Source organism: Ovis canadensis, chromosome X (genome assembly GCF_042477335.2).
Source record: "Ovis canadensis isolate MfBH-ARS-UI-01 breed Bighorn chromosome X, ARS-UI_OviCan_v2, whole genome shotgun sequence".
Classification (NCBI taxonomy): Eukaryota; Metazoa; Chordata; class Mammalia; order Artiodactyla; family Bovidae; genus Ovis; species Ovis canadensis.
The window spans coordinates 44,422,714-44,494,802 of NC_091727.1; the positions used below are offsets into that span (position 1 = coordinate 44,422,714).

Below are 72,089 nucleotides of genomic sequence, written 5' to 3' on the forward strand. Positions count from 1 at the left end.
AAAACACCAATAATTTTCTTAGCATATGTCTTAATGCTGACTTTTTGGTGAATTGTCCTGAATGGCTTTCCAAGTTTTCTTCATTTCTTTTCAGGAAGATTTTCTTGAATTCCTTCCTGAGCTTTGCTGTCTCACTTATTCTTATTTTTCCTTGCCTCTAGAGCAACTCTTTCTATTCATGTGGGTCTATTTATTAGGTCAGCTTTGAGAGTTCTTAAGGCCCATACCACTCCAGTGAAACTCTACCTTCACATGGTTCCTAGATTGGAACCTAGAAATACCCTTGCTAGTTTTAGCTCTTCTCAGGTTGACTCCTGATCTTTCCATGCTAAGGGGCGTTTTGGAGAAATCAATGGGCAATTTTTGGATTATCTCTTTCTTGTGGTCACTGAAAATTCCCATTCTTTCCCCCTCTTTTCCCCTGGACAGTGGTTGGTTCTATACCAGTCTTGGTGGTGGTATTTTGTCCCAAATCTGTTTCTCTTTCGGAGTTGATAAGGACACCTTGCCACCTGCTTTTATCATAGATGTTTTTAGATTTACTATCTTAGTTTCTCTTTATTTTGTGTGTGTGTGAGCAGATTCAAAAGATATGCTGCTGCCAGCACCAGTACCTTCCTAGGATTCCCTTCAATAAAATGAGATTGATAAATGATAGTAATAAAACTTATATTGTGCCACAAGGTTGTTACGGAAATCAAGTGAGATAACATCCATAACATGTATAAGACACGGGATAATCCACACATGTTTCTTTGAATTGCTTGTGGGAAAGACTACAGCCCTTTCATTGCTCAGACCACATTCAATGCAGCCTCCACCCCATAGACATTCACAAGCTCACTTTCGTGATCATTGATGGCTCATTGTCACATGGAGGTAAGGAGCAATCAGACCCCATACACTGAAATCAAAACTCTTGTGTTTCCAGAGGATTAATGCTATACTATTAAACTACGCACTGGAAACACACAAGTATTTAACACAAGTATTTAACATCTTAGTACTCTAATTCTCAGTACAACATTCCAGAAGCAAAACCTGATGAAGATGAAGATAAGGAAAAGGAATAAAGGGAAGAAGGAGAAAGTTTAAATAAAATAAATTGGTTGAATAAAAGAAGTCCATGGGAAAAGGGAAATTCATATTGTCATGGTTGGATTTTCTCCAAAATGTTCCCAGATTTAAAACTACAGCTGTACTACACGAAACAGAATGAAATTAGAACACTATGTGACTCAGATGGTAAAGCGTCTGCCTACAATGCGGGAGACCTGGGTTCGATCCTTGGGTCAGGAAGATCCCTTGAAGAAGGAAATGGCAGCCCACTCCAGTACTCTTGCCTGAAAAACTCCACAGACTGTCTGCTGAGGAGCCTGGTAGTCTACAGTCCATGGAGTCACAAAGAGTTGGACATGACTGAGAGACTTTCACTTAACCCCACACACAAAAATAAACTCAAAATAGATTAAAGGCCTAAATGTAAGGTTTGATACTATAAAACTCCTAGAGAAAAACATTAGGCAGACCACTCTTAGACATAAAGCACAGCAAGATCTTTTTCGATCCACTGCCTAGAAAATGAAAACAAAAGCAAAAATAAATAAACAGGACTTAATTAAACTTAAAAGCTTTTGCACAGCAAAGGATATCATAAACAAAACTAAAACAATGGGAGAAAATATTTGCAAATGAAGCAACCGACCAGGGATTAATCTCCAAACTATACAAACAGCTCATGCAGCTCATATCATAAAAACAAAAAACCCAGTCAAAAAATGGACAAATCTAAATAGACATTTCACCAAAGAAGACATACAGATGGCCAACAAATGCATGAAAAGATACTCAACATCACTCTTTATTAGCGAAATTTAAATAGAAACTACAATGAGGTATCACCTAACAGTGGTCATAATGACCATCATCGAAAATCTACAAACAATAAATGCTAGAGGTGTGGAAAAAAGGGAGCCCTCTTGCACTGTTGGTGGGAATGTAGATTGGTACAGTCACTATGGAGAACAGTATGGAGGCTCCTTAAAAAACTAAAATTAGAGCCACCATATGATCCAACAAGGGCTTCACAGGTGGCACTAGTGGTAAAGAACCCACCTGCCAATTCAGGAGACATAAGCTACACAGCTTCGATTCCTGGGTTGGGAAGATCCCCTGGAGGAGGACATGGTAATCCATTCCAGTATTCTTGCCTAAAGAATCCCATGGACAGAAGAGCCTGGTGGGTTATAGTTCATAGGGTCTCAAAGGGTCAGACACTACTGAAGTGACTTAGCATGCATGCACATTAGGTCCAGTTATTCCACTCATGGGTATACAACTGGAGAAAATCATAATTTGAAAGTATGCATGCACCCCAATGTTCATGGCAGCACTATTTACAATATCCAGGACACAGAAGCAATGTAAATGGCCATCAAGAGAGGAATGGATAAAGAAGATGTGGTACATATATACAATGGAACATTACTCAGCCTTAAAAAGGGATGAAATAACACCATTTGTAGGGACATGGATGGACCTAGAGACTGTCATACAAATTGAAGTAAGTTAGACAGAGAAAGACAAATATCATATAATTTCACTTATATGTAGAATCTAGAAAAACGATACAGATGAACTTATTTGCAAAACAGAAATAAAGTCATAGATATAGAAAACAAACTTATGGTTTATCAAGGAGGGAAGGCAGTGGGATAAACTGGGAGATTAAGACTGACATATAAACACCACTGTGTATAAAACAGATGACTAATGAAAACCTACTGTATAGCACTCTACTAAGTAGAATTCTACTACTTGGTGCTCTGTGGTGACCTAAAGGGAAAGGAATCTTTAAAAGAGAGGATATATGTATATGTATAACTGATTCACTTTCCTGTACAGCAGAAACTAACACAACATTGTAAGGCAACTATACTTAAACAAAAATTAATAAAGAAATTAGAAATATAGAGAATGGCCCCCCAAAACCCAACAGCTGTAAAACCCCTATAGTTATTGACATAAATTTACTTTTAAAATGATTTTTTTTTAATGAGCTCAATAGAAATAGCTAAAAAGAGAATGGTAAAAGTGAAACAAATCAACAAAATATGGAAATCCATTTTAAAGATGCCAGAGGCAAGATTTGGGTACTGAAAAATAATGGAAGTATGCAAGCATACTACAGAACAACAAAGCTCTTGTCAGTTTCCTGACTCCTTATGGTAATTATCCTGAAAGGTCAAAGAGTTCTCCTGACTATGCAAGCTAAGACAATAAATGCTGTATTAAAGGCAGTAGAGGGCGCTGGAGAACAATAGGTTTGTGTCTGCAGGTCCTGGATAGGGCAGAGTAGGCCATAGGAGCTCACCCCTCTGGACTCTTCCTCCCTCCCTGCCTAGGAAATCTGAAAAAAGCCTGGTGGATTTGCTTGCTAGCTTCATTTCTGCAGCCTTCAGTCCCCACCATCCACCTCCCCTGGCAGTTGGGCCCCTTTCCTCTACACTTTGATGGCAAGTCTCTGACCAAGGTCACCAAAGACTCCCCATAATGCCACTAAATCCTCTAGTCTTCACACAGTCCTTGGCTGGATGATGCACTGCTGGCTACCCCCTGGATCTTCGCCAACTCCCACTTCCTCAGCTCCTTCTTTCCTGATTTTGCCTCAGCATCTCTGACAGAAACCACTCAGATGTCTCCAGCAGGGCCTGTTTTCTACTTGCCCCTTAAATGTGGGTGGTTCTAGGGTCCCCTGAAAGGTTTGCTTATTCTCATGGCTTCCACTGCCATTTCTGTGCTGACTACTGCTATACCTGTGTCTGGTTTTGGCTTCCATCTTGCCCAGCCCAGCCAAGTGCTTCTAAGGATTTAGCACTCCACCTACTGCAGACTATGCAGGGAAACTTACAAATAGTCCATTTTACCACCACCTCCAGAATCTAAACACCTAACTCATCTGCAAGTCATTTGTCCCTTCTCTCTCTATTCCTCCTCCCATTATGCCTTCATCTAACCCTTAGGAGATGACAGATGTCACCAATGAAAGAACAACCTTGGTCTTCAGGTATGATCACATCGTTCTACTAGTAAATGTGAAGTGTTCACTCAGATGCTCCCTGCTCTGTGAGTACTACCTTGTCCAGCCAATTTCAAACATCTTTCACTTCCCCACCAGCCTTCCCAAACCTTGCTCTACTTTTTCTTTTTTTCCGTAATACTTACCACCTTCTGGCATACTATACAATTAACTTATTGATTATATGCATTTTTGTTGTCTGTCTCCCAGCTAGAATGAAAGCTACAAAAGGGCAGAAATGTTTGTTTTATTCTCTGGTGTATCCCCAGTGCTTAGTGCTAAACTTTCAATAATTCATTTTTGCATGAATAAGTGAATAAAGCAATAACACAAGAGCAATTCACGAGGCATATGAGAATCAGAAAGAGATACAGGATGCAAATGAGTCCAGAGGATATGGTTCAAAATTCCATCCATTATAGTGTAATAAGCACTAGTAGGGTATTATTAGGGGGTTCCCTTGTGGCTCAGAAAGAATCAACCTGCAATGCAGGAGACCTAGGTTTGATCCCTGGGTCGGGAAGAGGGTATTATCAGTGACTATGCAAAAGAGAATAATCACTGAGCTTAAAAATGGCCCCAGCTAGTATATTAGACGAATATTTTCAAGTCAGAAATACAATGCTGTATTGTATGTTTAGATCCTGAAATTTGTGTGGTTTGTTAAATCCCACATGTCAGGTAACATGGTAGACAAAAGCTGATCACAAGAAGGAGGCTTTCCCAATAGTTTCCTGCTTCACCTTAAGTGGAGTGTCCAGGGTATATTAGTCATGTGTTGTTTTTTTTTTTAATTTTCTGTATTTTATGATGCTTTGGCATCTTGGGACCTTGTGGACTTAGAGGAGGACTACTTCCTCCCCTAGGTTTAGTTAATTCCTAAAAATAGCAAACAACTTCCCGCAAACCAACCAATCCTAAGTCTATACCCTCCATCTACCTCTTTTTATCAGGATCCTGCCTCCCAAGACAATATCCCTCTGCCCTAAATCACTCCAGGGCTAGGTACCAGAAAACCAGGGACCATTCTCATGGCCCAGAGCCTGTCAAAATTATTCACACTATTCAAGCCTGCTCTGTTTGCCTACTCTGCCTCACTCATTCCTTTTCACAAAAACTGCACTAAAGGCTCTTGCTTACATTTCCCCCTGACTCTTTTTGCCTCCTGACCGACTCTGGTGCTTCCCCATGTGGCCCTGAATTGTGTGGAGTGCTTCCTCATTCTAGGAATCTGTAAGAACTTATTCTTTCATGGCAGTCATTTCCATGTCTGTGCGTCTTACCATAATTTAATAAAAGAAATCCCAGGAATGTTTTAAAATACAGGGCCTGTGACGCTTCTGGTCAGACTTTTACAACCCAGAATTTTTGACTAAGAAACCTCAGCTAAACTGAACTGGCAAATGTATTCCATTTGCTTAACTAAGTAACACAAGGAAGGTATTAAAAACAAGAACACTTTGGGAACGTTCTGTTTGGACAAGTGTACTGACAAATGTTGAAGGCTTGTGTTGCTCCAAATGGGCTTCTTTTCTTTTTTTGAGATCTTTGAAATGCTTAAGAGAATTTGATCCACTAAATGTTAGGAAATTTTTTCACATTAGATTTGTAAATCTGCCTTTGTAGCTGTGAGAGAACCAAATGCATTAACTTTGTAAATATAGTTTGAAACACCTAAGATCATTCAATTAATTCAAGTTGAAACTGATGCTAAATATTGAGGAAAATTTGGTTTGTCAAATTTATGAAATAAGAGCATATTAATCAAATAACCAATTAAAGTGATGGTTTTTTTCTTACACAGAAATCACTTAGGTTATAAATATAGCTTATATGTTGAGCTTAAAAGCTGAAAAGTAATGGTTTTTATATTTATTATGTTGATAAATTAAATAGTAAGACACAAGTAACTGTAAGAATATTTTTCTGTGCATGAAAGCTCTTTGCAAAGAAAAGTCACTAACACTTAAAATTTTTCAAAGGCTTCACAAGGCACCTAAAATCAAGTCTAAAATCCTTAGCACAGTGCAAAGTACCAGAGGCAAGTCAGCCAGTGCATCCCTTTCCTTGTCATCCCTGTGCTCCTTTACCCTCTGCCTCACTTCCCATACCCAGTCTCTGGGGCTGCCTATTGCTGGCTGCCAGCTTCCCTATCCCCATAGGTGCTGGTGTCATCTTAACCTTTCTCTTCACCTGGCTCTTTTGTTCCCTTCCTTCAAGTCTCATCTTGAATGTCTCTTCCAACCAAGCCCCCTCTGAAACAAACACATATGGTACTCTGTATTTTGCAACTAAAATTAGAATTCCCACCTATGGGGACTTCCATGGAGATCCAGTGGTTAAGACTTCAGCTTCCAAAGCAGGCAGTGAGGGTCTGATCCCTGGTTGGTTAGGGAACTAAGATACCATGTGCTGTGCAGTGAGGCAATAAATAAATAAATAAGAAATAAGAATTCCCACCTAAGTGTTAATTTCTGTGTTCTTTCCTGGGCAGGAACAAATTCCCCAGAGTGGTGGTCCCTAATAGGTGTTTTTTAAAGCAATGAGCAAGTCTCTTGTCTTCTGCAATTCAACAAGAAGACCACAAGTGACCCTTCAGACCCCCAGGACTAATCCCAACTACTGATGTTTGAGGCAAGACAATGCAAGCCCTCTGCCCCTCATATGACCACCCCTTCCCAATGTCCTCTCTGTCCAGTCTTTCATTTGAGTGCAACCTTTTGGCCAAATCCCTTCATCTATGAAAGATATGATGATTAGCATGATAATATTCTAAAGAAATGGAACTGGGCCAGTTGTATAGAAAACAAAAAGAAACTTAACTTCTACCTCACTCCATTCACACACACACAAAATTATTTTGGGGTGTATTATAAATTTAAAGGTAAAACCTAGGACTACAAAAGATTCCATAAGAAGGCCTAAGAGGATATTTTCACCACTTTGGAGCAGACAGATTTCATACACAGGACACAGAAAGCCTTAGTCACAAAGAGATGGTGTTGTTGAGTTTATTTAAATCTTTTATTCTGCCATACTGGTAAGCACAATAGGATATACTTGCCAAGCAGATATTTGAAAATTGATATATGATACAGACCCTTTCACTTCTGAAAATCCAAAATCTTAAAAAGCTCATACTTGTTAGCATCACCAGAAATGTATCCTAGTGGATCTTGGAATCAGAGGGAAAAAATAGTTACAAAGCATACCATTCGAATAATTGCCGAAATTTGAGTATGGAGTATATAATTCTACTCAAGTTATGTAAAGTAGTGAAAGTGTTAGTTCCTCAGTCATGTCTGACTCTTTGTGACCCTGTGGACTGTAGCCCACCAGGCTCCTCTGTCCATGGAATTTTCCAGGCAAGAATACTGGAGTGTGTTGCCATTCCCTTCTGCAGATTTTCCAAACCAGGGATCAAACCCAGGTCTACCACACTGCAGCAGATTCTTTATGTCTGAGCCACAAGGGAAGCCCCAAGTTATGTAAGAGAATGTCATTATTATGAAATGCATGATGAAATATTTAGGAATATAAGGGTATTTACATTCAAATGAGTCAGGGGAAAACACATATGAGAAAGAATGAGAAAGAGAGAGACAAGACAGAGATAGAGAGCAAATATGGCAAAATATTAACAACTGAGGAATCTGGATCAACAACATATGAGTGTTCTTTGTACTATTCTTGCAACTCTTTGGTAAGTTAGAGATTTTTTAAAAAATAAAAATATATCAAATTTATTTTAGTATCTAGTTTCATTTTTCAATTAAAGCTATTGGATAGTTTTTTTGTAATTTAAAATTCATTATCAGAGGTGAGGAAAGAATTAATAAGCTTTTAACTATTGATGACAACTGAAATTATTAACCATGCATTTTTAAAAGCCATGTTAGAGTAAAAAGTTCCAGCTATGCTACTTAATGAAGGAACTATCCTTTAACTCTTTATTTCTAATTATAGTCTCATTTTGACATAATGTACATCTTTTTCATCCAATCAATACTATGCCAAACAAAAATTTTCCAAATGTTGTCTTTCTTTACTATTTGTGAAATTTGACTTAACTGTTACTCTTTAAGAGTTCCTTAAAGGAAATTTGAAATTTTAATTTTCGCCGTGAACCTGTTTGATCAAAAAGGTAAAGCAAAACTGATATTTATATAATCAACAAATTATCTGAAAAAAATTTTAACTACTTCACATTTCTTCTTAGCACAAGTGAGAATAAATTGGTTCCAAGGTACTACAGGTTTGGCATTTTTACTACAAGCTTTAAATCATATTGTTACTATACTCAAATCATCTCTAAGAAAATGGTGGTGTTCACAAGTACAAAAATTATTATATCCAGTAAGTGGTATTCTACACAGTCAAGATAATAAGAGAATTCTTTACAAAATTATATTTTGAAAAATGCAGAATGTCTGATAATTACCAGTATCACAAAAGCTAAAATGAGAAAAATACAGAAAATAGAAGTACTCATTAAATAATATTATTTTGCTTTGAAGAAGCCAGAAATGATTCTATTTGAGGAAATAAGTGATAATGATAAGATGCAATTAATACATCCTATCTCTTTTAAGCCAAAGCCTGCTTTTCACCTCAGGACAATTCTGATTTTTGCATTCTTAATCTCCTTTGTCCAGAACAGGGCCCCATTTTGGGCCCCATTTTAAGCCATTATTTGAATAGAGTTCATGATCTAAAGCCATTTTTCTCCACAGGATGTTTTCATTTTAGTATTAATACATAAGTTGCAAAAAGGCAAATGACTAAGTCAGTTACAAAGAATTTGTAGCATAATAAGAGCCAATTTATAGTAACTGTCAACCGACTTCTATACTGAAGCAGAAAAGCTGCTACAGTACAGGTGAGAACTAACATGATTCTTCCATATGCTCAGACTTTGTTTATTAAAAAATACCATCATAAGATCTGAAAAGAAACCTTACTGGGTCCTTCCAAAGCGGAATAATTTTCCAAATGATTTTCCTCTGGTTGCAGAGCCTGTTCATGCCTTCAATGTTTTTTCAATCATTTAGCTTTTGCAATATTTTTTTGATATTTTTGTTTCTTCTTTTGCTCCTTTTCCCAATCATCTTAGCCAATTTCCAAGACAATATAGCACTTGCTAGAAACAATGACATTAGGGCCAAAATAATTGTTGAAAAGAAGTCATATGGGTCTTTTGAAGCCCATTCCACAACATACTCAGCGTAAGCCTTTATATCAACTCTGCAACTCCATGGACTATAACCCGCCAAGCTGTTCTGTCCATGGAATTCTCTAGGCAAGAATACTGGAGTGAGTTGCCACTTCCTACTCCAAGGGATCTTCCCAGCACAGGAATCGAACCTGAATCCCATGCATCTCCTGGATTGGTAGGCGGATTCTTCGCCACTAATGCCACCTGGGATTATTAGCCAATCATAATTTCATATGATCTTTGGTTGGTTGTCTTCTTCTTTAGCTCTACCATAAACTCTGACTGAAGGCTTAAATTCTTTTTTTTTTTAATTTCTGTTACTTTCTTTTTTTTAAATATAAATTTATTTATTTTAATTGGGGGCTAATTACTTTACAATATTGTATTGGTTTTGCCATACATCAACATGAATCTGCCACAGGTATACATATGTTCCCCGTCCTGAACCCCCCTCCCGCCTCCCTCCCCATACCATCCCTCTGGGTCGCCTCAGTGCACCAGCCTCAAGCATCCAGTATCATGCATCAAACCTGGACTGGCAATTTGTTTCATATATGATATTATACATGTTTCAATGCCATTCTCCCAAATCATCCCACCCTTGCCCTCTCCCACAGAGACCAAAAGACTGTTCTACACATCTGTGTCTCTTTTGCTGTCTCGCATGCAGGGTTATCATTACCATCTTTCTAGATTCCATATATATGCGTTAGCATACTGTATTGGTGTTTTTCTTTCTGGCTTACTTCACTCTGTATAATAGGCTCCAGTTTCATCCACCTCATTAGAACTGATTCAAATGTATTCTTTTTAATGGCTGAGTAATACTCCATTGTGTATATGTACTACAGCTTTCTTATCCATTCCTTTGCTGATGGACATCTAGGTTGCTTCCATGTCCTGGCTATTATAAACAGTGCTGCAGTGAACATTGGGGTACACGTGTCTCTTTCAATTCTGGTTTCCTTGGTGTGTATGCCCAGCAGTGGGATTGCTGGGTCATAAGGCAGTTCTATTTCAGTTTTTTAAGGAATCTCCACACTGTTCTCCATAGTGGCTGTACTAGTTTGCATTCCCACCAACACTATAAGAGGGTTCCCTTTTTTCCACACCCTCTCCAGCATTTACTGCTTATAGACTTTTGGATCACAGCCATTCTGACTGGCGTGAAATGGTACCTCATTGTGGTTTTGATTTGCATTTCTCTGGCAATGAGTGATGTTGAGCATCTTTTCACGTGTTTGTTAGCCATCTGTATGTCTTCTTTGGAGAAATGTCTATTTAGTTCTTTGGCCCATTTTTTGATTGGATCGTTTATTTTTCTGGAATCGAGCTGTAGGAGTTGCTTGTATATTTTTGAGATTTGTTCTTTGTCAGTTGCTTCATTTGCTATTATTTTCTCCCATTCCCAAGGCTGTCTTTTCACCTTGCTTAGAGTTTCCTTTGTTGTGCAGAAGCTTTTAATTAGGTCCCATTTGTTTATGTTTGCTTTTATTTCCACTATTCTGGGAGATGGGTCATAGAGGATCCTGCTGTGATTTATGTCGTAGAGTGTTTTGCCTATGTTCTCCTCTAGGAGTTTTATAGTTTCTGGTCTTATGTTTAGATCTTTAATCCATTTTGAGTTTATTTTTGTATATGGTGTTAGAAAGTGTTCTAGTTTCATTCTTTTACAAGCGGTTGACCAGTTTATATACTCCACGATGGAAGCAGGGAGGCAGAAGCAGTGGCCTTCCCAACCCACCCACGGGCCAGTGCTCACCTGGATCCTAGAGTTGTTGTTGTTTTAATTTTAAGAACAACAACAACAACAACAACAACAAATTCTTGCTGAAACTGAGTTGAATCCTGTCTCCCAGAGATTTCCATCTCTTTGGATCTAATTCTGTCCCTTCTGTGATCTTTCTGGACAAACATGTTTTTCCACTATAATACCATTTCAGACATCAGAATGATGGTATCATGACTCTCCCAGCTTTTTCTCAGTAGATAATCTGGGTGGAAACTTCACCTCTTTCCTAATCTCTACCCTTCTTTGCTCTGTAGTTGTTCTTTCTCTTCCACTCAGAGCAGATATAAACACACGTACACACACGCAAACACACTCACAAGTGTATATATTAAGTGTGATGTCTTACTTTGGGAACCTCTGTCAGCTCCTACATATGCAGAGCTGTCCATGGAAATGCACAAGGAGTAATTTTCTTCCGTGCATAAAAATCTCAACCGTGTCAAAGGCTTCTCAATGAGACTGTGACACAGCCTGTCACTTACTGCATTGGCAAAGAAAAAGTAGACAGCAAAGCATTGTCTCTTTTGGCAGGACTGTGAGACGAATGGAGTCTCAGGAACTCACAGTGTGTGAAAAAGAGAAATAAGACATAAAAGCCAGCCATAGAAAGGTTGCTATGGTGTGATGTGTTTCCCCCACCCCACCACTCTTTTCAGAGGCAGAAAGAAAAATGAATGATGGTAGATTTCACCAATTCTTTCATAAGTGAATGAATGAGTCTTTCCCAAAGAAAACTGTCTCACAAAATGAATAGCTCCATTACACAAATCTGGTGACACAATCAGACATTAGGAACCAAGATAGCCACAAGTTCTACTCAGTGCACAAAGACACAGATGAATCTGAATTCTGAGGATGTATATTCATATTTAAAGTATTGACTGATGGCATGAATTGCGTGAGATCTACCAAGAGTGAAAAGTGAAAGCAAAATTGTTAGTCTATTAGTCGTGTCTGACTCTGTGACCACATGGACTGTAGCCCACCAGGCTCCTCTGTCCATGGAATTTCCCCAGGCAAGAATACTGGAGTGAGTAGCCATTTCCTTCTCCAGGGAATTTTCCCAATCCAGGGATCAAGCTCAGGTCTCCTGCATTATAGGCAGATTCTTTGCTGTCTGAGCCACCAGGGAAGCCCCAAGACCACGAGTGGCTAGCCATTCCCTTCTCTGGGGGAGCTTCCTGACCCACTAATGTGAACCTGGGTCTCCTGCATTATAGGTGATTCTTTACCATCTGAGCCACCTGGTAAGATACATTCAGCATGACCAAAAGCTAGCTATAGCAATGAACGCCTCTGAAATGTATTTTTACCAAGATAGCTCCAAACCTGTTTGCCAGTGTGTTCCCAGGGCTTGGAACAGGAGGTTTGAAATATAGCTAGCTTCTCAAGGTCCTTTCTACCTCCTTGATGCTGAGCACAGAGTTCTTGCAGACTCTGTTAAAAGTAGAACATTAGCACCATCTAAAGGCTACATTCCAAATGTCTTGCCAGTGTAAGATATGTTGCCTGAAATAATGTTTATTGTGCATTTTTTTGGGTTCCAAAATCACTGCAGATGGTGATTGCAGCCATGAAGTTAAAAGACGCTTACTCCTCCTTGGAAGGAAAGTTATGACCAACCTAGATAGCATATTGAAAAGAAGAGATATTACTTTGCCAACAAAGGTCCTTCTAGTCAAGGCTATGGTTTTTCCAGTGGTCATGTATGGATGTGAGAGTTGGACTGTAAAGAAAGCTGAGTGCCAAAGAATTGATGCTTTTGAACTGTGGTGTTGGAGAAGACTCTTGAGAATCCCTTGGACTGCAAGGAGATCCAACCAGTCCATCCTGAAAGAGATCAGTTCTGAGTGTTCATTGGAAGGACTGATGCTGAAGCTGAAACTCCAATACTTTGGCCACCTGATGTGAAGAGTTGACTCATTGGAAAAGACCCTGATTCTGGGAGGGATTGGGGGCAGGAGGAGAAGGGGAAGACAGAGGATGAGATGCCTGGATGGCATCACCGACTAGGTGGACATGAGTTTGAGTGAACTCCGGGAGTTGGTGATGGACAGGGAGGCCTGGCGTGCTGTGATTCATGGGATCGCAAAGAATTGGACATGACTGAGTGACTGAACTGAACTAAATGCTTTGGAGTATTGACACTAAAAATTTTTGCCTACCGAGAATGAAGCAGTGGGCCAGTATCACATGCTATGTGTCTGAGATGGTTATATTTCTGGAGAGGTACATGTTGTCTGCAGTGCTTGCCTGTTTGAAAGAGTAGGCCTTTTAAAAATTTTTTATAGAAATATTGATTTACAATGTTGTGTTTCAGGTGTACAACAAAGTGGTTCAGTTATACCTATATGTATAAACACATACATTAATTTTTTTTTACATTCTCTTCCCTTATAGGTTATTATAAGATATTGAGTAGACTTCTCCATGCTAAACAGTAAGTCTTTGTTGTTTATCTATTTTATATATAGCAGTGTGTACCTGCTAATCCCAAACTCCTAATTTATCCATCTCTCCCCTTCCCAAAAGTAGGTCGTGTTTATCAAAAGCTGTACTGGCTTGCTGTATTGTAGGGACCTGTTATTCCTTAGCTCAAACTGCCAGTGGGTCTAGTCTGAACTTGGCCATTGGTGGGAGGGAGGCGGTTGAGGGGCGGGGGACTGGGCGGTTATGAAATAGCCATTAGCCTGGTAGGAGAGATGGGGCTCCAGGTCTGCTTTGCTGTTTGCTAGGTTTGTGGCTTTAACCTCTCTGATCTTGTTAGGCATAAAGCAAGGTTGCTCCACTAGATTATCTTTAGGGACCTCTCCTTTTTTACCATCAGTGTGGCCCTGCGTTTTGAGACGATGATGTAACCTGGTCCCATACCTCTATTTTATATCATTTTGGGGAGCAAAAGAAAATGATCCCAGAAACTGTCTGTTATGTTAAACCCAGCTGAGTTGTACCCAAATCCTTTGGGTTCAAAGGCAAGGAAAGTCTGACTTAAAGTTTCTTTGGAAAGTTTCCAGGGCCCCAGTAGTAAGCTAGAGTCCCCAGATTCCCTAAAAGTTACTAAGGACCTATTAGAAATCGGAGCTGGTCTTTAAAAGACTTGAGTGGTAGGAGGATTTTACAATAGACTGACCCTCTGATGCAGTCATCCAATGAAAATGTGACTTCTGAGGGTCAAACCTTGGCAGGTGTGGGGACAGAGAGTGGATACAGCAAAAAGAAAAAGAATTTTAAGCTTAGTAGATAGAGATCTAGGGCTTCCCAGGTGGCGTTAGTGGTAAAGAACCTGCCTGACGATGCAGGAGTCGAAAGAGACGTAGACTCGATCCTTAAGTCAGGAAGGTCCCCTGGAGGAGGGCATGGCAACCCATCCAGTATTCTTGCCTGGAGAATCCCGTGGACAGAGGAGCCTGGTGGGCTACAGTCCAGAGGGTCACACAGAGTCGGACAGGACTGAAGCAACTGAGCACACGCACGTGCAGACAGAGACCTGTGGTTAGTTTGCCTCTGCCCCTTACTGGTCGTGAGACTCCAGGACAAATCACTCAAGCACTCTAAGCTTTGGTTTCCATGTCTGTAAAATGCACCTAACAACCAAGTTGTTGAGAGGATTAAATTAGACACTGTACCCATCTAGTCCAGCCCAATACTGGATGCAGCATAAATATCCCATGAATGATGTCACAAGCTTATTATTTTAAAAGCAGACTCTCCCGTTTAAGGCAACACAGTGAACAAAGAAAGGTTTGAGATTCTTGTGCATTAGCACAAGCCCCAGCAATAGATTTTGAGTCTCAGATCTAAAAATGCTTGCCAGGTTCCTCTGACACACAGCCCGGGTTCATGCTTTTGTCTTTCAAAATGGCCTCTTAGCTCTGTGCTTCTTGAGTGTCTGCCATCGGTTGCACCTTTCCCCTGCACCATCTTGCTTCTGCTTTTAGCACAGGTGGCTTTGCTGTCAGGGTATTTGAAGTCTTCCTTTGATGGCCCTGCAACTAAGCAACTTAATTATGAATGAGCACTCTGCCTAAAAGCCTGTATCGCTCTGCTCTTGTTTTTGTTCAAGTACCCCTGGCATATAGCCAGCGACTCAATACACAAAAGCAAAGGGATGACCGACCCACCCACCCACCACTGAACGACCCCACTCCCTTCCCATCCATCTGCTGCTTGCTGCCTTTGTTAGAAGGGAAGAGAGGAAGAGTGAGCTATGAGGAAAAGATCATGAAAATATAATACATTTTTGTGAAATATATTGATAACATATTAAACCTTTAAAAAAAAAGTTCTCAAAATGAATGATGCATTATCAGCAATTCATTCTGTTCTAAGATTGGTCAAAGCAATGAGCTTATTTCTATTTTTAATCACTTATATAAAATATCACCCATGTACAGCTCTTGAAAAGAAGAAAAGGAAACATGAGAAACTCAATAAGTAAAAGTACAAGGTTTCTTTGTGGTGAAAGTACAGGAGAAACTTTATCTTAAGAATAGTTAAGTGTTAGAGCAGGGCTGTGTGTGTGTGGGGTGTGTGTGTGTAGAATATTCATGATATGGGAAGAGATCTTCATAATCTGGTCTACAAAACTGAGTAGAAGAAAGCGTAAGTGATGCTCTCTGGATCACACAGCCGGTTGGTGGTGGAGCCAGGAGGGCATTTGGATTTCCTGACTCCTAGATATTATTGAGCAAGGCCATGTGGACAGTAAAGTCTCCAAAATCTCCAAGTAACTGTTGCTCGTGTTATTGTTGCTTTCGAACTGTTACTAAACCAGTTCAACCTCTTTTTTTGTTCCCTCAACCTCTTTGCTCTTATTCTTAGACTTGTCCACTACGTTTGCTCCCTTTTTACACAAAGATTTCAGTACATATATTTCAAAAATAATATATGGCTGGAATTGACATGCACTGTGAATGTAAAATAAGCACCAGATTTCAAAGACTTGATATGACAAAAAGAATGTGAACGATCTTAGTGATAACTTTTCTTGTTGATTACATGTTGAAACAATATTTGGGATAGATTGGATTGAGTAAAATATGTTGTTAAAATTAATTTTACCTGTTTAAAAAAATTTTAGTGTTGCTACTATAGGGTTAAAAATGATTTATGTGGCTCACATTACAGCTTTAATCATGTAGAATTATAACCTTCCAATTTGAATTAGATATTCTCCTCTTTGTTCAAATCCAAGATTTGCAACAAAGGCTTCTGGCTAAGGGTACATGACTACTGTTTTGGCAAAATAGAATTTAATGTAAGAAATAATTGACTTAGGTATATTAAACTGTGCTCATCAATAATTGCACTGTTTGGCGCAGATTATATAAATTATACTCATCCATAGTTGTACTATTCTGGTAAAGTAGAAATTAATGTAAGGCATAAATGATTTAAATGCGTTAATTTGTACTATTTACTATAATCCTCCCTTCCTTGTGGTGGAACATATAGTCCCTGACTCTCTGGTGTCTTTAAATTTAAACGTAACCAAAAATGTTGCCTTCATAAAGTTCTTCCAGCAGGCCACTGGTCAAGACATACCTCAAAATAGGCTCATTAACTCACAGCTGTAAGCTGTTATTAAAGGGTGGGGTGTGAAGCAGAGGGAGAGAAGACAGGCCTTTTGAGAATAACTGAATGATGGGAGGAAGAAAAGGCTGTACCTTACTTCAGAATAAATTAATTTCTCAGAAAAATATTAAAAAGCTTACACATTGTTTTCATCTAAGCCTGATTCATGCAAGGAGGAGGGCAAATAAAATGATCTAATAAGTGTCTTCTGCCACTTGAGTGAATGTAATTTTAAAGCAGAATACGCAAACTAAAAATTAAGCTATAAAATAGAAACCAACTTTGATTTATTTCTACCAATTTAGTATTATAATCTTAAAATGAAAACTTTTTATTGTATAGTAATATAACAGAAAGTCTTAGGAATGCATAAATTTTTCTGGGGAAACATATGGATAAGAATACCATTCAGCTTAGGCAAAGCTCTATTTGAGAAGCTGCAACTTGTTCTAACTCTGAACGCATAATGCAAATGGTTGCTAATACTCATGAGTGCTGCTCAGTGCCAGGTATAGTTCTGGGTTTCTACACATCATGTATCAACGTACTTAATTGTCATAATAGAACCATGAATTCTATTCACAGACTCATCTGACCTTACAGATATGAAATCCAAGGCACAGAAAGATGGAAAAGTTTGCCCAGAAGTCATATGGCTAGTAAACAGCAGAACAGGGATGTAAGGCAGTCTTGCCTCAGAGTTCATGACCTTAACATACAACGAGCACTCTGAGTTAGTGAGTAAAAGTGGCCAAATGGTTAAAGAAAGTCTTAGAATATTGGTTTCAACAACAATAATGAAGAATTCATTTGCATGGATCATGGAAACCTGCCATGCAAGAAGAATCAAGGATTTAGCATTGGCCAATGGCGTGAGCCTTGGTTGAAAAGTCAGGAGACACAGGATCAGAAACCTCTATAAATAACAGTGGTCCCCAACCTTTTGGCACCAGGGACTGATTTCATGGAAGACAATTTTTCCATGGACCAGGCGGTTGCGGGGAGCAGTAGGAGGGTGGTTTCTGAAAGATTCTTATAAGGAGCATGCAACCTAGATCCCTCGCATGCACAGTTCACTGTAGGGTTTGAGCTCCTATGAGAATCTAATGCTGCCGCTGATCTGACAGGAGATGGAGCTCAACCAATAACAGCCATGAGGAACAGCTATAAATACAAACGAAGCTTCACTCCCTGGCCCATGGCTCTCCTCCTGCTCTGTGGCCAGAGGGAGGGGTGTGAGGGGGAAGGATGGGGAGTTGAGGAACCCTGTTCTGTAGAGTGAGACAGTGGGATGACGTGCCCTGCATGTACCTTTATCAGACCAATTATTCTGTTAGTATTATGGTTTCTGAGAGCTTCTTCCAATGACAATTACCTAAAAAGTCATGAATCACAAATGAAGTTGTGCAATTTAATAAGGGCATGTGAAGGAGACTGTCCCAATGCGAAGAGGAAATAATTGGATGCTAGGATTGTGGGGAAAACACTGCTGGTGTTGACCAAAATTGAAGAGGACACATTGTTAAGAATTTAGTTATTTAAAACCAAACGCAGGGTTTAGAATATCAGCTTTTACCAGGAAAGATCTTTACCTCTTTAAATTTTTTTTTCCACTGCACATATGCATGGACAGTTACTTTAATACACTTTGTGATGATGATGGCAATATTAACTTTAGTGATTGTTTTGAAGATAATGAAGAATTCTCAGATACCAAAGAAAGTCTGAATGATTAGAAACCATAAGAACTTACTCGTACTATCTGTAAAGTGAGGGTAATATTAACCTCACAGTCTGTTGGAAGGATTAAATGAGATAAAGCAGAGAAAGTGCTAAGCTCAATGTCTGCTTCATTGTGCTCTGCTAATCAAGTTTAAAAATGATGACAGCAACAATGATGATGACAATGACAGGCCACACAAGTCAGACTGCACTAAGGGAGCCATGTCTAACTCTCAACAATTTTAAAATAAAACATTCAGTTTAACGTGTATACATAACATGAAAATATTGAAGCTATTCAAAAGATTACAGCCAAATATGACAGGATTTTAAACTCACAAGCTCAGCTTTGGTTTCATATATAATTTGAAATATATTTATTTTCTGCAGAAGCTTATATTCAAATAGCATATTCTCTAAAGTTCTATTGAATCAAACCCCTCATGCTTTGTGTCAACAAGCTCTTTACATTCTGGGATGGAAGTTTGCTAATGAGAACTGAGAGATGCCAACACAAGATGGTTTGGTGGTCATTGTCTTCTGTTTTCAAGTTTCAGAAAAAAAAAAAAAGGTGTTACAGAATTGCAAAGAACCTCTGGTTTCTTATCCAGGAGATTTTTGTAGTAATTAATTTACCTCATAAGGATGAGATACCATTTGTGCAAGTGCTGTATCATTATAATGTTATTATTGAAAGTCATAGCCCCTTGGTTTAAAAACGGCCTCCTTAAAACCAAGCACACAAGAGCATCTGCTTGTGGATTATCTCTATGTGTCACCAGTGAACTTATTATAGTCATCTCTCACCCTCTCTAGGTTGTACACGTATGAAAATCAAGGCTATGGCTTTTTCACCTCAGTATCTCCAGCACTTAGATATTGGTACATACGTTGAAGCTGTGCATTTAGAGGAAGTAGAAATATTGATTTGAACCCTAAATATTATGGGCCACCTCAGAAGACAAGATGGCTTAGATGCACTTGCTTCTTTTTCCAGGCCAATAAAATGCGTAGAAGTTATTGTTGCAGGTTTGGTTCCAAAGACTCAGAGGCTGAGATGGAGCTTGTGATGCAAGGTATTTATCAGGGATCATCACAAACACAAAGAGAGAAGCATGCCTGGCCAGAAAGAGAAGTAGAGCTGACATGCCTCAGCCAACCCAGTTGGACAGCTCTGGCTAGAGTTGTCTTTCATCAGAGTAATATAGCCAGGCTCTTATGACTCCACCTACATTAGTCACTGGATGTGAAAGCCACCCCTGGAAAAGCATACCCTTGGGCAAAGTGACTCTGCAGCTGAGGCAGTCTTGGAGAAGACTGACAGCTGAGGCAGCAAATCCTTCCTTAGTGCATGCATGTCCATGTCCACCCTGGTCACCAAATTTTAAACGTTCTGTCTACCATGTGAGAAGATGGCATTAACATGTCTTTAACCAACGAGAAATTTGGAATTACATTCATATTTAAGTTGAAGAATTTACCCGTGTTTTCATAGATTTCTGGTCGATTCTACCAAAATATTTCATAAATATAGTGAAGAGTTCAGGGAAAATTTGATTTGTTGGCATACGATGTCATTTTCACATGAACTATTGTCCTTCAGCAAGTGGTGGCTGGGTACTTGTTGATACATTAAAACAGATGTTATTAAGGTGTTTCAATGGGCAGTCTTTCTGGGATGTAACAATATACCTATGGCAGAGCTTGAGTAGAACCTTTCTGCCCAGATCCAAGCCTTTCCATTATTCTAGTTCCTGAAGGGAATGGGCTTGTCTGTCTACCCAGATATGGCTGTGTCCTGGGGTCATGAATCAGCATCAGCAGGGTATGGCTTCCATTTCTGATCTAAGCCTTCCCAACTACCCATGCATTTGGTGTTTCATCTTGTGTAGCTGTCTTATTCAAGTGTGTATGTTTCAATGGGGCCTGAAAAAGTAACCAAAAGTAAATCTGTATCTTAACTTCTCCAAGGTCACAAGAAAGAAATCAACTTACCCAAACAGTTTCCCAGTCATAACATGTAGGCACCACATTCTACCTAATAGAAAATCATAGGTTGAGTGGATTAGCAAACACTTGAGTTTAGAAGAAAACCAATTGTTATTTCCTCAAGACCCAAGCCAGTTGAATTGTTCTTCATTCTAAGTTTCTGAGGAAAGTTCAGGTGGTTACATGAAGAAAACTAAAGTGATTGGTCTGGGAAATTGAGAACTCGAGAAAATCAGTTCAGTCCATAAACCTCTCCATTATTATTAAATGCTTATAAATTATGAGGGTAAGATCAGCTTACCCTAAAGGAAATCCTTATCCTATCCTAAAGGAAATCCTTATCCTTATCCTAAAGGAAATCAGCCCTGAATATTCATTGGAAGGACTGATGCTGAAGCTGAAACTCCGATAATTTGGCCACCTGTTGTGAAGAACTGACTCATTGGAAAAGATCCCGATGCTGGGAAAGATTGAAGGCAGGAGGAGAAGGGGACGACAGAGGATGAGATGGTTGGATGGCATCACTGACTCAATGGACATGAGTTTGAGTAAGCTCCGGGAGTTGGTGATGGACAGGGAAGCCTGGTGTGCTGCAGTCCATGAGGTTGCAAAAAGTAGGACACAACTGAGTGACTTGAACTGAACTGAAGATCAGCTTATAAGAGGCTTGCCCTTCACCATTGTGGATTATCACACACATTTTAAAGATGTAAGTTGCTAAAATTATAACATAATTTCCCTTTATTCATTCAGAGAAAATGGGGAAGACATTCCTTCGGCATTTCAAGAATGCAGTGTTTTTAACTGATCAATGTTTTCATTTAGTTATCTCTCAATCCTTAGGGATAGACATTAACATATGGCTAAATATGTTTAATTTTTTAAAGATACAGTGCAAATTCCATAGTAACTTACTATCCAATAATGTCTAAATTCTCTCCATTCCCAGGGCTATTTTTAGGTCTTTTGGAAAACTATAACTCTTTTTCCTCTTTCTCAGCCTTGATATGCCCCATTAAATTTTACTCTGTCTCGCTATGCTCTTTTCCAGCCCATTCACAATAGTCAACATCCAAGATCCTGAGAAAAGCAGAATTCCTTTCAGGGGCAATGGGAAGGGAAGAACTCATGGTTGTGGAGAACAGGAAGTCTGGGTTCTAGTCTGAAATCCAAGACTAAGTGTATGACTTTGGGCAAATTCCAGGGTTTCTGCAGGTCTCCATTTGCTCAGAGAGAGGAGGATGGAAACTTTTTAATGGGCTTCCCAATGCCACTGTTCTCTAACGTTCCAAGCATATTCTACTTTTTTCCATGAGGGAAACTTTGACAGTAGACCACGTAATAGAATTGGAAGGAAACACTTTCTATGGCTTTCAGAGAATCTGGAAAATATGAGTCATAAAACTGCCCCCATCCAGTCCCACATTGGTAGCAAGGAAATAAAGATTTAGTTTAGGGCATATGACTCTCAAATCAAATTGTTTTCCAAGCCAGGAAGAGATATTTTAAGACTAGAAACACTATTTTCACTTTTTGATTAGTGACATGAAAGAATAGCTATAAATGTGACCAGCAGTTAATACTTTCGTTATCAGTTATGAATTATAACTATTTAACTTTAGGTGTTAAATTTAATTCTTTTTTTATGACAAAATTTCTCCTCTATAATGGTCCAAATCACCACTTCACATTTGCCTTCAGAATGAGGAGAACCTCCAGTTTAGTGGACTGGCTGGCTCTGTCACCATGAAGGTTAAGATCAAGGTCAAGGTTTAATAGTATTAGTCTCATTCTGTTCCAAAGCCACAAATATAAATTTAACCCTGCTGGCTTTCTTAAAAAGTGTGAAATTATGCCAAAAAATGTATAAAACCATCATCACTACAGGAAATGTAATGCATGTGTTAACTGTACTAACTGGGATGCACCGTCATCACTGGTGAACCAAGACAGCAAGGTGTCATAGTTGCCTTGGAAGCTGAGTTGCCAGCTTGCGTTAGTGCTGTGATGCTTAAAGTGGACACAGCACTATGGCAGCACTGTGAGTATTCTTGCAATGCTCCTAAGTACTATTGGCCCTGGATCAATGGGCACAGAATGGCACAGAAACCATTGTCTGTGAACTATTTGTTCTCCTTCTGGTTCTTCAGACTTCATTTATGGATACTTATTTTCTTCTGAGAATAGTGCCTAAGGGATGCACCAGATTTTGTGCCCATTCAATAAGCTAGATTCTGAGACGAAAAGCCACATTTCATAAGCCCCCACTACCCTAGTACATTGATTTTCAAACAAATGTCCCCACCCAGTATCTTCTGAAACCTTATCTCCCTCTATTTCTGGATCCCCCTCACACACCATAGGGGATGCATCCTAGTAGTTGAGTAGGAAAAAACAATCCTTACACCATTAAGATTTTGAAGATACTCTCTTTTTATTTCAAAACATGGGAATAACTCCAATTTTGAGCCTCAAGGACCAAAATCTATTTGAACCAAATGTTAAGAAGATGAGCCAGGCCACCATCTTTGGCAGCAAGCATCCCATGGACAAGTGGATATGAGCGAATGATGCCCATGACATGGCTAAAGCTATAGCACACCCACAAAGATATTTGTACTTGGTTGTCTAATTTGCATGCATGAGTATAGAGCATTTTCCATGCCACTAGTACATATATGCCTTTTTCAAAGTCAGTGCAGGATCCATATTTGTGCAGGTCTTTAAAAGTTTGCTCTCTTACCATACGTTACCATAATTTATCTGAGAGAGCTTCAAGGTGACAAATTCTTTATGCCACTTTTACTTTCCCAAAGTCACTTCTTAATAATAATGATGGCTATCAGGAGTTCCAGCATCACATAGGAAAATCTGCTTGTTAGTGATTTTAACATCAGTTAGCTGGCTGTGAATGAACCTGGCTAAACATATCCACATGCTTGGTGCCTGGAATTTGAAATTGGTAATATTTAGCAGCAAGGGCAACCTTAGACCCAGTCACAAGACTTAAAAAAAAAAAAAGCCAGAGGATGTCCCAGAAAGAATTCGGCTTTCCTGCTTTCCAAAGCAAATGCTTCCGTTATCAATACTAAAACTGTGACAGCCTGACCCACTCTTGCCTGGAAGCCCACTTTTCCCACTAATGCTGAATTGTTGGAAGCCCAGATGGCATTCAGCACCAAAAGGGGAGATGCCTGAATCTGAAAAGGAACCAAAAGAAATTGTACCAGGGAAAGGAGATGGGAATGGAAAACAAGTTCCCAGAGTATCTCTGTCAACAAGCATGTAGACTCTTTATTACTAGAATATGCAGAATCCCGTGGGAATTGCTACATACATACATATATATATATATATATATATATATTTTTTTTTTGCCTTAACTCTTCCCTCGCCAGTCCTTCCGTGGCTGGTTGAACTGCCTCAGCAAGGGGGAGGGTCTGTCCCATCCAGAAGGCACTCAACAGCAAGCCTCAGGAACTGCACTCCTCACAGTGACAGGAGAGGATGTACCGGTAGGTGGCCGTGAGTCGCATGCCCCCTGAGCAGCGCAGCCGCAGTGCCTTCAGCTTGGAGGTCTGGGGCCGGCAGCAGTGACAGGAGGAGCGGAAGGGCTGCTTGAGGACAGTGCTGAAGGAGACCAAGGGCTCAGACCGTGACGCCTGGCTGCAGTGTCCCTCACACCGGGCCAGGAGTACCATCTGGGGAGAGAAAAGAAGTGGTTACCCCATGTGCCTGCGTGCTAAGTCATTTCCATCATGTCAGACTCTTTGCAACTCTGTGGACTATAGCCTGCCAGGCTCCTCTGTCCATGGGATTCTCCAGGCAAGAATACTGGAGTGGATTGCCATGCCCTCCTCCAGGAGATCTTCCGGACCCAGGGATCGAACCTGTGTCTCTTATGTCTCCTGCATTGGCTGGCGGGTTCTTTACCACTAGCGTCACCCACGGGGAAGCCAAAATCTTAGCCAAGTCCCAAAGCATCCTTTAAAAGGCCCTAACACTACTGGCTGGATGAGTTCCTGCTGGAAGAGACCAATGTAAAAGTATTTACACACCTACTTTTAAGTCCACAGTTTAGCACTCTTATTGTTATGGCTTTAAAAGTTATAACACAAGATCTTTACATTAAGGACTGGGGGGAAAGATTCATTCAAAACAAAGCCTGATACATACATGCTTTTTGCTTCATTTTAAATACGTTGATTTTTTAAAGTTCCTCATTTTTTCCCATCTAGTGGTAAAATGCTAGTGCAACTTTTCATCAAAATAAAGTTTACCACAGATATAAATGAATTTTTCCAACTGAAACTGGCCTTTCAGCTGCTATTCAATGAAATTTCCCAACCTAAGTGAAAAAGAATCTGTATCTGTCATTATACACGAAAATATGAAGTATGATAGCATCACCTGTGGTTGTTGTTCAATTGCTAAGTCATGTCCGACTCTGTGAGACCCCATGGACTGCAGCACGCTAGGCCTCCCTGTCCCTCACTGTCTCCCAGGATTTACCAAGGTTCATGTCCATTGAATCGGTGATACTATCCAACCATCTCTACATTGCTGCAAATTTGCTTCTAAAATGTCAACACTCAGGCCCCATCTCAGGCCAAGTGAATTTATATCCTCTGGAGTCGAGCCCAGACTTTCATGGTTTTCCAAGCTCTTTAGGTGATTCTGAAGGTGCACTGGGGGTTTAGTACCACTGGACACAGCCCACCACCATGATGTGCAAATAAAAACCAAAGAATAAAAGAAATTTTTACTGACAGGTGGCAGTTTACCATTGGCTCCATGGCAGTTCCATCAGTCTCAAAATGTAGAAATGTCAAAATGTCATTCCAAATTGCAATTGGGGGGTAAATAAAGAATGACTACAGAAAAAGAAAAAAAAATCTATCTACAGGAAATTACTAAAGAAAAAAGAATATGGTTTCTGAAGAAGAAAAAGAGAATAACCTAATGATGCTTAGGAAGAACTATTCGGGGCACTACAACTTGAAACAAGACAGTGAAATAGAAACAGGGGATGTTTTGAGACCTGGAATCACACTTCTGGGCATATATGTTGAAGGAGACTAAGGTTATGTGCAATTGCATTTTCAGAGTCGTTTAAGGCAAATATTAGGATGCATTCATTCTGACCATCTCCATCTCCAAAGGTAGGCTAGGGCGATAATAAAGCTTAGGTTTAAGCAGCAGAGGCTGTGTGTTCTTTATGAAACTGAAACTGTTAGTCACTCAGTTGTGTCTGAACCCACTCCAGTGTTCTTGCCTGGAGAATCCCAGGGATGGGGGAGCCTAGTAGGCTGCTGTCTTTGGGGTCACACGGAGTCAGACACAACTGAAATGACTTAGCAGCAGCAGCAGCAGTTGTGTCTGACTCTTTGTGACTCCATGGACTGTAGCCCACCAGGCTCCTCTGTCCATGGCATCCTCCAGGCAAGGATACTGGAGTGGGTTGCCATGCCCTTCTCCAAGGGATCTTCCCTACCCAGGGATCGAACCTGGGTCTCCCACATTGCAGGCAGATTCTTTACCACTTGAGCTACCTGGGAAGCCCTATGTTCTTTACAGGGGCTCTTAATGTGTCTTTAGTAAACAGACCCTTTAAGAATCTGACGCGAGCTACCGAAGTTTTCCAGCAAACAATGGATATAAGCACAAACCTTATATTTTGCATACAGATTAAAAGGATGGAACAGAGACTCATTTATGTGTACCATACATAAATGGTATCCTGGGCGTGGCAGTCACAGTGGGAGAAAGGTGGGTAGCTTGATTCATTAAGCTATAGAACATTATATATTGGGGCACAGAAGGTGGTGGAAACCTGAGATTATTGGTCTGTTTATGTGGTAGGGTCTTGCTTGGTGAATTTCACATTAAGTGATGGAAAAAATGTTGCCCTATACTTCCAGAACCCACAAGAACATAAAAAGTGGAACTATTCAAATAAAAGATTAAACAGTCCATAAATATGCATGAAACTGTTTGACATTTATCTCATGGTATTTTAAGAATTAGCAATTATTATTGAAAACTCACCAACTATTATCTCAAATATCATCCTATAGGACAGAATTTAATGCCCAAGAATTAAAAGAAGTAAATGGCCTGCCCATCTTTCCAAAAGGAAAAGATGACTTCTGGTAATTAGAACTCATTAACATCAATATCTGAAAAGATACTGGGTGAATTCAATAATATCTTAGCAACCAACAAAAGAATATGAGACTAGCAGGGCTTGGTGAAGGATATGTTGGACTAGACCTATTGATTTATTTTCTCTGAAAGGTCACAGAGGCAGGGAAAAAATGGCAGCTGTAAGTAATTTTGATTGTATTAAACCTTTGATTCTACCCTGCCTCCTCTTCACATTGATAGGGAAAGCAGACATGATCTGAAACTGGTTTTGAGAGAATATGCCACAAATCTATATCACACATGCCAGTTATTGGTGCCCGCTCCATCCATCTAATGAGAGAAAGAGTTCAAGGTCTTCCCAGTCTCTTCTCACCCTTGATAGTACATGGGAATAGTTCCTTCACATCTCACTTTGGAGTAATGTTAAAATTGCTCATCTCTAATGTGGATCATCTATTAGGCAGATGAAGAGTTCTTCAAAGATCACCTCTACAAATGGAGTCTTTCGAGATTCAGTTTCAGTCTGGATGGATAGAGCTAAGCTGTGCCAGCAGACTTCATTCAGAAGGGCAAAGATATATGATGTGTCATGTCCAAACGAGACATGGAGATGTAAGAGAGGCGGGTTCCATCCCTGGACCAGGAAGATTCCCCTGGAGAAGGAAATGACAATTCGCTCCAGTTTTCTTGACTGGAAAATCCCATGGACAGAAGAATCTATGGGGTCTCAAGGAATTGGACACCACTGAGCATGCACACACCACCAACGATGGCAGCTAACATTTATCGAGTGCTTACAACATGTTATTTCATTTAATTCTCATTTAACAATCTTCTGTGAAAGGTACTATTATTATCTGTATCATTATTACATAAGAGGAGACTGGGGCTTTAGAGAGTTTAAATAAATTCCCCAGACTCACCTATCTGGTAAAAGGCAGAGCTGAAATCAAATCCAGGTCTGTCTAAAACCAAACCCCTAGTCTAAGGCACTGTAATATCATGCCTCCTAATATTAAGATGCTTTCCTGAGGCATGAGCCAACTCACCCCTTACTGTTATCTACTTTGACCTGCCTACGGTATGGAGTCCTAACCATATAACAAGTCTGACCTTTTTCTTATGTATGCGCTTCTTGGGACCCATCATCACTATCTCTAAACTTAACCACAGCTGAATTTTCTAAGAGCGATGGCAGTCCTAAATAATATCTCCTCCACTGTTAAGTCTCTTGCCCAACTCCATTCCCCAGTCATTCAAGGACTCCCACCACCTCCCAGCAATTCATTGGATGACACCACACACCCTCTAACTGGTCACCAATCCATCCTTCAGTTCAATAGATCTTTGACACCTTCAAGCATCAGTTTACCTGGCAAAACACATTGGCCCCCAGCTTACGCTCAAGCACATTCCTCATACGTGGGTGACCTGGCTGTATTTTATTAATTCCTCTGCATTTTGCAGTGCACTTAACTACTCTTAATGGAGACCATACACACTGCTCCATTATGAAATCAAGAAATGAACATTTTTGGACAAAGAACCCACATGGACCTGCACCCCTACAGGAGTGGGTTCAATAGGTGGTTATTGCTCATACAAACTTCTATTGATTTTTCACAGCTTGTGTTGTCGGGGTGTGTGTGTGTGTGTGTGTGTGTGTGTGTGTGTGTGTTTGTGTAACAGATACATAGTATTTGCTTTTGGTCAGGTTCAATTTTTGCTATCTTATGGCTTGATGCTAGGAAGCTAAGCAACTTCTCCAGCAGCCTCATTGTATCTCCCCAACCTTGAAATCGCTTGGTTCTGGCTGGATGTGAAATCTAGTTCTTTTTAACATAAACAGAGCTGCCGGGTTCAGAGTATTTGCTCATGGATAGACTTTTTCATGTTCTAATCTGATTTCCATGTGCTGAGGCTAAGAGCAATGGAAGGTCCTTGGGTAGTAATAAAAGAATAATAATGATGATGATATATAACATGTATTGAGCATTTTCTAGGCTCCAGGCACTGTGCCAAGCCCTTCACAGGCAACTTAATACTTAACAACCATTTCAAAAGGTAAACTTTCCCCACTTTACAAATTAAGAAATTCAAAGGCAGAGGATAAGTTATCTGCCTGAAGTCACACAGCTGTACAATAGAGGGCCAAGACTCTGAACCAAGACCTCACGATTCCTAAGCTCTCTCTCCTAACTGCGGTGCTATATTGTCAGAGCATAAAAGTCAGCCTTTCAAGCTCTCAAGTTTCTAGCATAAGATGCTAGTTGGTCATAAACAAGTTCAGGCTACATTGTGAGGGTTGTAGCCAGCTGTGATTCCTGGGTCCAGCCCAAGGATTGCAGCCAGATACCTCAGGCTCCCACTCTCTCTGGTGACCTACCACAGTTCTTAGATAGTTATGTCTTTTGCTGCAATACACAAGCGTCTTCCAAGAGGGAGAAAACCCAAACACAGATGGTTTTCATCACCCCTGTTGAAAGACTCACCCTCTCCAAAGCCACTTTCTTTTCCTGTCATGTGGAGACGCCATGAATTCCTGGTGCAGGTCATGGCTCCATCACTATCAGAACAAAGACCCACCTGTTCCATCCTTCGCTATCATAATAGGGTTTTGGCTATTTTAGCTCAATCGAGTGAGAAAAATTTTTTGTGTTTTCTTAGCAGTGAACATCCCTTATTCCATGGCACCCCTTGAAGCACCCCGCTTTCTCTTCAGGAACATGACTCTCCTCTGCTTCTCTCCTTCCTTACCTCACCAACATCATTGATACATGACTGTTCAGCTCATCTCCAGAGACCCAAGTCAACCTCCGAAGGGTCCGTGTCAGGCTTAGGGCATCCACAAAATGGCACCCAGGGGGAGGAAGTAGTTGTGGGTGGTGGGGTGAGCTCTCATAGGGCGGGTGGAAACTTGGTGGATTCCAGCTAGAACCTGGTCCCTTCACTCTGGTTACAACTCAAACTGACATGAAGAGCCTTCTGCACACTGAATGCTTCCCTTTCCTCTCTCCCTGCTTTACTCGTAAGCCTGATGAGGGCAAAAATGTAGCCTGTGTTTTCTTTTAACTTTTGTGCCTCAACTACCCACCACAGTATAAATTTGTTCCTTTTTTTTTTTTTTTAATCAAGTCGTATCCATCTAGTAGGCAATTGTGTTATAAACTCAATATCACTGATTCCCCTCATTTCTCCTACCATGTGGTGAGCTTCATGGGCAGCACTAGGAAATGGCTCAGGGATCCTAATCGCCTCTTCTCAACCTTGAGGCTCAGCCTGGGCATCACAGGCCCCCTTTCCTTAGGGAATTTCCCCAGGCTTTGTCCCCTGAATCCTCCTTCTTCTCCTTTGGCCGCTGCCTGCTTGCTCCTGTGGCCCTTCAGAGTTCACACAACCATATGCCTTTCTTCCCCACTTCTGGCTTGGTGCCACCATCTCCTGTTCCTAACCCAGCTCAGACTTCACAGCCCTGTCCTGTGGACTCGCTTTCCCAGCCTTGATTCCTGAACACCTCTTCTTGGCCTGAAACCAGAACATACCCTTCCAAGCCCTCCTTCCTCCGCTCACCTGAGACGGGAGGTCAACCGGCTCAGTCTGTTCCCTTTTGCCTTGGATCTTCCCTTTCAGCACCCAGTACCATGGCTTACATTTACTTTGCCCCTCTGCGTACTTCCCCACCCCCACCAGGTCTCTGTAGTTAAGAAGAACTGCAGTGAGCTTCATTTTCCTAATCCTTTAAGGCTGTAGGAGATCCCAATACTTATTGAGGTTTCAGTGGTGACTGAAATAGAAGAGTGAGTCTAAACACCTGTCCAGTTTAAAACTTCATCAAGATCACACTATCATTTATGAATGTCTATTAGATGCTGGATATTAAGCTGGATGCGTTACAAATATTACCATCAATACCCAGACCCATACCTTTTGGAAGACAGCATTAGCTTCACATAGGAAGAAACTGAGGCACCAAAGCATGCTTTCACTTGCCCCTAAGTCACCCTTAGTGGGTGTGAAGCTGGAATTTTACAAACTGGGGGAATGGAATTGAAAACCAGGTCTCTCTCACTTCAAAAGCCTGGGATGCCTCAGTTCCCTTGAAGATTCCCCAGATAACTCATTTCCACTAACCTCTGACCCCTTACTTGTTTGCTCTACAACCTTTACTAAAAATTCCAGGGAAGATTGTCAACAAAGCTGCTACTCCCTGCATCTTTTACACCAGATCCTAGTAGGTGTTACTGAAAGTCAGCAGGTGCATCATAACCTGTGGCCACACTGACCTCCTTCGTGGACCATGGTGGCTGGTCCTCTCTGCTTGACTCTGTCAGCCCTTTCCAAAATTGCTAGGAGATAGGTGACAGGCCCCCGGGGCTGGCCAGCTGCAAGTTCAGAGTGAGGGGAAACAGTCTCATGGAAGGCTCCCAGAAAAGCTTTCCCTATTATTTTTTTATTTTTCTACAGATATTGTTGAGTGTAAATCATTATTTTCAGCAGGCCAGAAGTTGAGCCTAGACTTCTGAATACCAGCTCCCATTTGCAGCAACATGGATGGATCTAGAGATTACCATACTAAGTGAAGTAAATCAGAAAGAGAAAGACAAATACCATACGATATCATTTATATGTGGAATCTAAAATACGGTACCAATCAGTATATCTACAAAATAGAAACAGACTCAGACATAGAGAACAGATTTGTGATTGCCAAGGGGGAGAAGGGGTGGGGAGAGAAAGAATGGGAGTTTGGCATTAGCAGAGGCAAACTATTATATATAGAACAGATAACAAGGTCCTAGTGTATAGCACAGGGAACCATATTCAATATCCTATGACAAACCATAATGGAAAAGAATATGAACAAGAATATATATGTATATATATATATATATATATACACATACATATATATCAATATGTATGTAAAACTGAGTCACTTTTCTGCACAGAAGAAATTAACACAGCAATGTAAATCAGCTATACTTCAATAATTTTTTTAAATAATAAAAAATAAATAATGGCTCTTACATTCTATTTGCATATCTCCAAAATAGGAAGAGCCAGATGAAAGACAAATGAATTGAATGAAAGATGAATTGATAGATGAACACTCCAAGGCAGACATTGCCAATCTTGAGGTAACTGACATTGACCAATCTACTTAATACTTTTCAGGTTTCAGCTTTCCTTCCCAGTAAAATGGGGATGATAAAGCCTTCCATCATAGGTTTGTCAGCAATGATTAGATCATAGAGTATGAGGTGCCTGACACATTTTAAACTTTTAAGCAAATGCTCTTTCTTCCCTGAGCATGCGTCAAAAAGCTCCCCTTTATCTGTCTTCCAAAGACCAGACACCAGATAAACTAGCCTGAGTCTGTGAGAATTAAGACTTACAGAACATCTCAAAATGAAAAGCAATTTTTATTCCTGAATACATAGAGAAAATTTAATCCAGAGAAGGTCTGGGTAGTTGAGATTCTGCCAGGCATATTTTATGGCCAAGGAAGCAAGGTTTATAATTGCAAGCACAATTTACATAAAACTATTGCTATATTAGGGATAGTTTGTTATGTTTGAAAACAAATTGTTCCCATGAAATTACAAACGTTTTTCTACAATCACAATTTTATGCTATTTATCATGGTATTCTGGAAGAAACAGAGGTGAACAAAGGTGGACTAAAGTCTGTTTCTAAGACTCATGCTCAAGCACCATGAGTTTGTTGGGTTCGAGTTAAGGCTATCTCTCCTTTGACCTTTCCTTAACTAATTAGATAATTGCTAAGCCGCTCCACTATCATTTCATCAAATCTCAGCTTGTTCTTTAGTTTTTAGAAACGTTTCAATTTTCCTGTTCCTTCCTATCATCAAGTGAACACTTTCTTTGAAATAATTTTATTTCCTTTCTTTTAAACTTATTTTTGGCCTCATCTTGCAGCATGTGGGATCTTTTAGTGCCCCCACCAGGGATCGAACCTGTGCCCCTTGCAGTCAGAGTGCAGAGTCTTAACCACTGGGCCATCAAGGAAGTCCTTGATTTTTTTTTTTCTTTTTTAGAAAGAATCATGATTATAGAGGACAGCTCAGTAGAGGGAGAAATCATCCATGGAATAAAAAACACGAAGTACTAGTGCTCTCTGTAGGGGGAGTGGAGGAGAAATGAGTAATTGCTCTAGTCCATCTCACCTCAGCCTACAGCTTCTCAGCAATCACAGCTGTGAGAACATGTCCTATTGTTTTTTCTTAATTTGTTTTATAATCTTTCCTAAGAAGGAATCGCAGGCTTGTAAAATTTCAAGTTTATCTAGTTACTGCTTTTTTTTTTTTTAGTTCAACAAGTACAAATAAGAAGTTTTGGTTAAAGTGAGTTAATCCAAATTCTGATCTCCCTAAACTAAAACAAGCCATCATCACTGAGCTATACTCAGAGATGCTACGGAAATTTTCACAGGAGACAGAAGTCGTAATGTTTTTAAATGGAGAGGAGAGCCATTAACTTATATGGTCTCAATTTTAGTGGTTGATATTACCAAAACTTCTTAATTATACTGGTAATTTAAAAAATGCGTGCCATAAGAGAATATTTAAGTGGTTTTAGTCTCAGGGTTGGAAATGAAAATCTCTGAGGTTGAGCTAAACAAATTCTTATTTACCAAATGTGGGAAAATTTCATTCATATGACTGAGGGCAGTGACAGTCATGAGAAGTCTCCTTCTGAGTCTATTTTTCCCTACTGTGTGCGTCCCTCCTGGGTGGTCCATGTGGCTGGCCACTCTTGGTGACGTTTAAGCATGGTATGACTTCATACGCTCCATCTCAACACTGAGATATCATTTTTGCCTGTGCAAAAAATAATATATATATATAACCTGCACCAAACAAGAATGACTTGTATAATCAAGGTAAAATAGTAACTGATCAAAAGGCCATTTTTCTTTTGACTTCATTTTAACATAAACATGGCAGTAAGAGAAAGGCATGGGCCAGGAAACTATTTGAAGAGCCCACCAAGAAGTATGTTCCAATGTACAATCGTATTGCTTGGATTCCCTTCTTCTTCATTGTTGGTGGAGATAGAAGGAGTTATGATAATATGTAGACACCATTTTTCTTTCTTGAACAAGGACACCACTGCTCATCAATTTCACAGCCAAGGATAAAACATATCCCTCCCACCTTGAGCCTAGCATCAACTTTATTGTGGAAGTTTCCAGCCTTTCTTATTGACTTCGAGCAGTCTGAATAGAATGAAGGTAGCTGGGTATGTACATGGTCAGTTAGGCAGCTTTAGTGACAACAGTTGAAATAATGGTGGGAAACCCTAAAAGCGTGATTCTGTGGCAGTCCCTATGGGTCAGCCATATAGTTCCCCATCTCTTGTTATAAGAATAGGCCTTCTCTCCTGTTTCTGGGAGTAAGGATATCTCACAGAGATCTTGGTCTTACCTTGGAGCTACACTTGTATAGCGGGTGACTGATAGAATCAACATAGTGGTGCCTCATGCAGCGTCGAGGATCCGAGTCCATCATGAATGAGCTCTCTGTTTTGCTGCCTGTATCTCCCATTAGCGCCAGCAGGGAGAGCATAGAAAAGGATGCAGCTAGTACATGATTTCTCATTGTTGTAAGGGAAAACTTCTCAAGAAGAACAGCAGAGGGAGGCAGAGGACTAAAAATTGGAAATGCCTTCACCTCCTAGGCTCTAGTTCCTTTCAAAGAAAGGGCAGGATCTGGTTGGAGCTTTCTGCTTGTCATTGTCCTTTGTATGCCGGAGTTTCGTCTTACTCTTTGCACTCGCGGTCCATCATCACTGTATCTGCTGCACAACTGGAATGAAAGCAGAAATTATTTTCCCCAGAAACATTTATCCAGAAAAACTAATGGAACCCTGGAGGTACTGAGTAGAATTTTTTCCATGTCATTTATGAGTTGAGAATATTGGTTTCTAGAGTGTCATTCTCATAAGCTCTCAGCCATTTCGTACCGCTTCCCCCATAGCTTATGGTATATATTTAAAATCATTTGAAGGTGGACACAATGGTTTAATGAAAGTAGATGTTGACTCTGATCGCTGGAGTCCATGTTCCAAGGAACAAAGATCGTTTGAACCCATAGTCAAGATTAACCATGTGGTTCTGGCCTTAGCATAACTCAGTTGGGTGGTCTCATTCTTACTCCTGGCTGGTGGGGGCAAGAGGGTCTATTTAGTATCTCAGTAAGCTTTGATGTCCATGTCAGCTTCCAGGGCTAGAGAAGAGGCAGGTCAGCAGTAACGAACACAGGGCATGTCCCACGGGAAGGAAGCACATTTTCCATGTCCAAGTCCAACCCACCCATCCACCTAGTTTTCCGCTTCTGCACTCTGGGCTCATCCTGTTTTTGTGTGAAGCTCCGTGCCACCCAGCGTCAATGATAAGCTGCATCGGAAATACACATTATGCTAATTGCTCTCCAGTGTGGTTAAGGCAACACATGTATAGTTGCCAACAGACTCACACATTTCTGAAGAGCCTTTGTAGCCCAAGCACATGGTATAATTTGAAAAAGTAAGTGGTTGTTGGAGCAGAGACTTGTCATTAAAGTGGGATCATACCATACCTGAAATTTGCCTCGTTTTTTTAAAGCATATACCTCTTGAACAAAGGACTCGGGTCCATAGTCAGCTCAAATCACTTCAGTAACCCCACCCCCAAGGCATGGCCAGCATTATCACACCAGAAGACAGAGAGCATCAAAAGTATTTTCAACCATTTAAGAAAATTGGAGGCATTCTAACATGTATACTATCATGTAAGAATCGAATCGCCAGTCTATGTCTGACGCAGGATACAGCATGCTTGGGTCTGGTGCATGGGGATGACCCAGAGAGATGTTATGGGGAGGGAGGTGGGAGGGGGGTTCATGTTTGGGAACACATGTAAGAATTAAAGATTTTAAAATTAAAATAAATAAATAAATAAAAACTGGAAAAAAAAAGGAAATTGGAGGACTTGACATTACATCAAAAACAAAAGGAACACAATAATTAAAGCTTCAGAGAAGCTTTCAGAGGTATTTCAGATAAAAGTTTGAATATTTTGCTTCATAGTACAACATTTTTTAAGCTTCCTACTCACGGTCTGAATAAACATGGTAAAGTATTGATAAGATGAAATTCTAGTCCATATAAGTTGGTTACTCTTGCTCTAACAGAGTGGCCCCAGATCCCCTTAACCTCAGTTTAGCTGTCTTGCAAGTGTGGGACAGTGAAATCCCAGGTGGAGAAAGGTATGTGACACAGGGCTGTTTCAGAGTGGAGCATCCCTGGCAATGGCAAAACTTGAGTATGTGTGTTTCAGGGAAGCCCTATAAATTGCAGGAAGGGCAGGGAACAGTAATGAGGGGACTCACCTGGATTCTAGCACTGTCATTCATTAGCTGGGGATCATGTACAGGATCATTTGAACTGTTTCAGCCCCGGTTTCCTCATCTGTAGAGGAGTTGGGAAAAAATGGCATCTGCAGCCCCCTCTTGATCAAAAATGCCAACATTTTACATACTAATGGATTCATTTACCCCCATCTTCATATGTAGAGAATAATCCTAAAGTTCAAGACACCGTATTTGCACGCAACTTTGCACCACTTTCCTTTATGTGCATGCTAATGGTAACATCTCACTAAAATTGATCAAATCTGAACCTAAAGCTCCAAATCAGCAAAAGATGCAGAAGAGCATTTTTGCTTTCTTTTCAGCTGCATATTCTAGATTTTCCTCTGCATGTTACACTGAAAGTCAGCAAGACTTCAGCTCAAAGAGCCAGAGCTTTCTTCAGTTCCATGTCAAGAGGCTGAGGTATTACTGACCATTTCCTGAGTTTCAATATGACTATATTTTCCCAAGTGGTTATCTGTCTCTTTGAAGCCTTAATTAGTTTTAGAAAGAGGATTTATTGGACTTCTCCTTTCACCACTCTGGTCTACAGATATTTCCCCCAGTAATCAATGGCAAGGGGATGAAGGGGAAAAGCAGACATTCCAGTCCTGGCCTTCCCTTTCCACTGCCAACTTCTTTTCAGAGCCATGGCCAGGAGGTATGGTTAAATGAGCAAAGCAAATGAAAGAAAAGCATGCATAGAATGATGGTAAAAACAAGTGACGACATCGACAACAAAATCCTATAAAAGTGTGTGTATGTATGGTGGTATGTGTTGGCATTTACATTTATTCCACAGAAAATGAAATATAACAGGCCCTTAAATATAGAAGATGGGCACCCTCACTTATATAAGAGAAAATTTCACTTATAAATGAAAATTAAAGTACTTTGAGATACTTTGTTCAACCAGTCAGATTTATAAAAATCCCAAAATCTAATTATGTACTCTGTTGGCAAGGCTATGGGAAAACAAGCCTATTTTGGAGACAGTACAGTAAAAATTGGTGCAAATTCTATAGAAGCCAATTTGGCAATATTTATTAAGCCAAAAATGTATATAATTTAGACCAGCAATTTCACTTTGGAGAACTCTCCTCCATGGGAGATCACACAAGCACATGGTTATTCACTACAGCATTGGTTGTCAGAGCATAAAACTGGAAACAGCACAAAAGTTCCATTAGTAGGGGGCTGGTTAAATATATTATACAACATTCATACACTCAAATAATCTGTACCTCCATAAAGACGAATGCAGAAATTCTACTGATTTGTGTTAAAACAAAGAGGGATAAGAATATATATTTATGTTAATTTGTATTTACATAGAGAAGCTCTGAAAGGATACTCAAGAAACTATACAGTTAGTTATGTGTGTGATTTGGAGGACAGGCCTGGGAAAAAGACTTTTTGCTATATATCTTTTTTTTAATTTGTAGATGTCTGAATTTGCAAATGTATTACCTATCCAAAATTTCATTAAAAAAATAATACTTTCTCTTTTCAAATCAAATCTTGGCTTAGAACTAGTAATGAAGTTAATGGATGTTTGATGTTTGTGCCACTTTGAGTGTTTTAATAATATTAAACCTTTGTTCCTTAGAAGTATGGGAAGACATGTTAGTCTCAAATAGTTTTCCTCATGGACCAGTTTGTTCTTGTGCACTACTGCCACCTAGTAGTAATACTCTGAATTGCAAGCACAGTTTAAAAAAAATTTTTCCCCAAAAGGTGAACAAAATAATTTTGTAACCAAATGTTATGACGTTTATACTGATAAAGAGCTAGTTAATGTCATACAAAATGTAACTCTATTATTTGATTTTCTCTTTAAAGATAATAAGCTGAGCCAAAAAGTAGTAATAAAGATAAAGTGTAAAAGAATGACAGAAGAAATATTGCTTCAGCATTAAGAAGAAATAGATGTTTTCATTTCAACACTCTCATAAAGCATGATACTTTTTGTTCAGTTGTTATATTAAACTCTGACATGAGAATGCAAGCAACAGTGTAAATATGCCACAGAACTCACAGAACCCTTGGAGCGTGAAAGTCTAATCCTTGCAACAGAACACTGGGATTTTTGCCTTGTGCTCAAATTGAATGAACCAACACTGCTGTGTTGAAGAAGAAGTAAGCAGAATACTCAAGAAAAGAGTGATTCTGATTAAGTCAAGTTGCCTTAACATTGTGTTGGTCTGGATGTGCACAGGTGAAGGTGTACAGAGTGCCCTGGGAAGCACTCGCAAAGAGGAAAATCAAGAATGAAGGAGATCTACATCACTCGAGATGAGATCCCCCTTTGATGGCAGCCTAGGGGTATCTATGTCTGTCTTGTAGGAGCTTCTGTTATTTTTCTCAAAATTAAATTAGTTCTAACTTGCTTTAAAGCCATGTAGCATAAAAATCAAATGCTGCCAATGAAGACTTAGAACCTCAGCCCAGCTAGTGATGGATTGAGTGAGAAAGTGACTGTCTCATTGAACTTGGTAGACCTGGGCTGCTCAGTGCTCCGGATACAGTCTCTGAGACATGAACTTGGCCGATATACAGAGCCCACATTCTAATAGCTCCAATGTGGAGCCTCTGCCGGCAGGAGAGGCACGTAGGCTGGCGTGCCCGACTTTGGAGCTACCCTCCAAATGATACCAGTGGAAAAGAACAACTGGTGCCCAGATTTCCCCACCTGTCATCCTCAGCGAAATAATATAGCAGAGCTTACAGTGGGCCCAGCCTCCTGGGTGAGAGATGGTGTTGTATCCACAGATCAACTCACTCTTGGGCTGACCTTCTCCCTGGCAAAGGATAAAGTGCTGGTTTCACACAAGTTATTCCAGCAGTCGGCTAAGACAAGTGACATGTGCCCAGTGGCCTTATTCTTGCCCTGCTTGCCAGACAAGGGAGGGCGGTACTCAGCATCCATATTTCCCCCCGGACTGTTTTTCGGTATAATACATGCAGGTTTTACCTCCTGGAGCTTATTTTTACAAATAAATATTTAACACATATTCACACTGAACAGCTACTGTGAGTCTCCTTTTGCTCTAGCAGATGAGACTTAAGGGTCAGGAAGAAAAATAGGTCCTATTCTAGTTCCTTCTTCCAGCTCACTGCATCCACTAGCAGAGTCTTGGCCTGCTGTCTTTCTGGGTAATCTTTTCGGACATGCTGATGAACTCGCTTAACATCTAATTCATATGCAACATCCATTGCATCATTCCTAAGAAGATCAAGTTAAGCAAATAAAATCTAATGACTTTGGAATGACGTCAGTGTGCCAGACTGAATTATTTGATGTTTACTATCATTTAAAACAATCATCTCAGGCATGAGTAAGGTAAAGATGGCAGAACGTAGAGCCTCTCTCAAAGGAATTGCACACACACAAAATCAGAGATTTAAAAGTGGAAGAAAGCTTGCCACTAGATAACACTTCACACTAGAATTAGAAAAACAAAAACTTAAAGTCTCATCAGAGAGTGTGAAGTGCTAAGTAGCCCCTTCCCAGGAACTCAAAGAATTCCAATTGGATCTAGTCAACCAGATGCCTTGGAGAATAAGTCAGATGCTCTTCCCAAGGCACTTAATTTATAAACTGTAAACAGCACGCTGGATTTTATAAAGCATCCCATGTGCTCAATGAATGGTTTTTTATATTATTCCTATCTGACAGCACATCAGTAGCAACAAAGAGGTCAAGCCTGGGCTCACCCAAAGGCAGCCCTCCAGCCTGCCCACCCCAGGTATCTCCAAGGAGGGGCAGCCTCAAGGTCAGTGGGGAGGGAGCAGCTCCTACCCCTGGCATCTCAAGTATGGTGTCTGTTCTACACTTAGAGGTGGCAGAGCATGGGAGGCAATGCTTGCCCCCACAGAGTCATCTTAGGAAAAAGACGACATTCTTGGGATTAAACAACAGCTCTCTAGTCTCAGAGAGCTCTTTTCTCCCAGTCTGCATTACAAGGCGTGCTCAGTCGCTCAGTCACGTCCAGCTCTTTGTGACCCCTGCACCGCATCCCGCCACGCTCCTCTGTCCATGGGATTTCCCAGGCAAGAATACTGGAGTGGGTTGCCATTTCCTTCTCCAGGCAGACATGGCCAAACTCAGGGGTGATGGTGAGAAGAGATGGAAACAAGCAAAGAGATAGAAAAAGCAAAAGGGAACAAGAAATAGAGCCCAAGAAGGAAGCAAGAAATCAAAGGCTAGGATAAAGAGGGATGTGAAAAAGGACTGGGAATAGAAGTAATTTCTGACCAACTGTCAAGTGGCGCCACCTGTGTGTGTGTCCTTGGATGAATAGTTTTACTGTCTGGGGCAGGACTGGTGTGGGAAGACTGGACTTGGAACCTGACTGAAACTTCAAATCCTGATTTTTCAGGAAATCCAGAGAAATCACTCACTGTGATCCAAACTCCCACCTATCTACAGTTTTCATCTCTTCCTCCCCAAAACTATTTCTAGCCTGTGTCCTACAACCCGGTGTCTTACATTTATTTATCAGAAATATTAGATAACTAGTCTACAACCTTCTGAAACTCAAAGGGCATTCTACTGTTGTCTGCTCTGGCAGAAGGAAGGCCATATTGAGGAGCTGAAAACTCTGAGCCCTACCTACTTTCCTGTCACTGGCTATGTGATCTTGAGCAAGTCAGTTGCCTTCTCTGGGGCTCAGTTTTCTCATCCACAAAAAGAACAGATTGGTCTAGATATTTTTATGGTTCTATCTGTTTCTAACATTCTCTAACTCTACCCAAGCTTATCAGAGTCTACGTCTGCTTTGGGGCTACATGGTCCCCAAATAAATACTACAGAAAAAGTTCTTTTCTTACTCAAGAAGTTAATGATCACAGAAAAGTCCAAACAAGTTCTAACGTGGGGCCTAAGCCAAAATTTGAAGGTCAAACTATGAGAATTTGACACTTGATGAGGCCATATTTGTGCCCAGAAATAAAAATAGCCCTTAATAATCAGTTGACTTGGTGTTTGAATGTACTCTGATTTATAAATTAATAACATGTGGTTAATAATAGGAAGCAGTTAATGAAGATACTTAGCCAGTTCTTATTTCTCTTAAAGCTGTCCTAAAATTTGAAGTGTTTCTTTCTAGTCTCCACCAAATGAGGATAAGAGAAAGACTAAGAGTAGTCAATCATGGTAAAATTAAACTTCTTTCAACTGAGGATGTTGATGATGATACAGGCTGAGTTCAACCTTCTTGCACCTTTCCTGTGAATGACCCTTATTCCTAATGGATTGAGTCACAGATCTTCATGCCCTAGGGGGGCATTTGTGATGCTCTGGTTCAGGATAGAAGAGGAAGACTGGTTAGAAGAACTTTCTTCTCTGCAAATGTGGTCAAGAGCAAGGCACTCTGCTCGGTAAAGCATCTATGGAAACGTTGTGCTAGGGTTCCTGAAGTTCTAGGTTGGGCATTAGTTAGTGTTAGTCACTGAGTCGTGTCCAACTCTTTGTGACCTCATGGATTGTAGCCTGCCAGGCTCCTCTGTGAGTGGGATTCTCCAGGCAAGAATATTGGAGTGGGTAACCACTCCCTTCTCCAGGAGATCTTCCCCACCCAGCGATCAAACCCAGGTCTCCTGGATTGCAGGCAGATTCTTTTACCATCTGAGCCACCAGGGAAGCCCTTCTAGGCTGCGAGTTGGACTAAAAGAGTTGTCCATTGGATATGGGTTTTGGATCCTACGCTAGGCTTCTGTAGGCTTCTATAGTTTCTATATAAAGACCTCACTTTTAGAGGACAAAGCTTGCATAAATTGGAAATGACCAAGTCTGATTACCCATGTGTGAAGAAGTAGGATACAGTTGAAGGCTTCTCCTCTGGAGGTTTGGATTGTAAATCCACTCCACTAAAAGCTGTAACTGATACGGTGATGAGCTATCAGAAGATGTATAAGGGTGGCCTTTTTGCAGTGCTAAAAATCAACAATAGTCCTAAACATGGAGCCCGCTTCCATTCTTTCATCAATAATGGGGAGAGAGGAAGCCACAAAGGGAGTAACAGGAGAGATGGAGGAAGCATAATTTTTATGTTTCAAACCTGTCACTGCCCTTTCAGTGACTTCAGATAGCAAAATTCTACAAGGGGATGGTTTCCTTCATTTCACCCACTCTTCCCCAGGAAGAGGCTTTCACATGAGGACTGAGACATACTCCACTACTCACCTTGTGTAAGACCCTTTGGAAGGAAAGCAGGGGAGTTCTGAGTTACCCAGCACAGGGCACTCTGTCTCATCAAAACGTGAATATGCACTCTCCCTGTAGAAAAGAAAAGGCTCCCAGATGTTCTGGGGACCCCCTGTGCTGATGTAATTCGATACTTGCTCTGCCACTGGACCACTATAGCCTCAGTAGAAGAGGGATAACCAATGTTAGCTCAGGGTACAAGCTCCTGTTCACCCTGGAGCCAAATGAGTATGTTGGCGTTTCTTCAAAGTGTCCAGCAAAGCATTTCCAAAGCTGCATTTGCATCTCCTCACCCACAACAGCGTTCTGGAATGGTGGGTAGTGATCTCACCTAACAGCTGTAGAGCCCTTAGTTAGAAATTGGGCATAAACAATACAGCAACTCAGTATTTCCATTCCCCATCCAATTTGCCCTTTCTGCCTAGTGATGGGACTTGAATACTGAATCCCCTCCTGTGGCAATCCGGAAGCAACACTTGCAGACAAAGATTCATGTCAAAAGGGCAAGGTTAAAGCCCAGGGAACTCTACTCAGTATTCTGTAATAAACCATATGAGAAAAGAATCTGAAAAAGAACACACACACACAGACAGACAGACAGACACATATGTGAAAGTGAAAGTGTAGTCACTCAGTCGTGTCCAAATCTTTGCCACCCCATGGACTGTAGCCCGCCAGGCTCCTCTTCCATGGGATTCTCCAGGCAAGAATACTGGAGTGGGTAGCCATTTCCTTCTCCAGGGGATCTTTCTAACCCAGGGATCAAACCTGGGTATCGTGCATTGCCAACAGATTCTCTACCATCTGAGCCACGAGGGAAGCCCGCCCCCACCACATACACACATATAATTAATTCACTTTGCTGTGCACCTGAAACTATCACATTGTAAGTCAACTATACTCCAATACCAATTTTTTCAAAGTGAAAAAAAAGCCAATCACATAAAAATGTGTTTCCTAAGACTTCCCTGATGGTCCAGTGACTAAGACTCTGTGCTCTCAATGCAGGGGGCCAGGGTTCGATCCCTGGTCAGGGAACTAGATCCCATATGCTGCAACTAAAGATCCTGCATGCCACAACTAAGACTCCTGTGCAGCCAAATAAATAAATATTAAAAATGTGTTTCCCTCTATCGCTAATCACTCTGAACTTATTGGCCTTTTGGTTTTCTGTTTGTATTTTGCTTTGCTTAAACCACACACACTTTGGTTATGTCTCTTGATTGCCAGCCCCCATGTGACACTTCTATTCTGCTGCCTTTAGATTTCAAACTTCAAAAGAAAAATTTTAATTCTGAAAAGAAGTCATTTCCCGTAACTGGGAAGAAGTCACAGAAATGTATTAAGCCCTTAAATACTGCCTTGAGCTTTAAAGAAAAATTGACCTTGATTAAGAATTGAATTTCTTTGACTCATCACATCCATATTAGAAATGTGTGTGCTTACATCATTTTACTTAGATTTAAGCAAGGGGAATTTTTTTTTTCACCTGAAGAGTTGACTTCATTTTCTAATGACAAGTAAAGAAGGCAACTTCAGAGTTCAAGTCCCTCTTCTTGGCAAGGAATAGGTGAAATTAAGGGAAGCTTCTTTTTCTGAAATTATGCTATTTGAAAATCTCCAGTAGCAGATTTTGAGCATCAAAAATAATCCTTTCTCCTTTTTTTTTTTTTTTACTTCTCCCGTGGCTTACTCTTTTCCTATCTTTATTCTTTATTGATGAAAGGATGGGAGGAGACTCCATCTTTAGGGCTATTGTTGGTGGGTGGCACCACAGAAGGGTCACCCCTGAGCATTTTCTGACAACTCATCAACTTTCTTGAATGTATTAACCTGTTGCCCTTTCATTTTTAAAGGATATGGCAATCGGTTGGATCACAGCTTAAAAGAAAAAGTTGGGATTGAGCCAGGCTTTGGAAGAGAGAACATGGTATGAAAAGATTCTTAGCTTTTGTAGGAAAAAAAAAAAAAAAAACAAACAAAAAAAAAACAAAAAGAAAAACATATCTACTGGAAATCTTAAAGAACTGAGTTTAAGGCTATAGACCATGTTCATGTACAGATTTGGACATGAGGGCGAAATGCCCTCTAATTGGATGAATTCCTGATTCTAAGCATGAGGGATATATTGCCTCCTAAAGCTACCCATTCTTTGCATTTCTGAATCAGCAGTCTTTCTAACAAGAAAGTAGTTGTCCCAGACTGTGAACCCCCATCCAGGGAGTAAAAATTCTAAAGACTGAAAATGGCTCTGGTAAGGAGGGAGGTGTGATTCTTAGCAGTATAGTCTTACCCACCAGACTCTGAGACCCTCTGATGAGGGAGACAGGAAGGATGGATGGTACCAAGCAAATTATTGCCAGACACACAAGAGCAAAGCTTTGCAGATGTGAGAGCAGCTTGCATCAGAAAGCATGCTATGGAACAATCTTCCTTAAAAACTCCAGGGTGTGGGTGTGTGAATTTGCCACATGCAACCTGCGTGGCCAAGTCAGCACTTGCTGAAGTACCAGCTACTCCCACCCAGCTGCATATGCACTGGGCTTTCAGCAGGATTCCCCACCCTTTGTTTTCTTCCTGGATGCCAACATAGAAGTTTATGGTTGCTGATCTGAAGGGTGAGGAGTGGGTACTACCAGCTGGAATGTTGCCACTGGTAGGGGCAGACAGGAAAATAGGAAGGCTCTTAATGTCCTCCCAAAGAAAACCTTTGATGGACAAAAGAGTGGTTGTATTTTTACCCTCTCTCTTCATGCTGCCAGGCATCTTTAAATAGATTCTCTAGACTAGGGACTTGTATGGAATAATTCATATTAAAACCCAAGAAGTGGCAACAGAGGGGAGTTGGTTCTTTCTTCGCTTTCTTTTCTTTTCCTTCTTTTTTTTTTTTTCTTCTTGTCAAGCTAACAGGAAAAAAAAAGACTCATTTTAATTCAGCTGTGTTCAATTTTTCCTTTTGGGTCTTTTAATGAACTTTAGCTGATTCGGAAAGACTACCAAAGCCCCCAGGAAAAGAAAAGGAATAGGAAGCTGCGTTGTAGAGTGTTCCTTAATACCTTTTGGACCCGAGGACATTAGTAGCATCTTTTAAGGATGCTGCACCTAGGAGGTTACACAGGCTCTTAAATGGGAATGTCTAATTGAGAAGTCCAGTCGTTCCATTTGCAGCTCATAAACCGATCTGTTGTTCTGCTGTTTAAAGAGAGAGAAAGAGAAGAAATCCTCCCCACCTCCCTAGCCCCATGCATTTTTAGTTCCACTCAACCCAGGAACCATTTCTCCCCTCTCTCTTTCACAAAATGGGTTTCCTAAAGACGTTCAGCCCCACACTAGCCAAATTAAAAGTCCTGTCTGTCCTTCTTTTTCCTTGGTAAGGGAAGGATGTGGGAAGGACAGAGCAAGGGGGCGGGTCCAGGTCCAAGGATCCAGGGAGCTTTGTTTCAAGTCACTTGTCTCTCTCCCTGAAACAGAGAATAACCACATTTCTCTTAATGTAGGCCGAAGTGCATTCAGGCGTTCCCATAGCACTCCCACCCCCGGCCCTTTGCTGGAGATGTGCGGGTCACTGTGATGGTATGCCGGTCCCTGCCAGCCCGGGTCACTCCAGCCCTTCTCTCAGAAGCCTAAAGGGCAGCCTGAGCCAGGAGGCTGCTCCTCTCTGCGAATGGGCTCAGGCTCGGGGTGCTCCAAAAAGACCCCCGATCCCATCAGCCCGGCAGAGCTGCTGCCAAGAATGACATCCTGGGAATACTATGGATATGGAGAGACCTCATGGGCTGTTGGCCTCGGATGGGACAGGACCCAGGCTGTCTGCAAAGCAGACTGAGCAAAGAGCCAGCTCACAATGGAAGGAGCTCAGGCGAGGGGAATAGGGGGCGGGGTGGGGAGTGGTGGAGAGCAAAATCAAAGAAAAGCCACATGCCACCCAGGAAGATTCCAGGGAGGGCGGGAGGAGGTGGTGGAGGAAAGACTTGCAGGAAACCAGTACCCAGACATGGCACTGCCAGTCTAGCTGGATTCTTTTCTGAACTAGATTATGCGAAAGAAAGAGGGGAAATATATAGCCTGCCAGCTGTTCAAAGGCTTACAACCTTGCTTTTATTGTCCGGGTAAGTTGGTGAGGTGGGGCATCAGAGGAATTCCAAACATACCATCCCAGAGAAATTTTAATATGTTCCACAGTGTCATACACGAAGAGGAAATGACAGCTGATCACAGCCAGGGCAGGCTGCAGCAATCTGGGCCTTGGGGCTCACCCACCCTCCCATGGCCCAGCTTCCCTCCTCTCTCTGTCCTGCCACCTGCCGCCCCATCCCTCCTGCTCCCACTGGCTCAGCCAGGGGGCCTGGACAAAGTTGCCTTAGTTGACTGTCATGGGAAGAGGTGAGGATGAGCTTGAAGGCTGCTGGCCAAGAAGTTGAGGGCTGGCTAGGGTGAGTCAGCCCCCCTCCCCCCGCCCGCCAGGGAGTCAGAGGCATCTTAATTCAACCACAGGGGATTATCTGCTGATAAGGACCAAATCAAGGACTCTGGTGATGCTGCCTTCAGGGAACCCCCCCCCCCCCCCAGTAACCTACTGGTGTCAGAAACAAAAGATTGGATTATTTGAAAGCAACATTGTTAGTGGCTCTGATTGAGACCTGGGTTTGGGCAAGGACTTCCAGCAACTTCTTCCCAGGGGCCTCTGGAATTTAGGCCAGGCCCAGAGGTCATTGGTTTCGATCCTGGGGGTGGGACAACTAAGTGGGGGGAGATACTGGCTACATCGTCCTCCGGGTGTGTTTCTAATTCAATGATTCATCAAGCAGCCCTGGTGTAAGCCACTGAGTAGGTGACTCATAGCTGTCCCTGATACAGACAGCACGTGGTCCTTTCCAAAGGGGGCTCAAGAGAGCAGAGAGAGGATAAACTGCCCTTTTGCCAGGCTTCTCCTAGCCAGGAGGGAAAGATCTGGGCTGTGCTAGCTGTGAGTGTCGTGTCCCCAGGATCCGATGATAAAGGCCTAAGGGGAACCCCGTTATCATAAACGGAAAGAAAACCGACCGATATGCGACCATCATTTCTAGTAAATCTGGGTACCAGCAGATATGTGAAATGGTTCTTTCTAACAAGGAACTCATTGACCAGTTTGCCCACTGGCCAAGTCCATGTCAGTTACAAAATCTAATTGGAAATAGCATAGAGACTGAGAATTAGGGCATGAGACAGTGTCTCATTCACCTTTGCATCCATCAGGCGTGGCATAACATTAAAAGAATGATGGCATGAATAATTAACCAATAAGAAAAATAGGCCTTGAATTGTAAATTCTCAAAATACAGTAAAAATTGCTGGCCACCACTGGTGGCTATAATTCCGAGAAACTCACATTTTTCAAGGGCCGAGGAAAATAAATGAGTTGGAAATTGTTAAATGTATTGAAAAATGATTTATTTTCCCCTTGACAGTGTCATTGGGACTCGAATTAAGATTTAAACCTCCACAGACGTGTTTCCATCTGTGGCTGTCAGCTGATGGTACATGGTCATCTAGAAGGTTTCAGCCAGCTCTCTTTCTACCTGAACCCAATGTACGCGAAAGTAAATGATGCAAAACATTGCGTTTTGTGCTCACACAGTCACATATTGTGGTCTGAATAATAGTTTAAAAAAATTGTTTTGATTTGGCTAAATGCTTTGTTAACAGCAGTAGTTTAAAATTGTATAGCAATAGAATCCATGGTATTTTCTCAGACTTTCTCGAATAAATAATGACTCTCTCAAAGCTGTAAATTAGCTCATTCAAAAGCCAGATTTTCATTCAACAATGCTTGTTCGCTTCGTTATTAGAGAAAATCACACGAGTTTCCCCAGAAAGCACGTTCTTGCTCCACGATAAAAATTGGCCACTCGGATGCTAAAGTTTACTTTCAGAAGCCAGACGGATGAGAAGAAAATAGGAAGATATTTGCATTTGATCTAAACACACAACTGAGAAGCATCCGGCAGTCCCCATGGTAGGTATTTGGTAGACATCTATAGCCAACTCTGCATTTTAGGCATCCCTACGTTTGCAAATACATCTGACATTTAATTTAGGTGTTGAAGCAGTTTGCCAATGCCAGCTCCTTGTAATTAACATACACTAGTATAAATGAAAAGAGACACGCTTCGCAGCATTCGGATCTGCTATTCATGACAGTTTCCAAGCATAGAATGAGGGACTCCCCTCTTGCCAAAGAGTTTCCTTTCCTACACCTGAATCTCAGCAGAGAAAGAAGGCTACCTTTTTTCAAGCAGGTTTATCTCAGCTCCTCCCTGACAATGAGCCTCAGTTACAGGGCATTCAGAGTCATTAACATTCTGTACACAGTCAAACTTCCCGTCCCCCAATAAAGAGTTATGCCCAGGCCTCCTACAGCCCAATTGTTCATTTAAAGAGAGAACTTGTATTCAGGAGCTTGAAAGAACCCTCTGAATATTCCTCAGGTGTTTGTAGGAGTCATCCCTACATGTCCTGGTCCCCGGGCTGGTGGGAGCATCCTTTCCCAGTTACTTCTTGGGCAAGGTAGCATCAGTGGAGCTGTAGAGACAAGCTGATTTACTAAAAATAACCCTTTGCAATAAGGCCAAGGCAAACAACATGCATTTCCCCGGACTTTTTTGCGGAATGCAAATCCTATAGTAAACCCATACTCCTCTCTCCCTGGCGCTCCTGACCGCATCTATGGAAGTGAAGATCTTGCAAGTTGGGAGAAAGGTGCAAAGGAACAGGATTCCTGCAAAGCGTGACACAGAAAGGTAGAAATAAATGTTGCCTATTGTTTGAAGTCATTCTAAGCACTCCGGCAGAGCCCTGGCAGGAGATCAGCAGCATACATAAGTAGTAATAAAAGTAAACAGTGCGCTTTTAAACTCGCAGGCTTGCCCGCGTTCACAGTGCCCCATTGTAAGAGGGATGAGGGCGGCGGGGAAGATAACCGGGGCTTCAGGAATCCATGTCGGCGAGTAGCTGCTTCTCAGTCTCCTTTCACGGGGACAAATAGAAGAATCATTACAAAGTTCCATCTAACTACGCAGAGTCTGAAAATCCAATCCCTTTCAGTCCAACCAAAGGAGATTTTCCAGCCTCTCTTGGAGGCTCCCCCGCTCTGTCACCGACTTCAAAGACCCGTTCATTTACAAAACACAATGCTAGCGCGCTACAGATTAATGCAAATTCAATTAATGCAAATTTAAGTGGTATTTAAAGGTTGTCTCTTTGTCTGAGAGGAGGATGAAACGCTCGCTTTGGAAAGAAGTAATTTCCTAGGCAAGCCGTCAGCGCTGTTTTCCTGCTTACCTTGGGGGAAACGCAGGGCTCCTTTCTCCCCAGACTTTTCTGAGAGCTAGAAAGAGGTCGTGCTACTTCCAATTGCTTTTGTTCTTCTGTCCCTCTGTCACATGGCTTGCCTTTTATATTTGCAACACACAAAAGTTAGGACTGTTGTTTAAGCGACACAGGGAGAGAGAGAGAGAGAGAGGGAGAGAGAGAGGGAGAGAGAGAGAGAATGTCAAATGGAAAAGAGCCATTGCAGTCATATATCAATCAGGCGTGCGGCCGCAGCAGCGCACTAGCAAATGGGAATGCCAGGGAAATGTGAGGCGCCCGGTATCGGGGACTCGCCGCCTCTGCCCACCGCTCGGCTCCCTTCCACCGAGCATCTTACGATGGGAACCGCATAGGACTAACAAGGGCAAGGAAGTCCCCACGCACCCACCCCCACTTCTTCTTTTTTTTTTTTGGTGTTTTGGAAATATTTAATAAAGGGCTACATAATATTCGGGATTTAATTCTTTGGCAAGCATGCGGCTGCCCTAAAGAGGTGGCGTCCGCAAGAAAGACACAGAAATACAGAGTGGCACTCTGCTTAACGATTCAGCAGCTGACCAGGATGAAGTTGAAATTCTCAGAAACAGAGGAGAAACATGGGAATCTGAACTCCTTCTCAGGAGATGCTGTGGTAGCAAGTGCAAAAGGCTGCTCTGTTTGGTCACGCTGTGGGTGGGTGGTGAGAGTTCTCCTTTTCTGAGTTGTTTATCCAGTAAATGATTTTTTAGCAGCAGATCCATGATTAAATTCACAATAGTACTTAAATCAGTGCCTTCTTCAGCGTCATTTGAATAAAACTCTAGATCTGATTTAGACACAATGACAAAGTGGGAGTCCTTGACTTCTGGAGTTCTCTGAGGGTGAGAATAATAACAGGTAAAGCCAACCCACTGCACCACGACTAGTAGAAAAATGACAAAGGTAACTATGTGTGTGGGCTAAATGCCTGCTAGCTGGATAATACTGTTATGAGCTGTGGGAATACAAAGGGAAATATTTCATAATTCTTGCCCTTAAAAGCTGAAAATTAAGACAGAAAACCATCAGCAATTTTTTGTGGAAAACACAAAGATCCATTTATAAATTTTTTTATGTCAGATGAACCCAGCTCCAGAATGTTTTGTTTTTTTTTTTACAAATGAACACTGATGAAGAATTAAACTGAGGATATAAAAACGTGATAAATATGTCATAGAATTTCAGAAGAAATTTCTTGTGAGACCTCCATATAATTGTTGATGCTGAAACTGTTATGTTCAACTAGATCACATCATTTATTATTCATTCATAAATAGGCAATCACATTATTACTCTCCCACAGAACCTTTACTTCAGTCACTGAAGTTTATAAGGGGTGTCTTATATTTTTCAGTTTGATCTCCACACTTTTCTTTTGCTTTACCAGGAAAATCTAGTCTACCTGGGACCAGCCAGTCACAAAACAGAATCTACTTTCAAGGATAAAGGACAAATGACAAGCTCAAAGCCTTGAAAGGAAATCTGGCACTTGGCCAATGATGATATTGGCCGAAATGTCTCAAAAGCAGAAGATCAAAAAGCAAATGGAAATTGGACCTTAAAAATGGAAATAATCTGAAAGGGGAAATGACTTGTAGCTGAGTAAGAGCCATGGAAAGAGTCATGAACACATTTTCTGGCTCAATTCTGTGGGTCAGATCGGAGGGTGGATAAATCCTTTGGCCACCAACATTTTCAAATATCAGAGCTTGACGTCCATCCACCTTTTCACTTCTCCTAATAATTTGTGGATTTTTTCCTCAACATGTGTTCATCACTCCACCCTGCTATCTTTTGAGGGGTTCTCAGAGTCACTCTATCTGTTCTGAAGTAACATGAAAAGGTGTGGTTCTTCCTGGTTGGAATTTTCCAGCCTCCTACAAGCAATAGCACCACAGAAAATGTAAAAATTGCAAACACATTGATTGCTTGGCCTCAGAAGACAGGCTGTCTCCCAGATGGAGCCCCACTGCTTCCTCCAGGAGTTATTCTGTTAGGGATGGCAAAGAATACCATCTGCTGCCCCTTTCAAGAGGGAGATTTGCCTCCGCTCTTTGGGCTCCAGAGGACCCATTTCTCAGTAGGTATCTGGCAACACGACTCTTTTCATCACATCACCATGCTTTTCAGAAAGGTCACTGTGCCACCCATGGTTACTTTACCAGCCATTATTAACATTCCTGAGAAAGGAGGACTCTCTTTACATTTCTATCTATGCCAAAGGAGGTGAAAACAGTCCTGCTGTTATTTCATATGTGCTCAGGATGGAAAGAGTTTTGGAGAAGGTGCTGTCTATAAGCTGGATGGGAAATTCTTCAAGGGACCCTCCTGACCCTTTTTTTCTGGTTCTGTTTTCAGCTTGCCTCTTCCTTGTTAGCTCTAGTGGATATTTACAGGAATCTCCCATCATCCAATTACCCCTGAAGGACGGGAAATCCCAAGGCTCCCTTCTCCCATCAGAACCTGTTCCCTCTTCTGAACAGCTGGAGAGTCAGGTGTGACCAAGCTTACCAGATGTGCCATTCAGGAGGCATGGTTAAGACCTGCAGACATTCAGAGGTTATTCCCTATGGGTGCACTGGAGGTCCCAGAGGATACAGCAGCCAATGTCAAGGGCAACAGAGCCCAGCATGTGACAAAGGGTGTTCTGCGGACAAAATCCATGATGGCATTCTGAGCAGCCTGGTCTTTTGGGCTGCATCCATGTTTGCCACCATTTTATGAGTCTGAATCTCCAGCTTTCCTGGTGATTCTGTGAACTGCCTCCTTCATCATCACACCCACAAAGATCCTGCCAATAAATTCTTTTCTGCTTTAATTAGCTAGAGAAGTTTTTGAGGTTGGCAACCAAGAGTCCTGACCTGAACAGTCCATTTTCCAAGTTTAGGTAACTAACATCATTAACATACAAATGGGAATGTAGCCTCCTCTTCTTCCTAACTACTTTTCCAAACAAATAAATGGTTTCAGATTCATTGTCAGTCTGCTATAGCTACATTTTGAAAGTAGAAAATTTCTAGGTGGATGTATGATAAGATACACATATATACTGTGTGGACTTCCCAGGTGGCGTTAGTGGTAAAGAACCTGCCTGCCAGTGCAGGAGACATAGAGATGTGGGTTTGATCCCTGGGTCAGGAAGATCCCCTGGAGGAGGGCAGGGCAACCCACTCTAGTACTCTTGCCTGGGAAATCCCATGGACAGAGGAACCTGGCAGGCTATAGTCCATGAGTCCATGAGTCAGACATGAGTGAACCGACTCAGCATGCATGCATGAGTATACTATGTACTTATTAAGACGCTCACCAAAAACCAACAACATTTGACATCATGCCTACATGGATATAGATAGGTGTGTGTTTGTGTGTAAAATCCCAACATACCAGCATAGTCTGCCAAGCATGATTTATAATTATCTATGAGAATACTAGTCTTTACCATGCTCATGAATATAATAGTATTTATTCAAACATATCTATTAATAATAATAGCAACTATTTGATGAGTGTATATACTCTCTACTGGGCTTTGTGAAAAATATTCTATATGGATTATCTCTTTTAGAGAAATACACAGAAATCCTATAAGGTAGATACTATTCTCTATTTTGTAAGTAGGGAAACTGGAGTTCTGAGTTGACAGGTGATTTCCCAGAGGTTTACCAAGTAAACAAATAGCAGATACGAGTCCTGGCTTTACTGTCTTTTTTCAAAAAATAATAATGAATGTTTATTGAAAGATTGCTCTGTGCCAGGTACAAAGTGCTTTAGTTAACAGTAACTTGTTAAATCTTGAATAACCACTTAATGACATGTGGTTAGTTGCTCAGTTGTGTCCAACTCTTTGCCAGGCTCCTCTGTCTATGGGGATTCTCCAGGCAAGAACACTGGAGTGGGTTGCCAATGTCCACCTCCAGGGTATCTTCCCAACCCAGGGATCAAAACCAGATCTCCCACATTGCAGACAGATTCTTTACTGTCTGAGCCACCAGAAAATGCCAAGAATACTGGAGTGGGTAGCCCATCCCTTCTCCAGGGGAATTTCCTGACTCAGGAATTGAAACAGGGTCTCCTGTATTGGCAGGTGGATTCTTTACCACTTGAGCCACCTAGGAAGCCTAAGCAACTATTGTTTCTTTAATATTTGTTCCAGCATATGTAAATTTTTTTAATCTTAAATATTTCTTTGCTTTGTGTATACTTGGATGATTAAGCTTTGTTTTGTTTTCTTAACTGGTGACTTTTTAAAAACATCAGTCCTTAGATTTTCTAAGAAGACAGTCCTACTATATGATAACATACATACTACCATTATTCACGTTTTAACCCCCCTTTTAAAAAATTCATTGGAGTATAATTGCTTTACAAAGTTGTATTAGTTTCTGCTGTACAGCAAAGTGAATCAACTATATGTATACATATATCCCCTCGCTCTTGAGCCTCCCTCTCAGCCCCTATTCCAGCCCTCTAGGTTGTCACTGAATGCCAGGTTGGGGTCCCTGTGTTATACAGCAACTTTCCACTAGCTACCTATCTTACATATGGAAGTGTATATGTGTCAATGCTATTCTCCCAGTTTATCCCACCCTCCCCTTCCCCCACTGTGTTCACAGTCTTTTCTCTACGTCTGCATCTGTATTCCTGGATGGACCTAGAGTCTGTCATACGGAATGAAAAAAAGTCACAAAGAGAAAAGCAAATATCTTATATTAATGCATATATATATCCACACACATATGAAATCTAGAAAAAAGTACTACAAGCTAAGTTACTTCAGTCGTGTCTGACTCTTTGCAACACTTTCAAGGCAAGAAACAAAAACTTTAAAGATCAATGGCTTAAAACATAAGGACATTTATGGTGCTCAATCAGGCAGTAATAACTTGACAGTCGGTACAGTAGTCCTGGTATCATCAAAATCTCAAGCTCCTCCCACTTTCATCATGCTCAATACTGTTGGGTTCTGTTCTCCTCTGGAAGATCAATTCACGTACACAAGATGGCTGGTGGAACTCTAGAAATCATACTGAAATTTAGGAGTCAAGAGAGAAAGAGAGAAGAGCTTGGTTTTTTTTTTTTTTCTCCTCTTCTTCAATCAAGAGGAAAGTCTTTCCAGAAACCCCAAGGACTTCCCATTGCATCCCATTGACCAGAACCTGGCCACATTCCCACTCCAGCAGTAATCTCTGCAATGTTGTTGCTGTTGTTGTTGTTTAGTCACTAAGTCATGTCCAACTCTTTGCAACCCCTTGGACTGTAGCCCACCAGGCACCTTTGTCCATGGAATTTCCCAGGCAAGAATATGGGAGTGGTTGCCGTTTCCTTCTCCAGGGGATCTTCTTGACCCAGGGATTGAACCTGTGTCTCTGAGTCTCCTGCATTGGCAGGTGGATTCTTTACCACTGAGGTACCCAGGGAAGCACCAATCTCTGCAAAGGAGAGCACAATTGCCATGACTGGTCTGGCCCAATCATGATCCATGCCTTGGGGCTGGATGCATGGCAGACTAGACATAGATTCTTAGTGATGAAAGAGGGTGAACTGTAGTATCTGCCGCCATGAGAAAGACAATATAAACACCAGGTGACAGCAGGGTGTGACAAATGCTATGAGGAAAATGAAATACTAATGAACTAGACAGTAACTGAAGTAGTACAGAAAGAGGAGTGAGTTAATAGTGTGCCTGACCAGAGTTGGTTTCTCTGTGGACATGACATTTGAATTTAAATGCTAAGAGCAAAATGGTCAAGCAGAACTGCCTGGAACAGAGTGAGAGGGGCAAGTGGTAGGAGATGTGATCAGAGATGAAAGCAGGGGGCATATATACAAGCTTTATTACATAAAGCTTGATTGGTCAGTGTAGGGAGTTTGGGGTTTTGTTCTTGGCTGAATTGTGTTTCCTCCAAATAAGATATATTGAAGTCCTAACCCCCAGTAGCTTAGAATGCCACCTTATTTCCAAATTGAGTTATTATAAAGATAAATAGTGAAGTCATTAAGATGGGTCCTAATCCAATATGACCAGTGTTCTTATGAAAAGGAGAATTTTAGACACAGAAACATACATACACAGAGGGAAGAAAATGTAAAGACACAAACAGCGAGAAGATGGCTGTGTGACTGTAGTGAAGCATCAGTAAGCTAAGGAGGATCAAGGGTTGCCAACAAACACCAGAAGCCAGAAGAGACAAGGAAGGATGCTCCCCTGAAGCCATCAGAGAAAACATGGCCCTGCTGACAACTTGATCTCAGACTTCCGGCCCCCAGAACTGTGGGACAATGTATTTCTGTAGCTTCTTTACTTTTTTTCTCACAAAGATGGCTCTCGATTCTTTGACTCCAATAGTTATCACTCACCACCTGAACATCACTTTTGTGTTTTCCAAGCAGCAAACATAGCCTGTTTCAAATAACCCATATTTTGATACCTATTATACTCTTAAGAGTTATTATGTAGTGCTTTAAAAGCTAACCACACATCTGTTCTCATTACAAAGCACATTATCAAATCAATGCCCTATAGTAGCAGTCACCATACATGTCCTCAGCAGTGAAAGATAAGGGCAGCAGCACGCACTTAATAACATCTTTCCCAGTACTAGTTCATTTGGTTTATTATTATATTTCTTATCATAATCTTCTCTAATAACTCAGTTGAGGCACAAAAATTATAAAGAGACAATTTTCATGTTGAAATGAAATGAAATCAGAGATAATATGTATTATCTCTGTGTAAAAATTTGAGACACTTCTTGAATATATACATATACCTGGATTTTTTTTTTCCTGAAAGAGGGTTGGATAACCATGGTGGCTAGACTAAAGCTTTTAATTGTGAGTCAATCTTCTAATGGCAGAAACTCCATTCTCAAAAGTAATTAAAATATGATCACACACAGGTAGATGGAATCACACCTCTATGTGGACTTGCAATCATAACTTGGTTATTGATCTCTATGTTACTTTAAAGTTGTTTTCCAAAGATAAAAACTTTTAATTGGCTATTTAATTGCTTATTTTTTATTATTTATTTTTTACTTTACAATATTGTATTGGTTTTGCCATACATCAACATGAATCTGCCATGGGTGTACACGTGTTCCCAATCCTGAACCCTCCTCCCACCTCCCTCCCCATACCATCTATTTTTGATAATTTTAGCTTATTCCAAAAGGGTACATGCTGCTGCTGCTGCTGCTGCTGCTGCTGCTGCTAAGTTGCTTCAGTCGTGTCCAACTCTGTGCGACCCCATAGACGGCAGCCCACCAGGCTCTGCCATCCCTGAGATTCTCCAGGCAAGAATACTGGAGTGGGTTGCCATTTCCTTCTCCAATTTCTGTAGTTTTAAACAGCTTAGGTTTTGGTACTTTGATATGGCAGCCCTTGGAAACAAACAGTTTTGCTTGCAAAAAGATGGGAATTCACTGGTGGGTTTAAAGAAATGATTTACATTTTTTAGAAACTTGCTCTGGTTCATATGTAGAGATGGATCATGGGCAGATGAGGAAATGAGAAGTGACAAAGAGTGGAAGGAGAAGGGTCACTGAAGTCTCCCAGGGAAGAGAAAGCGGTGGTTTGCACTGTGGTTGAAGTAGTCCAAGTGGAGTGGAGTGGACAGATTTTGGATGTATTTGGACAGTGTAGAATATACATGACTTGCCTCTGAATTGTATACGGAGAGTCCAAAAAGAGAAAACATCAGTCTTATGCTTGCCCCATGGTGGACTGAGAGAAGTACCGGTTGGTTTGATGATGTGTGGGGCTGGAATCATTCAATTCAATCAGAACAGGTTCAGTTTAGCATTCTTATAAGACATCAAAATTGAAACTCAGAAAAGATAATGTGATATACTAGTTTGGATTTCAGGGGCAATTTCAGAGCTGGAGGAAAAAACATGTGGACATTGTCAACCTATGGAGGGTAGTTACAGTATGTGGGTGATGAAGATCACTGAGGAAGAGAATGTAGGTAGAGAAGAGGTGAGGAGGGACTTCCCAGGCAGTCCAGTGGTTAAGAATTTGCCTTTCAATGCAAAGGGTGCTGGTTTGATCCCTGGTCAGGGCACTAAGATCCCACATGCCTCCAGGGCCAAAAACCAAAACATAAAGCAGGAACAATATTGTAACAGATTCAATAAAGACTAAAAATGGTCCATATCAGAAAGAGAGAGAGAGAGAGAGATGGAGAACTAGGATAAAGCCCCAGAGCTCACCTACATTAAGTGAGATTGAAAAGATCAGAAAGGTCAGAGGAAAATCAGGACTTTGGGCCATTACCAGAAAAACAAATGACAAGTTTTGTTTTCTTGTTTTTTAGGTATAGAAAGTTGTTGCCTAAAAGTAGAGAAAGGCGACTATGGCATTAGGCTTCTGTTCCTCCAATTACGAATTAACTAGAGAGTGTTACTAAGCAACTAACACACACACACAGTGTTAAAGTGCTGTTGCCCAGGCCTCACTCAGATTAACCAAAACAGACTCTTTAGGGGTGAAGACCTGGGCATTTAATATCCTTAAATGCTCTTCTTGCTTCCTCAAAAAATTAAACATAGGACTACCATATGATCCAGCAACATCACTCCTGGGTATTTATTCAAAGGAAATAAAAACAGGATTTCAAAGAGATATATGTACCCTCGTGGTCATTGTCAGATTACTCACAATAGCCTAGATATGGAAGCAACTTAGGTGTCTATCAACAGATGAATGGATAAAGAATATGTGATATATGTGTGCACGTGTGTGTGCATGTGTGTGTGTGTGTGTGTGTGTGTGCATCTGTGTGTATACACAATGGAATACTACTAAGCTGTGAGGAAGAAAGAAATTTTGCCATTTGGGACAACATGGACGAAATGTGAGGACATTATGCTAGGTGAAATAAGTCTGATATAGAAAGACAAATAGTGTATGATCTCATGTATATGTGGAATCTAAAAAAACTAAACTCAGAGAGTAGAATAGTGGTTATCAGGAGCTACAGATTTGGGGAAATAAGAAGATATTGGTCAAACAGCACAAACTTCCAATTATAAAATGAATAAGTTCTGGGGATCTAATGTACAGCATGGTGATTATAGTTAATCATCAGTTCAGTCGCTCAGTCGTGTCCGACTCTTTGTGACCCCATGGACCACAGCACACCAGGCCTCCCTGTCCATCATCAACTCCCAGAGTTTACTCAAACTCATGTCCATTGGGTCAGTGATGCCATCCAACCATCTCATCCTCTGTTGTCCCTTTCTCCTCCTGCCCTCAATCTTTCCCAGCATCAGTCTTTTCAAATGAGTCAGCTTTTTGCATCAGGTGGCCAAAGTATTGGAGTTTCACCTTCAACATCAGTCCTTCCAATGAATACCCAGGACTGATCTCCTTTAGGATGGACTGGTTGGATCTCCTTGCAGTCCAAGGGACTCTCAAGAGTCTTCTCCAACACCACAGTTCAAAAGCATCAATTCTTCAGTACTCAGGTTTCTATATAGTCCAACTATCACATCCATACATGACCACTGGAAAAACCATAGCCTTGACTAGATGGACCTTTGTTGACAAAGTAATGTCTCTGCTTTTTAATATGCTGTCTAGGTTGGTCATAACTTTCTTTCCAAGGAGTAAACGTCTTTTAATTTCATGGCTGCAGTCACCATCTGCAGTGATTTTGGAGCCCAGAAAAATAAAGTCAGCCACTGTTTCCACTCTTTCCCCATCTATTTGCCAGGAAGTGATGGGACCGGATGCCATGATCTCAGTTTTCTGAACGTTGAGCTTTAAGCCAGCTTTTTCACTCTCCTCTTTCACTTTCATCAAGAGGCTCTTTAGTTCTTCTTCACTTTCTGCCATAAGGGTGGTGTCATCTGCATATCTGAGGTTATTGATATTTCTCCCGGCAATCTTGATCCCAGCTTGTGTTTCTTCCAGCCCAGTGTTTCTCATGATGTACTCTGCATATAAGTTAAATAAGCAGGGTGACAATATACAGCCTTGACATACTCCTTTTCCTATTTGGAACCAGTCTGTTGTTTCATGTCCAGTTTTAACTGTTGCTTCCTGACATGCACACAGATTTCTCAAGAGGCAGGTCAGGTGGTCTGGTATTCCCATCTCTTTTAGAATTTTCCGCAGTATATTGATAGGGATTACACTGAATCTGTAGATGCCTTGAATAGCATTGTCATTTTAACAGTATTAATTCTTTTAATCCATTAACACAGTATATCTTTCTACTTGTTTATGTTGCCTTCAGTTTTTTTTTATCAGTGTCTTATAGTTTCCTGATTATGTCACTTATTTCCTTAGTTAGATTTACTACTAGGTATTTTATTCTTTTTAATGTGATTATAATTGGGATTGTTTTTTAATTTCTCTTTTTGATATTTCATTGTTATTGTATAGAAATGCAACTCATTTCTATGTATTAAGTAATATCCTGAAACTTTACCAAATTCATTGATGAGCTTTAGTAGTATTTTTGGTGGTGCCTTTAGGGTGTTTTGTGTCATGTCATGTACAAACAGTACATGTTTTACTTCTTCCTTTCCAAATTGGAATAAAATTTTCCCATTTGCAACAACATGGATGAGTCTGGAAGGTATTATGCTTAGTGAAATAAGTCAGACAGAGAAAGACAAATACTGTGTGTTATCACTTGTATGTGGAATCTAAAAAGTAAAGCAAATGAATGAATATAATAAAATAGAAATAGACTCACACATACAGAAAACAAAGCAGTGGTTTCCATGGGGAGAGGGAACAGGAGGGGGGCCAAATAGGGATAGAGGATTAACAGACACAAACTAGCATGTATAAAATAAATACACTACAAGGATATATTGTACAACACAAAGAATATAGCCAATATTTTATAATATCTATCAATGGAGTATATTCTATAAAAATGCCGACTGACTAAGTTGTAAACCTGAAACTAAAATAATACTATAAATCAATATTCAGTTCAGTTCAGTCACTCAGTCATGTCGGACTCTTTGCAACCCTGTGAACTGCAGGGTGCCAGGCCTCCCTGTCCATCACCAACTCTCAGAGCTTACTCAAACTCATATCCATTCAGCTGATGATGCCATACTACCATCTCATCCTCTGTCATCGCCTTCTCCTCCTGCCTTCAATCTTTCCCAGCATCAGGGTCTTTTCCAAAGAGTCAGTTCTTATCAGGTGGCCAAAGTATTGGAGTTTCAGCTTCAGCATCAGTCCTTTCAATGAATATTCAAGACTGACTTCCTTTAAGATGGACTGATTTGATCTCCTTGCAGTCCAAGGGACTCTCAAGAGTCTCCTCCAACACCACAGTTCAAAAGCATCAGTTCTTCGGCACTCAGCTCTCTTTATAGTCCAACTCTCACATCCGTACATGACTATAGGAAAAACCATAGCTTTGACTAGATGGACTTTTGTTGGCAAAATGATGTCTCTGCTTTTTAATGTGCTGTCTAGGTTGCTGATAGCTTTTCTTCCAAAGAGCAAGTGTCTTTTAATTTCATGGCTGCAGTCACCATCTGCAGTGATTTTGAAGCTAAATAAATAAATAAAGTCTGTCACTGTTTCCATTGCTTCCCCATCTATTTGCCATGAATTTATGGGACCAGATGCCGTGATATTCATTTTCTGAATGTTGAGTTTTAAGCCAGCTTTTTCATTCTCCTCTTTCACTTTCATCAAGAGGCTCTTTAGTTCTTCTTTGCTTTCTGATGTAAGGGTGGTGTCATCTGCATATCTGAGGTTATTGATATTTCTCCCAGCAATCTTGATTCCAGCTTGTACTTCATCCAGTCCAACATTTCTCATGATGTACTCTGCATAGAAGTTAAATAAGCAGGGTGACAATATACAGCCTTGACGTACTCCTTTTCCTATTTGGAACCAGTCTGTTGTTCCATGTCCAGTTCTAACTGTTGCTTCCTGACCTGCATACAGATTTCTCAAGAGGCAGGTTGGATGGTCTGGTATTCCCATCTCTCTCAGAATTTTCCACAGTTTATTGTGATCCACCCAGCCAAAGGCTTTGGTATAGTCAGTAAAGCAGAAATAGATGTTTTTCTGGAATTTTCTGGCTTTTTCGATGATCCAGCAGATGTTGGCAATTTGATCTATATTGTACTATATACTGGATAGTTGCAAGGAAAGTAGCTCTTAAACATTCTCACATAAAAAAAGAAACAGTAATTATGTGATGGGATGGAGGTGTTGATGTTATGGTGATAATCATTTTGAAAAATATGAGTATATCATATCAAATCAACATACTGTACATCTTAACCTTACACAATGCTATACATGAATTATATCTCAGTAAAGCCCAGGAAAAACCAAAGGAAGATGAAGAATGTAAATAAATACATAAATAAAGCTCCCTTTACAACATCAAAGGCACAATTCATTAAATAATTGAGCTGGACTTCATTAAAATTAAAACTTCTGCTCCACAACAATGTTAAGAGAATGAAAAAGAAAAAAAAGCCATGGACTGAAAGAAAAATATTTGCAAAAGACACATCAGATAAAGGACTATTACCCAGAATACACAAAGGAATCTTAAACTTAACAATAAGAAAACAAACAACCTAATTAAAAAATGGGCAAAAGACCGGAACAGATACCTAATCAAAGAAGATACACAGATGGAGAATCAATATATGAAAAGATTCTCCATGTTATATGTCATCAGGGAAATGGAAGTTAAAACAGTAATAAGATACCACTACATATCTATTATAATAGCCACAATCCAGAAACTGACAACACTAAATGTTGGTGAGAGTAATAGAAACTGATTTATGATGAGTAGGAATGCAAAATAGTAAAGCCATGTTGGAAGACGGTTTGGCAGTTTCTTACAAAACTGAACGTACTCTAACCATATGATCCAGCAACCGTGATCCTTGGTCACTACCCAAAGAAGTTGAAAACTTATGCCCATGCAGATATTCATAGCAGCTTTATTCATAATTGCTAAAAACTTGCAATGAACCAAGATGTCCTTCAGTAGGTGAATAGATAAACTGTGGTGCATCCAAACAATGGAATATTATTCAGTGCTAAAAAGAAATGAGCTATCAAGCCATGAAAAGACATGGAGGAACCTTAAAGGTGAATTTTAAAATAACTTTTATGTCAATTATATCTCAACAGAGCTGGATTTTTTTGAAATGCATCTAACTAAGTGCAGGAAGTCAAACTGAAAAGGTTACATACCATATGATTCCAACTAAATTATATTCTTGAAAAGGCAAAACTACTGGAGACAGTAAAAGATAAGTAGTTTCCAGGGGTTGAGAAGGGGAAGGGATGAATAGATGGAGTACAGATATTATAATGATAGATACACATCATTATACATTCATCTAAATCCATAGAATGTACAACTCCAGAGGTGAACCCTAATATACACTATAGACTTTGAGTGATGATGATGTCCAAGTTGGTTCATCAATTGTAACTTATGTACCCTGCAGTGCTGGATGTTGGTATTGGGGGAGGCTATAAAGGCAAAATGATAGGATACAGAAAGAGGAACTCCCCAGGTCATTAGGTGCCCAATATTCTACTGGAGATCAGTGGAGAAATAACTCCAGAAAGAATGAAGGGATGGAGTCGAAGCAAAAACAATACCCAGTTGTGGATGTGACTGGTGATAGAAGCAAGATCCAATGCTGTAAAGAGCAACATTGCATAGGAACCTGGAATGTCAGGTCCATGAATCAAGGCAAATTGGAAGTGGTCAAACAAGAGATAGCAAGGGTGAACGTTAACATTCTATTAATCAGTGAACTAAAATGGACTGGAATGGGTGAATTTAACTCAGATGACCATTATATCTACTACTGTGGGCAGGAATCCCTCAAAAGAAATGGAGTAGACATCATGGTCAACAAAAGAGTCCGAAATGCAGTACTTGGATGCAGTCTCAAAAATGACAGAATGATCTCTGTTTGTTTCCAAGGCAAACCATTCAATATCACAGTAATCCAAGTCTATGCCCCAACCAGTAACGCTGAAGAAACTGAAGTTGAACAGTTTTATGAAGACCTACAAGACCTTTTAGAACTAACACCCAAAAAAGATGTCCTTTTCATTATAGGGGATGGGAATGCAAAAGTAGGAAGTCAAGAAACACCTGGAGTAACAGGCAAATTTGGCCTTGGAACGCAGAATGAAGAAGGGCAAAGGCTAATAGAGTTTTGCCAAGAGAATGCACTGGTCATAGCAAACACCCTCTTCCAACAACACAAGAGAAGATTCTACACATGGACACCACCAGATGGTCAACACCAAAATCAGATTGATTATATTCTCTGCAGCCAAAGATGGAGAAGCTCTATACAGTCAACAAAAACAAGACCAGGAGCTGACTATGGTTCAGATCATGAAGTCCTTATTGCCAAATTCAGACTGAAATTGAAGAAAGTAGGGAAAACCACTAGACCATTCAGGTATGACCTAAATCAAATCCCTTATGATGATACAGTGGAAGTGAGCAATAGATTTAAGGGCCTAGATCTGATAGATAGAGTGCCTGATGAACTATGGACAGAGGTTTGTAACACTGTACAGGAGACAGGGATCAAGACCATCCCCACGGAAAAGAAATGCAAAAAAGCAAAATGGCTGTCTGGGGAGGCCTTACAAATAGCTGTTAAAAGAAGAGAGGTGAAAAGCAAAGGAGAAAAGGAAAGATATAAGCATCTGAATGCAGAGTTCCAAAGAATAGCAAGAAGAGATAAGAAAGCCTTCTTCAGTGATCAATGCAAAGAAATAGAGGAAAACAACAGAATGGGAAAGACTAGAGATCTCTTCAAGAAAATTAGAGATACCAAGGGAACATTTCATGCAATGATGGTCTCGATAAAGGACAGAAATGGTATGGACCTAACAGAAGCAGAAGATATTAAGAAGAGGTGGCAAGAATACACAGAACTGTACAAAAAAGATCTTCACGACCCAGATAATCATGATGATGTGATCACTAATCTAGAGCCAGACATCTTGGAATGTGAAGTCAAGTGGGCCTTAGAAAGCATCACTACAAACAAAGCTAGTGGAGGTGATGGAATTCCAGTTGAGCTATTTCAAATCCTGAATGATGATGCTGTGAAAGTGCTGCACTCAATATGCCAGCAGATTTGGAAAACTCAGCAGTGGCCACAGGACTGGAAAAGGTCAGTTTTCATTCCAATCCCAAAGAAAGGCAATGCCAAAGAATGCTCAAACTACTACACAATTGCACTCATCTCACACGCTACTAAAGTAATGCTCAAAATTCTCCAAGCCAGGCTTCAGCAATATGTAAACTGTGAACTCCCTGATGTTCAAGCTGGTTTTAGAAAAGGCAGAGGAACCAGAGCTCAAATTGCCAATATCTGCTGGATCATGGAAAAAGCAAGAGAGTTCCAGAAAAACATCTATTTCTGCTTTCTTGACTATGCCAAAGTCTTTGACTGTGTGAATCACAATAAACTGTGGAAAATTCTGAAAGAGATGGGAATACCAGACCACCTGACCTGCCTCTTGAGAAATCTGTATGCAGGTCAGGAAGCAACAGTTAGAACAGGACATGGAACAACAGACTGGTTCCAAATAGGAAAAGGAGTACGTCAAGGCTGTATATTGTCACCCTGCTTATTTAACTTCTATGCAGAGTACATCATGAGAAATGTTGGACTGGAAGAAACACAAGCTGGGATCAAGATTGCCTGGAGAAATATCAATAATCCCAGATATGCAGATGACACCACCCTTATGGCAGAAAGTGAAGAGGAGCTAAAAAGCCTCTTGATGAAAGTGAAAGAGGAGAGTGAAAAAGTTGGCTTAAAGTTCAACATTCAGAAAATAAAGATCATGGCATCTGGTCCCATCACTTCATGGCAAATAGATGGGGAAACAGTAGAAACAGTGTCAGACTTTATTTTGGGGGGCTCCAAAGTCACTGCAGATGGTGACTGCAGCCCTGAAATTAAAAGACACTTACTCCTTGGAAGAAAAATTAAGACCAACCTAGATAGCATATTGAAAAGCAGAGAGAATACTTTCCCAACAAAGGTCCGTCTAGTCAAGGCTATGGTTTTTCCTGTGGTCATGTACGGTTGTGAGAGTTGGACTGGGAAGAAGGCTGAGTGCCGAAGAATTGATGCTTTTGAAGTGTGGTGTTGGAGGAGACTCTTGAGAGTCCCTTGGACTGCAAGGAGATCCAACCAGTCCATTCTGAAGGAGATCAGCCCTGGGATTTCTTTGGAAGGAATGATGCTAAAGCTGAAGCTCCAGTACTTTGGCCACCTCATGCGAAGAGTTGACTCATTGGAAAAGACTCTGATGCTGGGAGGGATTGGGGGCAGGAGGAGAAGGGGACGAAAGAGGATGAGACGGCTGGATGGCATCACGGACTCGATGGACGTGAGTCTGAGTGAACTCCGGGAAATGGTGATGGACAGGGAGGCCTGGCGTGCTGCGATTCATGGGGTTGCAAAGAGTTGGACACGACTGAGCGACTGAACTGAACTGATGCATGTGCAGGGACAGGGGAATATGGGGACTCTGTACTTCCCACTCAATTTTGCTGTGAACTTAAAACTGCTCTAAAACATAAATTGTGAAAAAAAAAATGTGGCAGGCTCCCTTCTCTCTGCAAAAATATTACCCAATTAGAGTAGACAGCCTCAGGAAAGAAAAAAAAATTCCCCAGGCAATTCTAAAGCACAGTTAGAGTCAGGAACCAGTCTTGAGCCATTATAAAAGTACCCAGTCAATCAGCTCAATAAACAATTTTATAATGTAAATTCAAGGTAATGAACCTCTAGACATGTGCTAATTGTAGTGAATAATCTTTTTTGGCATCCTTTCCACCATTTTATGAGCATCTTCAAAGAGTTGAGAGGACATCTTTTCCCTACAACACACTGTACATTTCATCAAAGGCATAACTCAGTACAATCTTTGGTTTAAAGAAAGATGACGAAAGAAAGACTCTCAACTCTAAATCTAAGCACCTTTTGAACTTTATAAAAATTACTTAAAGAGCAACATAGTCAGTGTAATAGAAAAACTAAGATCTTTATCTAGGCCCTTTTAAAATAATACATCTTACTGTCCATGAGTTACTCCATAAGGATAATGAAAAATTATTTTACACTTCAAATTAAAAATGCAAGGATTCAAAACGTCCAAAAAGCATTTGAGAAAAGAAAGGACTAATATTTAAGAAGGAAACAAATCCTCTAACAAAATGTAGTGTCTTAATTCATTATGGTTCTAAAATTAGCCTTTCTTTAGTTTGGTGAGGAATAGGTCTATTAAAATCATCAGTACTCTTGCCAAATCGCTGAGGGGGTGGGGGCTCCATGCTAGAAGTAAGAATCTCAATGTTCATTTTAATTCAAAGATCTTATTCCTCACCCCATAGAACTCAATAGTATCTAACACGAATGAGCGAGCAACTCTTCCTTAAAATTCTTCCTTCTCTTTGTCTTCATCATGTTATAGCAGGGGTCCCTAGCCTCCGGGCTCTAATGCCTGATGATCTGAGGTGGAGCTGATGTAATAATAATAGAAATAGAGTGCACAATAAACGAAATGTGCTTAAATCATTCTGAAACCATTCCCCCACCCGTTTTCATTGTCTTCCATGAAACCAGTCCCTAGTGCCAAAACCACTGGGGACTGCTTGTATAGGAACCACTCCTATCCTGGCATCCTTTCCTTCATGGCCTCAGTTCCTTCCTCCACAAACCCACCGGAGTGATTTATCTAGTTCATGGCTCAAATGTTACCCCCAGGTCCATTTCTGTTCTCAGTCTACTTTCTGAACTTCTAAACAAGAACTGCCACTTATTCCCAAGGACTCACCACTTAAATAATTCATTGGCACCTCTCACTGAGCCGCCAAGTCCGATTGATTATTGGCTCCTTTCTTGCTACTCCAGTATTTTGCATCCTTAAATCAGGTGTACCACAGTTGCCCCAGCCTGAAAAATCTTATTAGTTCTGCAATTTAGGAAAAGTTGTTAACTTCTTACAACCTCAGTTACTTCATCTGTTTTATGGGTAAAGAAAAATAATCTAAGAGGCTCAGTGTGAAGGTTATTTGAGACATTGCTTTAAATTGCGAAGATTATTGCTCTGTGTTGTTGTTAGACGAGGCCCTGCTGGAGAACACCTAAGGAAACAGTGAACTCAGTCTCAAGCTATAAACAGGGCCAAGGTCTTTGACTCCCATATTATGATGCCTATAAAACTACTGGCTGGCTAGGAAGTAATAACGTTCTCCATAGTGAAACAGAATGGTTTCAGTCATATTTGAACTTCAATTTCTTACATTCTAGCTATAAAATAATAGAGTCTACTGTCAAATCTTATTTTCTCAAAATCTTAAATTTCACAGGACTGAAAAATATTCCCTCCATTTAGTTTCAAAATGTGAAATTCATTTAAAAATGAAGGATTTTGGAGCTGGGAGTGGGGTTCAGGATGGTGGGACACATGTACATCCATGGCTGATTCATGTCAGTGTATGGCAAAGCCCAGCACAATATTGTAATTAGCCTCCAATTAAAATAAATAAAAAATTTTAAAAAAGAAAAAGAATGAAGGATTTGAAGGGAGGTGGGAGGGAGGTTCAAGAGGGAGGGATCATAGATATACCTATGGCTGATTAATGTTGGTGTTTGGCAGAAATCAACACAATATTGTAAAGTAATTATCCTTTAATTAAAAATAAATTAAAAAATTAAAAGCAAATAACAAATAGCCTAAAATAAATAAATGAAAAAAATAAGGGATTTTTCATTAACTTCGCATGTCTCAGAGATCATAGACAAACCATAGTCTCTAGAAGCTCAACAAATTCATGTTAGGTCAGTTTTAATCCTACCTGAGGTCAATTTCACACAGAAAGAATTATTGTAAGAGTTCATACTGACAGCTTGTAATTAATGTATGCTTTTGAAAAGATGAATAGTCATTGACTGGATGCTAAAAAAAGATTATATTTTTTGATCTTCCCACACACAGCAAAAAAGAAAAAAAAAAAGATACCACTCATCATATTTGACACTTTGTTATCTTTCCCAGAAGAAACTTCTCACATATTGAAGAGTTTGTCTTCTTCAAATTTATGATTTTTTCAATTAAACTTAATTAAAAAAACATATTTTGTGGTTTAAGAAATAAATAACAGGCTTAGAGGCATTCTGTAGTTGTTCTATGTGATGAATAAAAGCAGCTTTATTTTACATATTTACTTATTCAATCTGTATTTATTAAACATTTACTAAGCCCAGAAATTTCCAGATGTACAAGCTGAATTTAGAAAAGGCAGAGGAACCAGAGATCAAATTGCCAACGTCTGCTGGATCATAGAAAAGGCAAGGGAATTCTAAAAAAAAATCTTACTTCTGCTTCCTTGACTACACTTAAGCCTTTGACTGTGTGGATCACAACAAAATGTGGAAAATTCTTAAAGAGATGGGAATACCACACCACCTTATCTGTCTCCTGAGAAATCTGTGTGTAGGACAAGAAGCAACAGTTAGAATTGGACATGGAACAATGGACTGGTTCAAAAGTGGGAAAGGAGTACGACAAGGCTGTATATTGTCACCCTGCTTATTTAACTTACATGCAGAGTACATCATGTGAAATGCTGGGCTGGATGACTCACAAGCTGGAATCAAGATTACCAGGAGAAATATAAACAACCTTAGATATGCAGATGATACCACCTTAATGGCAGAAAGTGAAGAAGAACTAAAGAGCCTCTTGATGAAGGTGAAAGAGAAGAGTGAAAAAGCTGGTTTAAAACTCAACATTCAAAAAATGAAGATCATGGCATTTGGTCCCATAAATTCATGACAAATAGATGGGGGAAAATGGAAACAGTGACAGATTTTCTTTTTTTTTTTTTTTTGCCTCCAAAATCACTGTGGATGGTGACTGCATCCATGAAATTAAAAGATTCTTGTTCCTTAGAAGAAAAGCTATGAAAAACCTAGGCACCATATTAAAAAGCAGAGACATCACTTTGCTGACAAAGGTCTGTATAGTCAAAGGAATGGCTTTTCCAGTAGTCATGTGCAGACATGAAAGCTGTACCATAAAGAAGGCTGAGCACCAAAAAATTGATGCTTTTGAACTGTGGTGCTGGAGAAGACTCTTGAGAATCCCTTGGACAGCAAGGACATGAAACCAGTCAATCCAAAAGGAAATCAACCCTGAATATTCATTGAAAAGACTGACGCTGAAGGCTGAAGCTCCAGTACTTTGGCCACCTGATACGAAGAGCAGACTCACTGGAAAAGATCCTGATGCTGGGAAAGATTGAGGGCAAGAGGAGAGGGGGGCAACAGAGGGTGAGATGGTTGGATGGCATCACTGACTCAATGGGCATGAGTTTGAGCAAACTCCAGGAGATAGTAAAGGACAGGGAAGCTTGGCATGCTTCCATGGGGTCACAAAGAGTTGGATGGCGCTTAGTGAATAAACAGCAACCACAAAGTGTAGAAAACCCTGTCTTTCCTTGTCTAACTGATGAATAATTATATTTTCAGAAAGTTCCTCTGATTTTCCCAGGTTTCTGAGAAGTGATTTTCAGAACTTTTTAGTCCCACTCATTTGTTTTTCAAGAAATAAATTTTGAGCAGTGCCAAGCCCTGTTTTAGGCCTTGCACATAGAGTAGCAAACTAGACTGAAAGGTCCCAGCTCTCATGAAGCTGAAAATGTGTTAGGGAGACAGACAATCTCATGAGGAAATATATAATATACTTTCAGGTGATAAGCACAATGACAAAAAAAAAAAAAAAAGGATAAGGTGATCTAGAGTGAAGGAGAGTGCTACTTTAGATTGGATGGTTAAGAAGCACATGAAGGAGAAATTAGTATCTGAACTCCAGGATATGAGTGAAGTAAAAGTCATGCAAGGGCTGGCAGAAGACCATCCCACGCAGAGAGAACAGCTTTGGGATGAAACCAAGCTTAGCATGTTCATGATGAAGAAAAGAGGCCACTGTGGCTGGAGCAGAGTGAATAAGAGCAAGAGTAGAAGAAAATGAGATAAAGACCAAATCATGTAGTACATTGTAGCCATGACTGGCCATTTAGAGTGTATTCTAAGTGGAACGGGAGGCCACTGGGGATATTAGAACTAGATGGTGACATGAGCTGATTCATGTTTATCAAAGATGACTGTGGGTCTTTTGTGGAAATAGGAAATGTGGTTAGGAGGCCAATGCAGTGAAACATGGTTCAATCCTGACTATATTCCGAAAGCAGAGCTCTTGTAGAACTTGATAATGGGTTGGATTTATGGTTCAGATATAAAAGAGGAATTGACAATGACATTTAGTTTCTTGATATGAACTGGTGATTGATGCTCTCATTTAATTGAAATAAGGAAGATTGGAGGGTGAATACAGTGGATGGAGGAAGCAGAATCAGGAGTTCTTACTTAGACATAATAGAGATCCTGTTGTGCAACAAGTGCAAATGATCTGTTATCAAGTAGACCAGACCTGTAAGAACGTCATTCATAGGAAAAATCTCAGGAAGACAGGACAAGGGAAGCTATGTGGATTCCTTGCTGCCCCTCACATTCTGGGGTAGCTTCGCCACAGATGCCAGATATGGGAGAGAGACATGATTTTTGGAATGTGGGGCTTTTAATTTGAATGGTTAGGGAAGAATCAGGTTCTTCCCTGATATAATGAGGGGCTGGGATGTAATAGCAATATAACACAGTAAACTGTGCTCCATCCCCCTCCTGCCAGTCCCTCCTTTGGGGTGATCAGGGACCAAGATATAATGGCAATAGGATACAGCAGAAATGTGTTCCACCCCTATTGAAATTTGTATCCATCCCTCTTCTTCTGCTGTTGTGAAAGTAAGAGAAGGATCCAAAGTACCTGTTGCAGCTGTATGACAGAGAAAGGTAACAGCACAATTTGCCACATCAGTGCTCATAATTGGAGAAGTATCAGCCTCTTTTGGGGGCATGCTGGGAGGGCTGTGGTCCAAGCCTTGTGGTTGACCAAGATTGATTGCTTTAAGCACTAGCCTTAGCCAGTTTCTATGGAGATTTTCAGGAGGCCAATTCCTTCTCTACAGGGGATAATTCATGAACAAATTAACACTTACCTCTTCATAAAAACTTGGATTGAGTTGGTAGTAGTGGAGTGGTGAAATGTGATTGGATTCTAGAAATATTCTCAATGTAGATTTCCCAAAGAACTTGCTGGTGGATTGACTTTTCAAAGAGAAAGGAAGCAATCAAGAAGTATGTATAGGTTTCTATCCTGACTAACTGATTTAATCATAATGTCATTGACAGAAATAAGGAAGATTGAAGGAAGGTATAGAGGGGGTGGAGATGAAATCAAGGGTTATGATTTGGAAATGACTAAAAGACAGTCAAGTAAGGAGGTGGACAGCACCTGGAGTTCAGGGAAAAGATCTGTATGAAGGATATAAATTTTTGAGTCATTAGGATATAGGTGCCTTTTAAAGCTGTTACTGAGTGCAAGCTCATATTGCTCACCACATTACAGGCCAATAATTCAAGAGATGAGTTGTTGGGACAAGTAATA

General features: G+C 40.6%; 1 protein-coding gene and 1 pseudogene across 1 annotated transcript; both read right to left on the reverse strand.

Moving 5' to 3' along the window:
* Positions 1-9,106: 9,106 nt before the first annotated feature.
* On the reverse strand, positions 9,107-9,453 carry LOC138930081 (small integral membrane protein 15-like; annotated as a pseudogene).
* Positions 9,454-23,636: 14,183 nt separating this feature from the next.
* NDP (norrin cystine knot growth factor NDP) lies at positions 23,637-49,771 on the reverse strand. Its single transcript, XM_070289585.1, has 3 exons — positions 49,458-49,771; positions 33,965-34,345; positions 23,637-24,071 (listed from the first exon to the last, which is right to left on the reverse strand). The coding sequence occupies exons 2-3, from the start codon at positions 34,136-34,138 to the stop codon at positions 23,844-23,846; spliced, it is 402 nt and encodes a 133-aa protein (XP_070145686.1). The 5' UTR covers positions 34,139-34,345; positions 49,458-49,771; the 3' UTR covers positions 23,637-23,843.
* Between the last annotated feature and the right edge of the window lie 22,318 nt (positions 49,772-72,089).

What these genes read in the sequence shown, in the direction of transcription:
- NDP (XM_070289585.1), bottom strand. Translation starts at nt 34,138, where the DNA reads ATGAGAAATCATGTACTAGCTGCATCCTTTTCTATGCTCTCCCTGCTG. An exon ending in TATACAAGTGTAGCTCCAAG is followed by an intron (nt 24,072 to 33,964) that starts GTAAGACCAAGA and finishes TTCTCTCCCCAG; the next exon opens with ATGGTACTCCTGGCCCGGTG.